Source organism: Quercus robur, chromosome 8 (genome assembly GCF_932294415.1).
Source record: "Quercus robur chromosome 8, dhQueRobu3.1, whole genome shotgun sequence".
Classification (NCBI taxonomy): Eukaryota; Viridiplantae; Streptophyta; class Magnoliopsida; order Fagales; family Fagaceae; genus Quercus; species Quercus robur.
Window position 1 is genome coordinate 24,587,399 of NC_065541.1, and position 72,089 is coordinate 24,659,487.

General features: G+C 38.9%; 4 protein-coding genes and 1 long non-coding RNA gene across 7 annotated transcripts; 1 reads left to right on the top strand and 4 right to left on the bottom strand.

Annotated features, from left to right (window-relative positions):
* Window positions 1-4,655: 4,655 nt before the first annotated feature.
* Window positions 4,656-13,623, bottom strand: LOC126695060 (uncharacterized). The gene is made up of 8 exons (XM_050391671.1): window positions 13,377-13,623; window positions 12,097-12,134; window positions 8,911-8,982; window positions 8,697-8,780; window positions 8,583-8,617; window positions 7,232-7,317; window positions 5,243-5,308; window positions 4,656-4,995 (listed from the first exon to the last, which is right to left on the bottom strand). Exons 1-8 carry the CDS (start codon window positions 13,441-13,443, stop codon window positions 4,961-4,963), a joined length of 483 nt encoding a protein of 160 aa, XP_050247628.1. The 5' UTR covers window positions 13,444-13,623; the 3' UTR covers window positions 4,656-4,960.
* A 19,564-nt stretch (window positions 13,624-33,187) lies between these two features.
* LOC126695061 (uncharacterized) lies at window positions 33,188-34,995 on the top strand. The gene is made up of 3 exons (XM_050391672.1): window positions 33,188-33,747; window positions 33,824-34,224; window positions 34,308-34,995. The coding sequence occupies exons 2-3, from the start codon at window positions 33,826-33,828 to the stop codon at window positions 34,875-34,877; spliced, it is 969 nt and encodes a 322-aa protein (XP_050247629.1). The 5' UTR covers window positions 33,188-33,747; window positions 33,824-33,825; the 3' UTR covers window positions 34,878-34,995.
* A 14,173-nt stretch (window positions 34,996-49,168) lies between these two features.
* LOC126695062 (uncharacterized) lies at window positions 49,169-53,765 on the bottom strand. Of its 2 annotated transcripts, none has more exons than XR_007645959.1 (2): window positions 50,458-53,765; window positions 49,169-50,380 (listed from the first exon to the last, which is right to left on the bottom strand). XR_007645959.1 is itself a non-coding variant. In XM_050391673.1 (2 exons), exon 2 carries the CDS (start codon window positions 49,892-49,894, stop codon window positions 49,328-49,330), a length of 567 nt encoding a protein of 188 aa, XP_050247630.1. In that variant the 5' UTR covers window positions 49,895-50,380; window positions 50,458-53,742; the 3' UTR covers window positions 49,169-49,327. The 2 variants fall into 2 exon arrangements, 1 of the variants encoding a protein (XP_050247630.1); XM_050391673.1 differs by having other exon boundaries at window positions 50,458-53,742.
* A 1,133-nt stretch (window positions 53,766-54,898) lies between these two features.
* Window positions 54,899-56,427, bottom strand: LOC126695063 (uncharacterized). 2 transcript variants are annotated; one of them, XM_050391674.1, is made up of 3 exons: window positions 56,142-56,427; window positions 55,982-56,081; window positions 54,899-55,171 (listed from the first exon to the last, which is right to left on the bottom strand). In XM_050391674.1, exons 1-3 carry the CDS (start codon window positions 56,315-56,317, stop codon window positions 55,103-55,105), a joined length of 345 nt encoding a protein of 114 aa, XP_050247631.1. In that variant the 5' UTR covers window positions 56,318-56,427; the 3' UTR covers window positions 54,899-55,102. The 2 variants fall into 2 exon arrangements, with proteins under 2 accessions (XP_050247631.1, XP_050247632.1); XM_050391675.1 differs by having other exon boundaries at window positions 54,899-55,433.
* Window positions 56,428-62,704: 6,277 nt separating this feature from the next.
* On the bottom strand, window positions 62,705-64,722 carry LOC126695064 (uncharacterized). Its single transcript, XR_007645960.1, has 2 exons — window positions 64,213-64,722; window positions 62,705-63,086 (listed from the first exon to the last, which is right to left on the bottom strand). It is a non-coding gene; the product is annotated as an uncharacterized LOC126695064 (long non-coding RNA).
* Window positions 64,723-72,089: the final 7,367 nt, after the last annotated feature.

The following is a 72,089-nucleotide window of genomic DNA, read 5'->3' on the forward strand; positions in this document are numbered from 1 at the left end:
CAACCTCCTACAACTCGCCCTACTTGACCCTGCTGAAGAACCCTTGCCTTCAAAAGGAGTAGGAGAACGCTCCCTCCTTTTTCGTGAAGAGGAAGAAGCCATGGAATAACGATGCAACAAAAAAGAGAAGTTTAGAGAGTGAAGGACAGAGAAAAAGGGACAAAGGAAAAAACAGGAAGGAAAAAGGTGAGTTTGAAAAATATATCTCTGGGAGTGAAAAGATGGCTTGAAGAGACTGCAATAATGGCGCAGAGAAAAGTTGAAGAAGACAATGCATTGTAAAATGCGCCAGCTGCCAATATTCATTTTTTATAAAAGAAGTTATTATCAGTTATTAATGGGAGTTACAGGAAACGTAAAAAGTGAAGGGGGAAATTTACTCAGACACTTAACTGCCATGTTCCGTGGAAAGAGAGGGAGTTACAAAAGAAGTGGGATACGTGAAAAATCAGGATGCCAGAGGATAATATGGAGAAGTAGGGTCTAAGAAGCAGAGAAAGGGGATCCCAAAGCTAACTGAGACAGTAAATAAAAAAAATCCTTATCGAGACCAAGAATCTCGTTTGCTTACGTGTGGGCTGCAAGCAACCCACGAGCTCGGGAGGCTAAATGTTGAGGTCCAAAATATCACGATATTGTATCAAATCCCAAAACAATACAAAGGATTGAAATTTAGAAAACATTCAAGCTTTCAATAAAAATGGGGAAGGCTCAAATCCATTAAGAGCCTATAAGAAGGGACCCAAGCCCATGAATGGGCAAGATTTGGACCTCAAAAAACAAAGGAAATTAAACCAAGGGAGAAAATTGAGCCCATAAGAAAATCGCTGAGGAGCCTGGGGAGAAAATTGAACCAAGATACCTGGGGATTCCTAGGAGCCTGGGATCCTCTGGATGTGCAGCAAAGCCAGGTTAGGACTGAGACAGTTCAAGGGGGCATGCCCAGAAACACGAAGAACGAGGGTAGATATGTCCCATCAGCCACCCAATGATGCAAAAAAGGATCAAAAGACTTGGGAACCAACAACTCATGAATAAGGGTCTGGTACCTCAGGGAACCCAGGAAGATGGACCATAAAGGAAGGTAGCTGGGGATCTTTCAGTTTGATAGAAAGGAATCAGTCCATTTGGGAAAAATGACAAAATGGAAAGTAGTTAAAAGGTGGGTCTGAAAAGGTGGAATCTAGAAGCCTTGGAAAAAGAAAGATCAAAGGTCAGCCCTCTAGGACCCTCCAGAACGGGAAAGTTAGTCAAGGGCTTTTGAAGAGGGAGCCTCAAAAGAGGGAAATAGTGAAGAATGAAGAAGGGACCGGCCACCAATGTTGCTGACACAACATTGGTTCTGGTACCTAAGGGAGTAAATATAGGGAATCAATGGTACCCCAAAAACTCTAGGATGGCACTAAAAAATGAGGGGCAGCCAACAATAAAGGGCATTCAGCAATAGTGAATTAGAGGGAAAAGATCCTTGAGAAAACCCTATGAGAATTCAAAAAGAGAAAAAGGAGGGAAAATACCGTCCGAGATCCTCAAGCAGCCACTACAGAATACACTTGGATTCAAAGGGATTCAAACTTCGCAAGTCTTAGAGGCCTAAGGAGTTATCTAAGTCTGTGATTTTTGAACTTATTTGGACCTTATAACACATCCTAGTGAGCATGATGTATTAAAACTTAAGAAAATAATGAAACATCCCATATTATCCTAAGGATCTCTAATGCTTTACTTTCTTTTCTTCCTCATTATTTCGTTCTTTACTGTTCCTTACTATTCAATGCGTATATGTTTTCTGTATGTTAGTATATATGTGTTGTAGGATCCGCGCTTTGTGCACCACTTGGTTCGAAATCAGTCCAATTTAGTTGCAGTGAACTAAGCCCAATCCCTTAAAGCATAAAGCAACAGGCCCAGGACCCTTGCTTCTTTACTTGGGCTTGTGTGCTGTTTTACACACACACACACACACACACACACACACAAAAAAACACCCACACACTTATATACTAACTATGTTGCCCCTGAAATTCAAACCCACGATCTCCCCCTATTTCTTATACACTTAGTGCTTGGGAAGATACCAATTCGCCAAACAATGAAGTGGTATGATTTTATCGTTGTTGGTGTTAAGAGATTATGGGTAAAGAACGGATAATCCATTAATTTCATTTAGAGAATAATGGTTGAAATTAGTTTTCTACTTTTATTTTTATCTTAGATTGAGAGAGATAAAAATCTATTAATAAACCAATTCAAAGTAATATCTTTGGTGCATGTTATTCAAACAAAAAGGGAAAAACAAAAAAGAAAAGAATATTTTATCAACCAAAAAAAAAAAGGAAAAGATTACTCTTTTTACTATTAAAAAATACAGAACAATATTAGTAACATTAATATTGATAGTGTCGTAGCCATTAGTTTAGGGACTGATTGACTTTCGTCGCACCAAAACCAAGTCAATGCAAAGTAGAAAAAATAAATAAAATTTTGAAAATAAAAATAGATATTGCCACTATAATGTATGTCGATTGGGATGATGTATTTGAATTTCTTTATTTGGTTTATTTGTTTATTAAAAAAAGTATAATTGTACATTAAAAAAAGTATAATTGGTCCATCTTGCCACTCACCCCCCCTTTTTTTGTGTGCGAGAAACACTAACCACTCACTCTTGGTACCACAATTCATTGGTAAGGCATTAGTTTTTGTTTTTGTTTTTTTTTTTTTTTTTTTTTTTTTAAGTTGGAAAGAATTTAATTATAAAATCAAGAATATTGCTGTCTGTTGTTGACCACAAATACCTTTTTCTTGCTATGCCTTTTGACTCTCTCAAGTATATTTTTGGGAAGCAGCGGGGTTGGCCTGGTCAGAAGATGAAAATTATTTATGGGTTTTGGCAGAAAGAGAAAATATATGGTTGTCGTTTGTGTGATTAGACTTAGAGACATAATGGCCACAACTGAGAAGAAGAGGAGGAGTGCTTACATTACATTACCCAATCGTAAAACAGAGGTCAAATGGGTTTGGGTATAAATGCCATTGCCAAAGTATATTCTTTTTATCATGCCATTGCCAAAATATTAAAGTGTGGAATTGCAAGTTTGCAACATATTCATGTGGGTCCTCTTTATCCTAGCCGCAAAAGAAATGATTGAGGTGGGTCTGGTCTGGTCTACTTTTTTGTAGTCACCCAAATTTTAAATTAAAAAAAAAAAAAGAAAAAGAAAAAAAAAAGAGGGTCTACTTGTTTCATATTCTCATCCCATGTGCTCTCTCTAGAGTCTCAAATGGTTTCGCTAGAGACGCGCTTACTTGCTTTGTTAATAACATTTTTTTTTTCCAGTCAATTTTTTATTTTTATGCACATGCGTTAATTCGAGGTCAAACTGGGCTAACTCTTTTTTTTTTTTTTTTTTTTTTTTTTTTTAAATTAAAAAGGGAGTAAGCAAAATTGGTGCTTGCCTTCTTTTCTAGTTCATAAGTTGTTGAGGAAAACTTTTTTTGACCAAACCGGGCTTCGTTGAATTCCCCAATTTCAATGTCACATTAAGCACCTGGCTGGCAATATATATATATATATATATATATATATAATGCCACTTCCCATGCATGACGGCAAAAACCTGGTCTCAAATTCTCAATAAAAGTAATCGGAATTCTGGGAAAATCTTTGGAAAAAAAAAAAATATATATATATATATATTCTATTATTTTTACAATGTTTTTCCTATAATCTATTCATTTTATATCACGTCACAATTGTGATATATGTATTTGATATGCCAAATCAACATTTATATTGTAAATGAATTCTGAGAAAAAATTTGTGAAAATAACTTTATTGCCCATAAAAAGAAAAATAGTTGACTGGTGCAAAGCAAATAGGTTTAACGAAATCTTCCTCACCTATCATTCACTTGAACACATCTTTCTAAGTTCTAACCACGTACGTATTTAGTTGGCCAACTTACTACTAACTGAATAATTTTGAAGACTTTTGAAAGTATTTCGTTTTCTTTTTGCATGATTGCTTTTAACTGCCCAAGCCCAACTGACATTGACAAGCCTTATTATCAAGGTATCTTCGTTCTTTAGCTTGTAATTTTGCTTCAGCTATATGGTTCGAATCAGGTTCTTTCACTCTCTGAAACAAAATAAAGCAATGCGGTTGCTTTGTCAGTTTTTGGAGGCTACCCCATCCCAAACTTCATCAAATATTTTTTTTATTGTTATATTTGTGAGCAAGGAACAAAGAACACCGACCCCAATTACCTCGATAGATTCCATGTTTCATAATTGCTTAATTATCAAAGGAAAGCTCAGATTTGCCAATAAACTCAGCCAATCATATGAGAGAGAGGGCACCACATATGACACCAAAATTAATTGGTAGCAACTACAATAATCATTAGGATAGCTCAAAAAAAATAAAAAGAGGAGGTAGAGAGAACCTTTTTTCCTTTTTTTTTTAAGACGAAGCAGGGGAGGTTGATTGGGTTGTGACTAAAAAGCTAACTTGCGATGGTAAGTATCAGCTTATTTGATTTTTTCCCGAAGTGAGCTAAAGTAAATTTATAACTAAAAAGTAAGGTTATGAAGAACTGTACATTAACAAAATAAGCTAAAAGGTAAATAAAGAATCTCATGACAAATGGAGAGGAACGAAATAATGTACAACTCCATCCATAAAGAATATTCCTCGTTCACAAATCAACCTCAATAAAGCGACATATTGCTACTAAATCAATGTTCTTAATCATATTACCAGAACAATATTCAACACCAATCTTTCCTCAATAACAAACAAGAAGGGCTATAACAAATTTTTTGACATTCTCCGAATATAAAAACCAAATTGCATTACTATTAATGAAAATTTAGTAGCTTCAGAGTACAGGTAAATAAGTTAAAATATAAAGAGAAAACAACCAAGATTTATCTAATTGGCATCTTCAGAATCTTTTCATTTGCGTGCCTCTGTCTTTTTCTGCTCTCTGGCTGAAAATAGTACATAAAAAATAATCAATGAGCCATATTTGTTTTCTTTTGGGAGAAAAAAGACAACAAAAAGTAAACAAAAAAAAAAAAAAAGGAGAAAAATCTTAGGGTGTCAGTGTTCCTGCTCCATAGTAATGCTTCCACCCTCAGAGGGAAGACAATGGAGCAGAAGCATATCATGAATTGTGGAGCAAGAAGAGAGCTGCCCAAGCGTTAAGGCAGACAGTTAGGGCTACAAGAATCATACCAGCCTTCTCCTCTTCCCGCTTCTTAGCAGCCTCTGCTCTTTGTTGCCGTATCAGGGCTAAGCGTTCTGCAAGAGCAATTTTAAGTGAGACAACAAAATACTTGAAGAAAAAGAACAGTTCTTGAAAGGTGAGCAATAAATTGACTAACTACAGACAGGGGAATAAACCATCAGCACTTACGGATCATGAAGGGGGCAAATCATATGAACAGGTTAAGAGCAGGAAGCAGGGTATGAAACCAATTTATGAAAAGATCTTGATAAGAGAAAACCAAAATGGGAAAACAAAAAGGGGGAATAAATATGAGAATCTGTTAAATATCAACAAATGACGTTTTAATAGGGCTCATCTTTTGTTAAAATGAAACACATAGGACACCTGTGCCAGCTGCTTGACAATTATCACAACCACAACAAATATTAATAATAAAAAGTTAAGCCACCATAGCAAAATGACTTGTGTCCATTTGGGAACAATTTATTTAGTTTTTTGTTAAAAACTTTTTGCTGAAAGTATGCTAAATAAAGTATACTTGTACTTTGAAATAGTGAGAAAAAAGTGAGATATTAAAAAACTGTACATAAAAGCTAAAAAGCAAGAAAGCTAGCTTATAAGCTTAGTCTCAAACACACACTTAGTGTAGTTCCATGGTTCACATTAGGTTTTGGTACTGTGTCCAAAACATAGCTCTCTGGCCAGCAGATCCATCCAAAACGTGTGAAGATCTTGTTTTATAAAAATTCCATCTCATTCTTCCTAACTTTATAATAGAAGAGAATAGTTTGCAAAATTGTCACATAGGGGAACATTCAGAAAAAAAATTATATATATATAGACTTCCTATCGAGTATGTTCACATATATACCAATTTATAGTATGTTCACATATAAAACAATTTCACTGCAATATTCTTCTCTTCAACTATGTTTAGATCAGGAAAATTTTTCAGAATCCAGCAACACACTTCCAAATAACCTTCAATTTTTTTTTTTTTTTTTTTTTGGGGGGGGTGGGGGGGAAGATAAGTACACTCCCTAATAACCTTAATGATATAACACAAACCTCAAGGGTAATTCATTCTAATTTAGTATCTCAGATATCTTGTCATCCTATTATGTGACCCAAATACACATTTTACTCTCATCATCTGCAATCAGTTCTGAAAATAATTATCAGAACACCAGTATTTATCATCAGATGTTTTCTAGTCCCTTAAAACATGGATAATGAACCTTGACTCCTTGAGTCACCTTCAATTAATCACCTCTAGCAGAATACAAGACCATTGCCCTCAGCCCAGGCACAATTCATCCTAAATGTCTAGCAATTCTAATAGTTTGACAAAAGCACCTGATGGAATTCCTCCCATACAATTGATTATTTCTAGTACCGCTTCAAGCCATAACAACCTGCTTCTAACCAGCCATGGATGGTCCATAAAACTCCACGTAATAGATTCAGTAGAGGCTGATTTCTACATAATTAACATGATGGACATTAAAGTAATTCATGAATACTAACTATAGTTCAATCCCAACAAAAGGCTAGGTACTTTTTGTTTAATTCAGATTTCCTTTTTATTTGTGCGATGTACAGGATATACTTTTTTTTATAACGTGGAACCTCACCAAGGTAGGGTCCTTTGGACTCACCCATGGGGAGTAAACCACAGTCCACGGATACACGATCCCACCCACTAGAGCCATGTATCAGGTAATCCAGGGGTTCACCAGTGTGGATCATACCCGGATGTCTGAGTCTGCAACTCATCCTAAGCCTCCAACCACTATGCCATACCCTTACAAGATATACTTAACCACCAAAAGAAACAATGTATAACAAAGGAAAGATAAAGACAAGACCAAACATGTTTTTCCATGCAAGAATAAATCAACCCAAATTCACTCTATGCGCATTGAAGAGAAGTCAGTTGGCATATTAGCACAAAAATACAAAAGCCCAAGAAGTTTCAATTTCAAATGAATTACCTAAATCTTTTTTTGCTTGCTCCGTTTTTCCTTGTTCCTGCAGCCTCATGTATCGCTCATGAGCTTTTTGTTTCTCTATCTCCTCTCTGTAAACAAATATATAGAAATTGAGTCAAGGAGGCTAGTTACCAGGGACGGACCCAAGTGGGGGCCTGGGCCCAAAAAAAAATTTTTAGTAGTTTTATTTTCAGTAAAAAATAAAAAATTTAGACTTGGGCCCCCTCCAAAATCATGAATCATCAACCCAGCCCATGTAAATCTTTTAAAAAGAATGTAGAAAAACAACAGTGTTCTGTGTATAAAGAAATAATAGTGTTTTGTGTCTTTTATTTTTGTTGGTAGATGATTACATCTTAATATATTAAGAAACAATGATTTTTTTTGTATTTGTCTTGGTTGAAAGTTTCTTAATACTATATAGATGTGTATTTGAATTTTTTTGATTTTTTTTTTTTCGCTTATCTCCGGCCCCCAACACCCCCCCCCCCCCCCCCCCAAGCTTGAAATCCTGGGTCCATCCCTGCTAGTTACTCACTACCTAAAACACTTAGTTAAGAATACATAATTACTCTAATCAAACTAGTCACAAGCCCAAGTAGATCAACCTCAAAGGTAGATGTAAGAATCCTTACTACAAAAAGTGATGCCTTCAACATAAAAACTGAACAGAGACAAGTTATTAACATTTCCAAGAGAATTCAATATGTCCAACAACAAAATAATATGCAAATAAAATTTTAAACTCTAATCACATGCCAAAAAACAAGACCAAGCGTGCAGTGCAACATTCATATATGTTTCAAAATTACGAACACAGTTATTATGATCACCACTCTACAAGATGAATTTGTTTCTAGACATGTTTTTCACAGTAGTCCCAAATCCAAATGATAACTAATACCCTTCACACGATTGTGCTTTCGAGATGCAAAATAGAGTATAAATTGAAGTGAAATAAAGAAAATGTAACAAGCCAAGTATCAAGTCTCTGATCTCCAGAATCCAAAGCACCACATTAATTTTACAGAATCACAAATTTCGTTTTTTAGGTGAAGTAATAAGTTGTAGAATCTGCAGGCCTACAGATGGCATTTGCAATCTTTCTTGTGTCCATAGATGGGACCCAAAGCACTTTTGGAAGCTTAATCATTCAATTTCTTACATACCAGATTTATCAATAATATTCAAACCAAAGCATAAACTCAACAAATTGCAAGAATAATAAGACAAACTGAAGCATAATCAACGTAGTGAGAAAAAAATTTCACAAATCAAACAGTGCTCGTATGCACTTAATATAATGGGACTTATCAGCATTTAACACAACAACAAGTCAAGAACATGTACCGACCTTTCACGCCTAGAGAGTTCAGTTGTTTTCTCAATCTGCAACATGGATCACTCAATGCGTTAAGCTACAAACAAGTTACTGAGGCAGTACACAAGAAAAACACAACAAACTTACATCAGCATTTTTAGCCTTCAAATTCTTTGATTTTGCTAAATTGGGATTTTCAATCTCAATGAGACCCGAGGTGCCTTTTCGCTTCTGCCAAAAGTTGATAGCAGTTCAACATATATAAGTTGAAAGCCACAAAGTAATGCAGATATAAAGAAATGAATTACAACAGATTAGGTGCATAAAAATATAAAACTAAAGCGGTAAAGAGTACACTGACCTCAGGTTCTTCATCTTGTTCTTCTTCTACTTCCTCTTCAGACTCTTCTTCTACCACCTCTTCAGCTTCTTCCTAACAATACCAACAACAACCGAAGAAAAAAAAAATCAGTTCTTAAACTATATTAGCAGGAGAAAAACAGAGAAAAAGAGGCAGATAGACAAAGAGAACCAAGAGTGTAAACAATTGCTCATGTCAACTTATATTAGTACAATTGATTTTGAGATTTGTAGCAAAAGGAAGAAAGAACAAAACAACATAAAACTCAATTTATACATCAAGATGAAGAACAGACTAGTATAGCCTAGAGACAAATTTTCTTTCTTCAAAATGGCTACAAAGCATGAATTAACCCAAACTTTTTTTTGAGTGCTCAATAATATACAACTACAGCCAGAAAACATCATTACATCAACAAAGCAAGACACATACTACCAGATACTACCAGTCCATAATCTTGTGACATGCTAAAGATAGCCTAGAGACAAATTTTCTTTCTTCAAAATGGCTACGAAGCATGAATTAACCCAAACTCTTTTTTGAGTGCTCAATAATATACAACTACAGCCAGAAATTCAACATCATTACATCAACAAAGCAAGACACGTACTACCAGATACTACTAGTCCATAATCTTGTGACATGCTAAAGACACGAGTCAAAGGAAAAATATTAATAACTACTTTAAGAAATTAGAATCTGTCAAATATACAATTATGTTCTTTGTGAGGGGGCTCATCAGTTGTGAAGCTTTGTTTTTAGATCATTCGGGGTTTCTTGGGTCTTATCAGAGAAAGTACTAGATCTCCTGATTGGGAAGAGGGACTAGTTGGGACAGCATTTGTCTAGTATTTGGAATATGACAGATATGGTGCATTTGGAGGGAGAGTAATAATTGCACTTTCGAGGATGTGGGGAACAACGGGGGATTAGTTTCTTGCCTCATTTGTAGGCACTTTGTTTGATTGGTCTCAGCCTTGGGTACTCACATCAAGTGAATCCCTACCAATGTTTATAAATTCTCTTCTCTTTTGTACATAATTTTTTGGTTTCCTTTGTCTTTCTTTCTGCTGCTTCATGCCATTTTGCATGAAGTAGTCTTTTTTCAAAAAAAAAAAAAAAACAATTCTTATAAAAAAAATAAAATAAAATAAGTTCTTAAATTTAGATTTAGGAAATAACAAATGATTCTTTTTTTTTTTTTTTTAAATCAGACATAGGAGAAAATAATTAGTCAACACTCTCTTAGCAGCTACATGGAATGATATCCGTCTAGATGGTAGAATAACTTATATTCATTGTCTCTCTCCTCCTAAAATATTCCTTGAAGGATGGATCAAAGGATCTACAAAGAATAGTTTTGGGGAAATAATTGCTTCAACACCTCTTTATCGTGTTGTGCATCATTAGGAGGCAGGAGGCTTCAGTGGCAAACCACATGCAGTGTCCTAGTGCCTAATGGTAAACTTCACTGGGACATCAGTTTTATTAGAGATGTATGATCAGGAGTGTAGACCTTAGTTTCTTTTCTGGATGCTCTTTGCCCTATGAAAATCAGGAGTAGAGGAGAAAGACAAATTGTGTTCAAACGCATCTAATTGCAGAGTGTTTGAGGTTACATATAAAGTCTTAAACTTGGAAGAACATTTGGGAACCCAAGGTTCTAACTAGAGTACTTTTTTTTGTATGGACTGCAGCATTAGAAAGAATCCTAATGATGGATAATTTGAAGGAACAACGCATAATTGTGGTAGACTGTTGTGAGTAAAAGAAGAGTGGAGAGACAATGGATCATCTGCTACTACATTGTGATGTTGCTAGTAAACTGGGTTTTTTTTTTGGCCAGCTGAAAGGATTGAGGGGATTCAACCCCAACATGCCCCCAGACAAGGGGCTAGGCATGCCATTTGGCCTACAGGCCATTGGCGGTGTTGCTCATAAGCTGTGGACTATGGTTTTCTGTATATTTGGGATTCAATGTTTGTGACTTTGTGCCTCAAAGAGTGATTGATCTGTTAGCTTCTTGGCAAGGAAGATTTGGTCGATTTCAGAATATAGGCATATGAAATGCAACCCCCCATTGTCTCATGCAGTGCATTTAGCATGAAAGAAGTACTCAGAGCTTTGAAGGGTGTGAGTGTGACTAATCAATTCTAGATCCGAGAAAATTGTATTGTTGAGAGCATTATACTAGTGATGACGGCTACAGGACAGTATTCCTTTTACAATTTATTTGAGCTGAAAGCTGATTGGTCTTTGTAGTTTCCACTCATAATTGTGGTGTATCTCCTATATACTTCCCATGTACTTGGTCTGCACCCCTTTTGCACTTTTTCAATGAATTATTTACTTTTATAAAATAATAATAATAATAATAATAATAATTAAATTAAATTAAATAAAAAACCAACCTTGACAACGGAAGTCTAATCCTATATTCTTTCTTAGAGGGAATCCTAACGAACCATCAGATCCAAGGATATAAGCTAAACAAACCATCAATGAGAAGACTATAACTGTCCATGTTATTTTTAAACCTCTAAGTCTCTAACAAGTATAATATTCCTTTTGCAGAATTTCATTTATGAGTACTAGACAAGATTTTATCATATTTTAACTTTCATAAGATTACACCTGTTGCACAGCTATGAACTATACAATCGCATAGGAACTTATTTAAAAAGCAAAGAAGCAGTGACACTTATGACTCATCCTATATAATTTTCCAGACATGATTTGGTTTTAACACCTGAATTTATGTGTTTTCCTTCTATAGATCAAGAAACTCCCAATTTTGACAACCATAGACTAAGACAGACTACATCCAATTGAATGAGAGAACCTTCAGTTCTTTAAACATGAAATGCAATTTTTCCTTCCAATTTCTGCATAAGGAGTATCCACTATCCAAAACTCGAACATAACTGAGCCATGCAGCAAGCGAGAGAGAGGGGGAAGAAGGGGGGGGGGGGGGGTGCTAGTAGTTTTTCTTGCTGGGAATTTGGAAACATACTCAAGTCAAGATGAATGTGTTCAGTGCACCATAACTGTGATGTTTCACTGCATATACTTCTTGGAAGTCCATCAGATGGTTCAGTGTAAGTCCAGTATGACACAGAAAAAATTTACAACAATAAATAAATCACTCATGCATGACAATTACAAGAGTAAAGATACAATAAATACCTTCTTAAAAGTTCGTGGGCGAGAAGAGCTACCGGCAACTGCACCCATTACAAGTGTGCAAACACAAATCACAAAGTTAGCTCATAGCATATGTGACAACAAGTGAAATGAACTTCATTGAATTCAAATGCAACATAATCAGAGTACCAACAATTCAAATTTTTTATTTAGGGAAAATTACACCAACCTCACTTGAGGTATAAGGAAATGACGTTAACCCCCAAAGTTTTACAGATATAAAAGACTTCTCCCTTAGCTTTGTGGCAAATATAATAAATATAATTAAACTCCTATTTTGCTCTTGAGTTACCCAATTAAGCTTTCCTAATTTTTGGGTAAATCATATATAACTCAAGGGTAAAGTAAGGATTTCATCAATAAGCAAAGCACAGATTAGGAAGATAATCACTTAACCAAGGGCAGCTTAGTCCACAAAAATAGGATAACTCGTGTGCAAAATAAGGATATCATTGAATTTGTTATGCTTATCATAAACATCAAGGAACAGACTGTCATTTCAGCAAAACTTTGGGGCTTACTATGGTTTCCTTCTACCTAAAGGCAGGTTAGTGTAATTTTCCCATTTGTTATTTTTATTTTTTTATGAATAACTTCTGAAAATTTGTTGAAATGAATATTCTTCAGTTGAAGATAGATCAACCAACATCAAATGCAAAAATCGAACAATTCGTTTGGTTAAACAGCACACACTATTTTTTTTTTTTTTTTTTTTTTGAGAAAAGCACACACTATATTATAGCATATCTCTTATAAAATTGTAATTAACATCCACACATTCTCCACAATTGTTCTTGACGCGACCATTTCTGAACACTGTCGTCCACTACAATTTTTTAATTCCTAACCCATAGTTTTTTTAGTATTTTTAACACAGTCCGCATATTGTAAATCGAATTTCAGGCTCGGGTTTGAACTGTGAACAGAAATTTCAATGATTCGACTCAACTGGCACCAATTACTTGAATAAATCTTTATCAAAACCAATGAGCTTCCAAATTGCACACCTAAAAATCACAAATCTGTATCCGAAATTTAATTTCGCTGTCATTTTCGCAAATTTAATTATTAAAAAAAAAAAAAAACAAAACATCAACAATAACAGTTCCATTAATCTTAATTCAGACATAGTACGCAAAGAAAATTGGGAATAGTTACGTCAAATTCGTTAGTTTAAAAAAAAATTGAAGATTTGATTTGATTTGATTCAGCAGGACTAAAACCCTACGTATATATATGAAAGAGAGAGAGAGAGAGAGTACGCATTTCTTCGGGGGTAGAGAAGTTGCGGTGACCGGTGGGCTTGCCCTTGAACTTTCCTCTTCCCATCTTTCAAAGTTGAAGCACAGAACGAAGAGAGAGAGAGAGAGAGAGTCTGTGTCTCTGCAGAAATTGGCTCTGCCTCTGGTTTTGAGCACTCGATTTTCTCTTCTACTTTAGACTCCTTGATATTTATTATTGCACCTGCCTGGCAGCTGTCTTTCGTTTTCTAGCTCCTGTTCCACTTGCTATCGATTCGTGATACACTCCAAAAATATATAATGTATACTTAGGATTTTCGAACTTAGGCCATAATCATATCCTTTTAGTCCACCATCTAATCTTATCTCTCTCTTTTCGTGCACTATAAATTAGATTATCTAAATCACCCAAATTGTTTATAAACAACTCAAGTTGGACGTGATAGTTTCATATTTGTTTGTTTATAAACAAACTAAACATGAGCTTTAGTTTTAGATTTATATTTAATAAACGAACTAAGTCTAAGCAAAAAAAATAATTAAAAAAATGGTCATGAACATTAACGCTCGATGCTAAACAAATTGAGCCCAATTTCGTTTATGAGCTTGGTAATAAGAATGATATTAGTTTGACAAATAAACTTATATCTTCCTAAGGTTTTGATTAATTAGAAGTTGAGACCCATTTGTCCAAACCAAAAAAGTTAGCTAATAAGCTTAATATGAGTTTGATAATGTGTTTGGGTTGAATATCAAGCTTAAAAGCTCAAGTTTGAGCTCAGCATTGTACTAAAACTCAAATCAAGCCAAGCCCCAAAACCAAGCTCAAGCTTTTAGATTTTTTGATAAGCTCAAGCTTGAGCTTTAGCATTTGTAGGCTTAATTTAAACTTAAACCAAGTTTGAACATTTTACTTTAATTGTCAAGTTGAATCTACACGTTCACTACTTGACAAAGTTCAACTCATTTACTGTCCTTCCCAATGTTTTGAATTTGAGTATCCTTAAAAATAAATAATTTAAATACTACTTGAGTTTTATTGGTCAATGGATTTACTCTTTTTTTTTTTAAATATATCTTTTACCCACAAATAAAAAAATTTGTGAAAAATCATATTTTTGGACATTATATTTTTATCATATTTTCAATTTGGTCTTTAAGTTTTTATGACTTCATTTTTAGTCTTTATATTTTCAAAATTACTACTATTTTGGTCCTACCATACCTTTACTTTAGGACCAAAATGATAGCAAATTTTAAATATAAGAACCAAAACGAAACTATAAAAACTTGAGGACCAAATTAAAAGTATCCGAAAATATAATAGCTAAAAAGTAATTACGCACAAAATAAATAAATAAAAGCAGCAAAAACCCAAAATGTCAAACGGCTCACGTACACGCAAGCGTCGCTATAGCTATTTTGCGACTTTACTTGTAACTTTCAAGCTTTCAGCCTCAGGCTTCAATAATGAAAGTGGGATTGGGAATTTGGGATCTGGAATAATAGAGCATCACTTTTTTTTTTTTTTAATGTTTTTCCATCGGTCAAGCAAGCAACATTTGTTTTATCCTTTCCTTCCCCTTTTTTATTTTTTATTATTTTGGAAGAACATAGACTACTAACAATTCTAAAAAATTATAAGTACATGTTTACTTGTGTTTTTAGGATTTAGAAAACAAAAACACCTCGTTTTGATATTCTTAAAATTAGGTTTTTTTAATAAACATTCTCTTGAAACAATTTTCAAAATTGTTTGTTATAGAGTTGTTTACTTCTTCTTCTTTTTTTAAACGTTAGTTATCACTTGATAAGGGAAAAAATTGTAGTAATAGTATTCGCCCTTGAAAAGGTATAAAGTAACACCCCAATTAAACCTGTCGGGATCCATTGGAGGCGACGACGTTAAGGAAATCATGTAGCACGCCTCAAAGTTGACGGGATGATCTTAGGAAAAGGATACAGGTGGCTAACGACGAGAAAGCTGAAGGGATCAAGTAGAGCTGACGACCCTAACAAAGCTTAGCTTGATCTCCATGTTTGCATATATAAGGAAATACCTTGCGCTTCACGTTTAGTGCTGATCAAAAAGACTCCTACAAAGAAAGGACTCCGCAATATACGCTTTGCAAGGATTCCTATAAGGAAAAGACTTTTATAGCAAGGAAAAAATGTCAACCCTCTACTACTATAAAAGCCCAAATATCATCATTAACCAAGGTACGCATAATTTACCCGCTCTAGCACTCTAGAGTTGTGAGAAATTCTAACTTGACCTTCAGAGGGTATTTAAATCGTGGGCGAGGTCTTCTCTTTTTGTATTGTGCAGGTGTTGTTTCGAGCCCGTGAGAACCGTGTAGCTTACTGTTGATTTTTCGACATCACCAGTTGGCACTGTCTGTGGGGAAGACGCACATTTTAGCCTATCGCTTCCCGGACAAAGAGTTGCATGGTACTTACTCGCTCGATGGCAATTACCAACAACGTTCAAGGAGACGAGCCATGACCCACTGCCCTGGAGAGATAGGTCCAAACCCTCACGATAGTAGTGGAACGTCCCACTAAACAGAATCAGGACCTTGAATAATAGCTACGGCAGAAAAACGCAGCTATGGGTACCTAAGAGGAAGACCAAAAAGGTACCAGTGTTGAGAGGAGAGACCGAGAGGGGTCGGAAGGTAGTAACGCCCCGACCAGACCGAAGCGACAAGACATGAGCCAGCCTTCCACTGCAGACACGGCTCCCCCCTACATTGTCGCAGAGATGCAGATGATGAAGGAATGGATGGACCTTATGATGAATGCCCTCAAAGGACAAGTGTCTAACGACCTCGATGATCTGGTCCACCGAACTGACTCACCTTTCACCGCATCCGTCAACTCCTTCCCCCTACCGCAGAAGTTTCGCATGCCCTAGATAGAAAGCTACGAAGGAGTCAAGGACCCTCTCGATCACCTAGAAACTTTCAAGACCTTGATGCACCTTCAAGGAGTAGCAGATGAGATCATGTGTAGGGCCTTCCCTACGACGCTGAAGGGTCCTGCGAGAATTTGGTTCAGCCGACTGACTCCTTACTCCATCAGTACTTTCAAGGAGCTAAGCGCCCAGTTCACTTTGCACTTTATTGGGGGGCATAGGTATAAGAAGTCTACTGCGTGCTTGATGAGTATCAAGAAGCGAGAGGACAAGACACTGAGATCCTACATAGCCCGTTTTAACAAGGAAGCGCTTTCGATTAATGAAGCCGATGACAAGATGCTTGTAGCAGCCTTCACAAATGGGTTGCGGAAGGATAAGTTTTTGTTTTCTTTATACAAGAACGACCCGAAAACCATGTCGGATGTACTTTACAAGGCCACCAAGTACATGAATGCCGAAGATGCGCTACTGGCTCGAGAGGAAAAGCCTAGGAAGAGAGAGAGACAGGAAGACACGTGACAAGATAGAGGGTGAAAGATGGCAAGAACCGGAGACGGAAGGGATGACAGGCGCTCTAAAGCCCCGGCGAGGAGATTCACAAGCTTCACCCCGCTAACCGCCCCAATTGACCAAGTCCTAATGCAAATCAAGGACGAGGGAGCCTTAACCTTCCCTGGAAAGCTGAAGGGAGATCCCAACAAATGACCTAGAGATAGGTACTACCGCTTCCACCGTGATCACGGTCATGACACGGCCGACTACTATGACTTAAAGTAGCAAATCGAAGCCCTTATCAAGCAAGGGAAGTTACAAAATTTCGTCCGCAGGGAGAGAACAGATCCGCCTCCTCAAGAGCAAGCCCCTTGACGGGACAATGAGCGTCCCAAATCACCTCTAGGAGACATAAGGATGATTGTGGGAGGCACAACGACTACTGGCTCGTCCAAGAAGGCCCAAAAGACTTACCTCAGAATGATTCAGAATGTTCAGATGACGGGCGTTGTCCCGAAGATGCCACGGGTCGATAACCCAATTATTGGTTTCTCGAAAGAAGAATCTCGACGTCTTCACCACTCACATGACAACGCGCTCATCGTTAGCATCCGAGTAGGAGATTATAACACGTACCGAGTCTTGGTCGACAACAGTAGTTCCGCAGATATTCTCTACTACCCAATGTTCCAACAAATGCGGATCGACAGAGAATGCCTAGTCCCAACCAACGCTCCACTCGTTGGGTTCGGAGGAACAAAGGTATACCTCCTTGGCGCGGTCACATTGCCTGTAACAATTGGAGACTATCCTCAACAAATCACTAGGGATGTTACATTCCTTGTTGTCGATTACTCCTCTGCCTACAATGCCATTATAGGATGACCAACCCTTAACTCATGGAAAGCCATAACTTCAACCTACCACTTAATGATTAAATTCCCCATGGAGTACAGAGTAGGGGAATTATGAGGAGATCAGGTAGCTGCGCGCGAATGCTACATTGCGATGTTGGAGATGGATGACCATCTACAAACCTTGAGCATAGAAGAATAGCGGATGGGGGTAGAACCCGTAGAAAGGCTCGAGGAGATACCTCTCGATAGCTCCAAATCGGACAGAACCACAAGGATTGGCACTCTCACCAGCCCAACGGTTCACCAAGAACTCGTAGCCTTCCTCAAGAAGAATCAGGACGTGTTTGCTTAGAGTCATGAAGACATGCCAGGAATCAACCCGTCAGTCATAGTATACAGGCTGAATGTGTCACCTTCCTTTCCACCCATCCGGCAGAAGAAGTGAGTGTTTGCCCCAGAGCGAGACCGAGAAATAGTAGAAGAAGTCGACAAGTTACAAGAGGCGGGCTTTTTCAGGGAAGTATACTATCCCAACTGGCTAACGAACGTGGTGATGGTCAGGAAGGCCAATGGGAAATAGAGGATGTGCATAGACTTTACAGATCTGAACAAAGCATGCCCCAAGGATAGCTACCCCCTTCCTCGAGTCGACGTACTGGTAGACTCTACAACTCAGCACCAGCTACTAAGCTTCATGGACTCCTTCTCAGGGTATAATCAGATCCGGATCGATGAAGCAGATCAGGAGAAGACTTCATTTATTACCAGCCAAGGTCTTTTTTGTTACAAAGTAATGTCATTTGGCCTTAAGAATGCGGGCGCAACGTATCAAAGGCTTATGAACAAGATGTTTGCGAACCAAATCGGGAGGAATATTTAGGTCTACGTCAACGACATGTTGGTAAAAAGCCAAAGAGAAGAAGACCATTTGAAGGATCTCTAGGAAACATTCGGCACCCTTCGCTCCTACAACATGAAGCTTAATCCGAGTAAGTGTGCATTCGGAGTGACAGCGGGAAAGTTCTTAGGCTTTATGGTGTCTCAAAGAGGTATCGAGGCCAACTCAGACAAGATCAAAGCCATAGTAGAGATGGCCCCCCCGAAGAACGTGAAAGAAGTGCAGAGTTTAAACTGTAAAGTAGCCGCCTTGAACAAGTTCGTATCAAGAGCGACGGATAAGTGCTTATCCTTCTTTCGCACGCTAAAGAAATCTTTTGAGTGGACAGTCGAGTGTCAATAAGCATTCGAGGAGCTAAAAGCCTACCTTTCTTCCCCACCACTATTAAGTCCTTCACAACCGGGGGAAGAGCTCTTCCTGTATCTGGCTGTCTCCCTGGCCGTCGTCAGCGTGGCCTTGGTAAGAGAAGAAGACAAATTTCAAAAGCCCGTGTACTACGCCAGCCGGGCATTTCGTGGTGCTGAGGAGAGGTACCCACCTATGGAAAAGCTTGCCTTCTTCTTAGTTACAGCAGCCTGCAAACTCAAGCCGTACTTCCAAGCCCATACAGTAATTGTCCTAACCGACAAACCCTTATGACGGGCAATGAGCAACCCTAAAACTGCTGGTCGGTTGGTGCTATGGGCGATAAAGTTAAGTGAGTTCGACATTCAGTAACGCCCACACACCACCATCAAAAGGCAGGTCGTCGCTGACTTCATAGCAGAGTTCACCAACGGGGAAGATAAGGGGGCAGATGAATACCTGCAGTGCAGTATACATACAGATGGGTCATCCAACAGGCAAGCTGGGGGCGTAGGTGTCGTACTTCTCTCTCTCGAAGAAGACCTGATCGAATGTATGGTTCGCCTCGACTTCCCTACCACCAACAATGAAGCGGAGTACGAAACTTTAGTGGCAGGGCTTGATCTCGCCAAAGCAGCAAGAGCCGCAAAAGTGGTTCTTTACTGTGACTCTCAGGTCGTCATTAACCAAGTAAACGGGGATTACAAGTGCAGTGGCGAAAGAATGAAGAGATATCTGGATCAAGTAAGGAGAAGGGTAGACGAGCTGAAGGCCAAAATTATCTAGATCCCTAGAGGAGAGAAGGAGCAAGTCAATCGCCTTGCTAAAGTAGCTTCAGCCGAACATATGACTACCCTTGATAACGTACTCTCTTTTGTTCAGCTTTCTCCACTAATAGATACCATTGATGTGCAGGAGATAGGTTCCAAAACAAATTGGACCACGCCGTTGGTCTTTTACTTGAAAAATGGTGTCTTACTAGATGGAAGGGAGGTCGCACGAAAGTTTAAGGTCCAAGTTGCGCAATTCATCTTGATGAAGGACGTCCTATACAAGAGAGGCTTCTCCCGCCCATACCTAAGGTGTTTAGGTCCCGAGGAAGCGGACTACGTCATGAGAGAAGTCCATGAAGGGATTTGCGGAAATCACTCAGGGTCCTGATCGCTGGCACATAAGCTGATTCGAGCGGGGTACTACTGGCCCACCATGCAAAAAGACGCTCAGACTTATGTCAAAGCCTGCGACAAATGCCAAAGATTCAACAATATCATAAGACAACCGTCCAACGAGTTGACCCCTATGACAGCTCCATGGCCGTTCGCTTAGTGGGGTTTAGACATCATGGGGCCGTTCCCGATAGTAATGCGACAGCTGAAGTTACTGATAGTTGGCATAAACTACTTCACGAAATGGGTGCAAGCTAAAGTCTTGGCCACCATCACAGAGAAAAACATGAGAAGATTCGTCTAGAAATCCATCATAAGCAGGTTTAGGATCCCTATAGTCTTAGTCTCGGACAATGGAAAACAATTCGACAACGACTCTTTCCAGGATTTTTGCTCATAGTTAGGAATCAGAAATCACTACTCCTCCCCCGCCCACCCTCAAGCAAACGGACAAGTTGAAGTCACGAACCGATCCTTGCTCAAAATTATCAAGACTCAAAGGTCGTATGGCCTAAAGAGTTGCCAAGCATATTATGGGCGTATAGGACAACGACATGGACGCCCACAGGAGAAACACCATTTTGGCTAACGTACGAAAGCAAAGTAGTCATTCCAGCCAAAGTTGGGCTCACAAGCTACAGGGTGGACAACCATGATGAAAGAAAAAACGACGAAACTATGCGTCTACAGCTTGATCTAATTGACGAAGTCAGGGCAACAGCAGAACAAAGGCTTGCGCAGTACCAAGACCGTATGGCTAAGCACTACAACTCCCGGGTCCGACATAGAGACTTTTAGGTCGGAGATCTCGTTTTAAGAAAGGTCATGGGCGCTGCTAGAGACCCTACCCAAGGAAAGCTCGGCCCCAATTGGGAAGGATCCTACCAAATCACGTCATGGCAAAGGAAGGGCACCTACCACCTGGAGACGATGGACGGACGAAAGCTACACCACCCATGAAACACCAAGCACTTGCGGAAGTACTACCAGTAAAGAGGATGGCATGAAGAGAAGCACCCCTTTATTTTTAGCATACCTTAGTTAAAATTAGCTACACTCCTCAGTTTTTCTATTTTTAGATTTCGTTACGATAACTCTTTTTAAGCCCAAAGGGCAGGTCTTCTCCTTTTTAAGAACTACTTTTTCTACGAATGCATGGTTTATTATAATAAGAGGAGTTTATTCAAATATGACTAAAAGTATTTATCTATAGAAAATAGTCTGCGAAGTAGACGAGTAGATGACCCTAATATGCAATCCTTAAAGTGGACGACCTCATCCCAAAAGGATGAAATGCTATCTTGTCCCTAAAAGTGGACGAGCTTATTGTCCCGAAAAGCGGACGAAGTCCATAAAGTGGACGACTTCATCCCAGAAGGATGAAATATTATCAAGTTCATAAAGTGGACAAGTTTATTAAAGTCCATAAAGTGGACGACTTCATCCCAGAAGGATGAAATATTATCAAGTCCATAAAGTGGACGAGTTTATTGTCCATAAAGTGGAGGAGTTTATTAAAGTCCATAAAGTGGACGACTTCATCCCAGAAGGATGAAATATTATCAAGACCATAAAGTAGACAAGCTTATTGTCTACCAAGTAGACGAGTTCATCATGTCCATAAAGCGGACGAGTTCAATAAAAACCCACAAAAGGGACAAACTAAAGTCCATAAAAGGGACAGGTTCGATGAATGAAATCCATTACTTAATAAAGTGGACAAAATCATTAAAGCTGACGGCATCATAAAATTGCCATTACTTAAAAATGGTCATTGAAGCTGATGGCCTCAGGAAATTATCACTACTTAACAGTGGATGAGTTTCCCAAGTCCATAAGTTAGACGTCCATGAAAGTTGACGAGGTTATAAAGTAGACGGATTTGTCAGTCCTTAAAATGGGCAAGTTCTTTCCAGTAGAACAAATTATAAAGTCCACAAAACAGTGGACGCACCTGTAACTAAGTAGACGGGTACATAATTATGCACGAAAGTAGACGGACCTAACCAAGTTGACGGGCTCAGTAAAAAGCCAAGAAATGAGGTCAAGTCTACAAAGTAGACATCCTTAGGTGAATAAGCCTATCGTATAAGGAAGATGGGTTTGTATTCAACTTGTGAAAATAGCATACAAGCGTACAAATGTCAACTAATAAAAAACTAGACGATGTTAAAAGCAACGAGCATAAAATATAAAATAAAGTTTTTACAAACGAAGCCCAAAAATGCTAGGGCATTTAAACATTGTTTGAAAATTAAACGAAATACAAAAGTTGCAAAGAATAAAGGCTATGGCTGAACAGCCGAAGCGTCATTTGGGGTCTTATTGTCTTTATCTTGACCAAAAGGGTTCTCCACGTCTAAGAGCTCAATGGACAAGTTGGAAGTGGTGACGGGAGGATTCGCGGTAGGTTGAGCAAGGACGACGCCATCATCCTTAGGGGGGAGATCTGGTTCAATAGAGTCGTCACTCTCATCAACGATGACGTCGCCAACAGGGGTCGACGGAATGGGGGCATCCATGGTAATCCCGAATAGATCCAAGTCTGGGAAGGAGGACACGACCTGTTTAAGGCAGTCCTCAAACCCAGTACCATAATACTAAGCACATGAGTCAACGAATGATTGAGACGCCTTGAATTCCGTAATAGCGTTAGCCCCAGCCTTCTCCACCTTCTCGCGTAAGGCTGACAGCTCTTCCTGCAGCGTCTCCTTCTAATGACCTGCATCTTCCAACTTCTCTTTTAACTCCTTCAGCTTACTATTTAGAGTATGGAGAGAATCCTTATACTGCCCCTGCGCATCCAATAAATTTTTATTACTCTTCCTAACCCTGGTGACGACCCCCTTTTTAGCAACAGACTTGTCCTGAAGTGCCTTAACACGCACCAAAGCCTGAAAAGGATACAGTCATCAGTCAGTGGACGAAAAGAGAAGAGTAGAAACTTATTGACGGCCCAATCCTTGGGAAGGATGAAGGGACAGTTGCCTCCAGGACTTCTTAAAGTTCCCTTACAGGATTCCTCGTCACCTTTGTCTCCGTCTCCGTCACTATCCCTCTCCTCTTCTCCCTCCTCAACTTCACCCTCCTCATTTACTATTTCTTCCTCACTTTTCTCTCCATAACTTTCAACTTCCTTGTCAAGAGATTGGGCTGACGTTTCCCTTTCTAACGACAAGGAAGAACCCCTCAGACTCATGACCAGAACTGAATACCTCATTGTAGCCCGCTCCTTCGTGGATTGACGACTTCTTACTCGTCGCGTCACTTGACATCTGACTACTTACAAGTGATAGATTCATTCTAAGAACCAAAGATGATGACCTCACTAAGGAGTTAATCAATTAGAATAAAAAAACATACGTATAAGGAAAAGGAGAAAGGAACTTACAAGTATGTCTTTTGAAGCAACAGTTTCGAAAGCAACGATAGTAGCACAAGCGACAGAGTAAAAGTAATGAGCTTTCTCTCCAGAAATCAGCAAGGATGAAATAGGAGAAATGAGGGGAGAAGGAGAGTTATATATAGGGGGAAAGTGCACGGAAGACGAAGCGACGCCCTCATCCAGAAGCGGAACCAACCAAAATGCGCCACGTGTCCGAGCATTTAATGATGGCTGCTTGAGGAGCCGCCCATAAATGATTTTTTCCTCTCTCCTGCCCAAGAAGAAGATTAGCAATGAAAGTCTAACTCTATAACCCGTCAACTTAAGCTGACGGAGATATGGAGTAAGGGGCAGTTGATAAGGGAAAAAATTGTAGTAATAGTATTCGCCCTTAAAAAGGTATAAAGTAACACCCCAATTAAACCCGCCGGGATCCATTGGAGGCGACGACATTAAGGAAATCACATAGCACACCTCAGAGTTGACGGGATGATCTTAGGAAAAGGGTACAGGTGGCCGACGACGAGAAAGCTGAAGGGATCAAGTAGAGCTGACGACCCTGACAAAGCTTAGCTTGATCTCCACGTTTGCATATATAAGGAAATACCTTGTGTTTCGTGTTTAGTGCTGATCAAAAGGACTCCTACAAGGAAAGAACTCCACAATATACGCTTTGCAAGGATTCCTATAAGCAAAAAGACGTTTACAGTAAGGAAAAGATGTCAACCCTCTACTACTATAAAAGCCCCAATACCCTCATTAACCAAGGTACGCATAATTTACCCACTCTAGTGCTCTAGCACACTAGAGTTGTGAGAAATTTTAACTTGACCTTCGGAGGGTATTTGGCCGACACCACACTGATGCCCTTTGCGAGGTTTTCTCTTTTTGTATTATGCATGTGTTGTTTCGAGCCCGTGAGGACCGTTTAGCTTACTGTTGATTTTTTGGCATCATCATCACTTATCACTAGTAAATCGGTCTTATTAATGGTTTTGAATCCGGATTGTTCAAAAAACTAAAGAAAATTTTTTTTGAAGTGACATGATCGAAATAAGGTCAAATCTTGATAATGTCACAAAATTGACTAAGAAAATATCGGAAGAAATTGGACAACTTTCAAATTAATTTTCATGATTTAAAAATAAAATCATTTTTAATATAAATTAATAGATATCACATTCACATGCAAAATCACAATTTTTAAAAAATATATAAATTTAGTAAAGAATACAAATGGAAGAAGGAAAGAGGTTATAAAATAAAAAATTATTAATCTCATAACAGTAAAACATGTGAGTTTCAGTTAGCTTAACTGGTAAAGTCCCTGATGGTTGAATAAGAGATTTGGGATTCAATTCCTGCCTACACCAAAAACTAATTGGTGTTTTGGTGTGATAGTAAAGAACTATCATTAGGAGCGGACGTCATAGGTTGAAACTCTCTCAAAAAAATAAGAAGTAAAATATATATAATGGTAAGTAAAGAAAAAACTCAAGTAGAAGAATGGTTACAACATTGGACATATTCTGGAGCATGACTTGGTCGAACTGCAAACGGTTGGACAGTCCAACCGGAGGTTCATATGGTTTCTAACATTAAAAAATTGGCCTGGCCCTCAGTTCCTAATTAACCCATTCAAACCAGACATTTCGGTTTGGTTTTTATATATAGCTTTTTTTAATGTTTCACCTTTATATATATATATATATATATATATATATATATGAGTTGGGTTCAAGTTACAACTGGTGTAATTTTAAGTAATGTTACACCACTCAATATTTTTTAATTAGATGTGAATTTTAATAAATTCACTGTTGAATTACATTATCTTCGTATATTCTTCGTGCTTATAAAATTTAAAGACGATCAAAGATCAATAACCATATTATTAATAAACTATTTAAATTCAAGTTTTTGTAATTTAAAATAATACATAAAAGATGAGTTTATGGATCGAATGATAAATTACATCTGATTGGCATGCATTTTAAGAACATGTAATTTGAACGGTTGGATTTTCAAAATATGGATTCAATAACAAGTTATTGGGTGGTGTAATATTACTTAGAGTTACATTAAGTGTAACTTGAACCCAACCTTATATATATATATATATATATATATATAGGTAATTTAGAGCATTTGTAATAGTTTGTACAAAAATTCTCATATATTTTAGCATAAGAACTTACTTTTTCTATTTTACACAATTACTTCTCAAAAACACTCGCATCAAATTATCTATATTACATCCTATTTTATTTAAATAATCATTTTTGACATTCTCATCTCTCTCTCTCTCTCTCTCTCTCTCTCTCTCTCTCTCTCTCTCTCTCTCTCTCTCTCTCTCATGGATGAGCTCTTTCCTTCACTATTGCCCATCACCATCGTTCATCGTCGCTTTCTCTCTTTGACCTCTCAAACCCACTTTAAATCTTTCTTGCTTAATTGCACCCTTGACCTAAACATGGGTTTTTTGGTTTGAGGTAAAATAGGTTAAAGATGAAGTTGGTTCTAAGTGAATGGGTCGAGATGGCTGATTTAGCTCGAGGTGGGTCGATTTTGTGGACCTTTTTTGTTGATTTTGGGTGTTGACAAAGAAGTGTTTTAATGGATTATGATGGTGTTGCTGAGTTTGTGTTGGGTTGCGGTGGAGGTTGGACAATGGTTAACGGGTTGAGATGGCTAATTTAGCTCAAAGTGTGGTCAATTTTATGGGTCTTCCATTGATTTTGGGCACTGGCTAAAATGTATTGTAATAGGTTGTGGTGGTGTTGGTGGGTGGTGCTAGGTTGTTGTGGTAGTTGGACGGTGGTGGTTGGAAGGTTAATCGACTCTCTCTTGTTTAGAGAGAGAGAGAGAGAGAGTAGGTCTGATGAAGAAAGAGAAAATAAAATAAAAATATTGAAATACAAAGTGAATAGTGCTTGTGTGTGTGCGTGTGTGTATGTATATCCATGGTTATAGTAGCAACCATATAGTTTTACACAACTTTGAATGGTCTGAAATGGGTGAATCTTGGACTTGGTTGGTAAAAATATGGTCCTTATTCTATTATACAAATACTAATGCAAATGCTCTAAGTATTAGCATTTGGAGTTCTAAAAAAAATACTTATTTTACACTCAAATAAGTTACTTATATATTTTAACACAATTTTACAACTCACCCTTTATCTCATTTCTTATTTATCACATTTATTCATTTATTTATTAATTTCACTCTCTCAATCTCTCTTGCTCTCTATCATATTCAATCTCTCTCTCTCTCTCTCTCTCAAAGCTCACCGCCACTAAAGAAAAAAAAAAAGCAACCACCATCACAATCAACCACTGCAACCCACCAGCCACCACCACAACTCCTACTTTATATATATATATATATATATAAACAAATCCTATAAAAAAAAAAAATCACTACATCAAAAACCATCTTCCCCACAATCCATCACTACCTCAAACCCATAACCCACCACCACCAAAACAAAAACCACCACTGCGTCGTTGATCTCCACCATGACCGCACCATCATCACACGTCGATCTCAACACCACAACCCACATTGATCTCCATGCAAAAAGTCCTATGGCCCACTTTGATGGCAAGGTCTAAGAGGGAGAAGTGAGAGGGATACTGAAAGTCAGAAAGAAAGAGAGAGGAGAGAGAATATAAACCCAAGTTGAGAGAGAGAGAGAGGGAATCTATATATATATATATAGCCAAAACTGAGAGAAAATCTAATTGGATTTCAAATTGGAATTCAAATGAAGTCTAATTTTGAGCCACGTGTCCCATTTAATCTAAATTTTTAAAATTTTTGTACTAAGTAAGTTAATTTAGTGTAAAAAACAAGGAGTCCAATATAAATAAACTTAGGTAATATATATATATATATATATATACATATTTAAAACCAAAGCTAACAGAAAATTTAATTAGAATTAAAATTAGATTTTGCTTTTGTTAGTTTTTCATACAAATTAAATTGTTTAGACTTTTGCTGTTATTTTTTTTTTTTTGAACTAATGAATATATATATTTTTATACTGTTTCTAATTAGATATTTTGTATGTGGAGATTGTAAACGTAACAAACTATAATTGAGCTATATGATCTCATACACATATCCCCATTCAATTTAGGAGATACTATTAAACCAATTTATTCTTTTATTTTGTGTTGTATTTAGTAGAATTTTACAGACTATGATAGTGAATTGATAATGTATATGTAGTGTCCACTAGTGATTTTCAAAATTATATATATAACAGTAGTGTAATGAGAAACTTGGCGTAACCAATATCATTAAAATTGTAAGGAGAAATCATTCTAGTACTTCCAAATATCCTAGTTGAACTAATGTCTTATATATTTAATAATCCAAACCGATATCAATAACACCACTATAATTCATCATTCTTGTGAGTAAACATGAGTTACATACTAATTAATTTTAAAAGAATAGAATTTGCTACCGTAAGTTCTATTTGTATAACTTTACTATAGCATGTAAAATTTTTAACAAATAAACACTTGGACTTGGTTTCTGTGATTTGAAGTTTTAAAATAGCTTTTTTTGGGGTTTTACCACTGCTAATACACTAAAAAGTTAAAACACAATTTGTTTTCTAGTTATGATAATCAACCACAATACTCGAGTGCTTCCAATTTACCATGCATCAAGGGAAATCTCATCATATGCATTTGAAAGATAAAATTTAAAAAAAAAAAAAAAAAAAAAAAAAAAAAAAAAAAAAAACCTCTATTTTTCCTTAAATCTAAGTTGGACTAATTGACCTTCAAGCCATTTTTTTTACCCTTAAATCTCAGTTGAACCAACTGAAATTCAAGGCTATTCCCCCACCCCCTCCCCTAAGTATGTGATCTCATTATTACTCATCCTCCATTGGAAAAAACTGGCCTTTGCCCTTTTTAAAAAAACAATCTAGCATTTTGCCCCACTTCTCAAACTAATTAGGGAAACATCCCTATTTTGAAACTCGACTTTCTAAAAATCGAATTAAACCCTATAGTGTCATTTTAAGGAGTCTATAGTGACGTTTTAATGAGCCTATAGTGGCGTTTTATAACTCGAGCTCTATGAACTCGAGTTATAGGTAAAAATGGAAAAACTTGCATTGAACTCGGGTTCATGAAGATCGAGTTACAAAACGCCACTATATGTCCTTAAAATGTCACTATAGGCTCCTTAAAACGCCACTATAGGCCTCCAAATTTTTTTTTTTTTTTTTTTTATAAATTCGATTTTAAAAAAGTTTAGTTTCAAAAGATGAGTATTTTCCTAATTAGTTTAAGAAAAAGGCAAAATACTGGATTGTTTTTTAAAAAGGGCAAAGGCTAATTTTGTCCTCCATTTAAATTAATAAAATGCTTAAATATGATCGTTTCTTCTTCTTTGTTAGGAATATCTTTTGTAATCGTACGCCTTTTTTATTTATAGACAAATTGTACTAATTGGACTGTGGAGAGATTCTATTAATTGGAATGTGGAATACAAAATATTCCCACTTGCTTAGATGATTGCTCTTTTTTTGGTCTGAATTATTGGTCACTCGATTGGTATGAACCTAGAGAATCCATTTTCGGTCCCCCAATTCACGAAAATTTCACTAGTGCATGGAGACCAAAGATGCTCTCAACATGTCAATAAAGTAAAAATCTTATCTGCAACTTGCTAAATCTTATTCCAAGTTTGCAAGTGAGGTTGTTTGGATTTCAGTCAATCAATTTCTTTCTAGTGGCGGGAAAAGTATGTCCACTTTTTTTTTTTTAATTGCAATAACTCTCCAATCACAACTTCACAAATGTTTTTCATCATTATTTATCTTGTTATGTAAAATTTGTAATATCATGAGAATTAACTTCGCTGTCAAGAATAATATAAAGAAAGAAAGAAAAATGTCGAATCTTGCTTCTTCTTTTGTTTTTTGTTAATAATAAAGTGTGAATTTTTCAGTCATTGTGACGGAATATGAAAGTGATACTTGGTTCGTTTTGAACTTGTATAGTGTTCGAGCTGCGTTTGATGCACTTGAGCACATTAGTAGCAAACCGCCAAATCCAATAATAGAATAGAAGATCCTAAAGTTTTCCTCATCCATTTAAAAGTAACTTTTTTAAGGTAGTACCTAATTTTTGCAGTAGGGAAAAAATTGACATTTTTTTTTTTGGTTTGATTAACTTATAAAAAAAAAAAATTGTTAATTGCTAGTAGAATATCAGTACAATGCATGAGTTAATTAAAAAAGTAATGCGATAAATAATTTTTATTAAAAAAAAATCCACTAATATTATTGAAGTTCAATAATAATATAAATATTAAAAAAATACCTTAACTGATGTGGTGGATAATGGATATAGGAAAATTGGAGTTTTTGTATTTAAACAAAAATGTAAATATTTAAATTCTTTTTAATTTCTTAAATCTTTTGGTACCAGAATTTCCATTAGAGTTATATTATAATTAATTGATTTTAATAATTTTAGTGTTGTATGTACAATAAATAATTATAATGCCAACAAAGATATCAAAGTTTAGTCAAATTGAAAGTATTGGTACGAGGGAAATATGTAATATTTTATATTTTTAATTAGAGAAACGTTCATTTTTAGAATTTTTTTTTTTTTTGAGAAAGAGTTCATTTTTAGATTTGTTTGTACGATAAACGGTTTTTTTTTTTTTTTTTCCTTTTTCATACATCAATACATATAACATATTATAATAGGTTTATTTCAATATTTCCTAACTATAATCTAACTACTAAAGAAAAATAAATAAACAAAATTAAAACTAGATGCGTTGGTATAAAAATAATGTATATTTCTAGAAGTAGAATCCACTTTCATTACCATTCACGAATTTGCTACTTATTTGAGAAAGAAACCAGCAAATATCAGAAATTTATTATTCAACAAACTGAAGTAAATTGATATTTTAGTTATTTTTTGGTCCTCAGTTGCTGCCAGCTAAAATAAAAACTTTACCTCAAGGGTCAGGATAGCTTTTGTTTTAGTTACTTTTTAATGTAATGGTGTTGTAATTTTGCATAGACAGTCCTCCGCCCAATAAGTAGAAAAACTGACGCCATTTCTTGTTTTCTACCTCTAAATTCAAAAATTAAACCCAAAAAATAAAATAAAATGAGGAAGGAAGTATAAAGCTCAAACATATGCGTACATAGAGAGATGGAAAGATCAGTTATTTGTCCAAATCTTTGTGCAGATGAAGTTAAGAGTTCGATCATAAGGCGCTTAATGAAATATGATAACCAACAAATGATTCATGAGACATGTCCATAAAAACTTTGAATTTACCTATTACAAGCAAAAGATCACTTGTGTTCCCAAATCCCCAATAGCTAGCCATCCAAGGAATGTCTCAGCACAAAATCAGAAAAACAACCCAGCAAGTCCTATTGACCAAAGGGAGTCTCAAACAACCAAAACAAAAGAATTAAGAGTCATTCTAATGCTATTCCAAGCCTGCACATCCTTCAAGACTAAATCAATAATAATACTTTCTCTTTAATACGATCCATGCTTGTCATATTTCAATAATGTAAGCACTATGCATCCTAGTTAATCTGGAACCTGAAGGATAAAGACCCAGACTATCAAGAATTTTAAAATTTTCACCTCGAAAATGACAGAGGTTCAACCAAAATATGGCGACAAAATTGTCAAAATACAGCCTAAGACTTCTGAAACTAAGTCGACCTTCTAAATCTTTTTCTATTCTCTGAAGTGGAAAAAGCTAAATGAGAAAGTAATTCAACCCCGAACATACGTTATTTTTGTGACAATATCAAACCTAGGTCCTAACACCTTAAGTTTCATGATTGACTGCACAGTGCTCATTCTTTTGATCCTGCTGCCAGATAAACAATCCAAACTTTTAAACCTGCTGCTGCATAAAAATTTCCCAAATCATACTTCAAGCAATGCCAATAAATATGATGTAACAAGTACCAAACAGTATGAGGACCTCAGGCTCCCCTTACAGGCATCTGTCATTTCTTTAATTTTCTCTTAGATCAGTCTACAGCAAGAATAGGACACTTTGGTTCTGATGACGTCGAAAATTGTCACCAATGGGTCACACCGTACTCGCGACTCGAAGCGAACCTGCACGACAGAAACAATCGAAAGGAGTCCTTCAGAGAGCACCGGTGTGGTGCCGGCCAAAAGCTCTCCGACGGTCAAATTAGAATTCTTATGTTTTACTTAGAGCGTTAGAGAGGGTCAATTAAAGCGTACCTCCATCCCCCTAGGGTATTAGGTCTTTTATAGTAATAAAGGGTTGACTTTTCTCCTTGGTTTCCAAATCTTTTCCATGTGGGACTCTCATACAAATTCCTTTGAGCGTGGTGAGCAAGGATTTCCGTTTTCGGATCATAGGGCTTTTCTAGGCGATAGAGATTTTGGATCATGGGCCCTTACTGTGTCTGTCAGCGATGGGCCTTCAAAGCGCGTGGGATAATCCTTGCACAGGCCCAACAGTCCCGATCCGTCGGGCCCACTAAGGTAGGCCCGTCAGTCCGTCACGTCAGGTGGGCCTGTCAGGCCCGTCAGGTAGGCCCGTCAGGCCCGTCAGGTAGGCCCGTCAGGCCCTTCAGGTAGGCCCGTCAGGTAGTCCCGTCAGGCCCGTCAGGATCTATATCTTACCATCTTCAGTTGCCCCCTTCACCCCAATGGTCCGTCAGCTTTTAGGATAAAGGATCAATGGGGTGACGATCCAAACGTGAGGGTATGACGGGTATTTTTATGACGGAAGGAGGCTCATGAGACAAGGAGAGTTTTAAGTTGTCATAACGGGTTGACGGATCTACGCAAGATAGGATGACGGTGCAAATGAGGAGTCCGTCGATCACACCAACTACAGACAGGCTGTACGAAGGTAATTAATGCTGATGACACGTGTTACAAGTTGATTGGACCTTGTCTCGGATCGAAGCGACGCTTCGACTTCCGTGCATCTCTCTTATAAATAAGGGAGTGATTCCTCTCATTTCTTCAGTTTCAGTAGAAATCAGGTTGTCAGAGCGTACCCGTCACCCTTGTCAGAGCGCACCGTCATAATCTGCTGATCCGTTCATTCACCTTAATCGTCAACGCCATCCTTCATCACTTCGTTGGCAAAACTGGTAAGTGCTCTTCTTAAAGCTAATACTTGTTTTAATTTTCCTTACAATCCACACCCGTTATAGACACATAGACCGTCAGAGTCTTAGGCTCTTGTCGTTTCATGTAGGAAATGTCTAGTGCGTCGAGTAATCAGTCGGTTATTCGTGACGGGTTGGATTACGAGGAAGTATATCCGTCTGGTCATCGAGAACAAGGTAGTCCAGATGATAGTAGTCCGTCCACCTCCTCCTCGTCCTCAACATATGAGGATCTGGAGGTGGTTGATCCAGACGAGGGACCTGGTGTTGGTGAGGATCAAATTGTCAGATCCGTCATTGGTGCTGATGGGCTCAGGAAGTTCGTCATGCTACCGGAGTGGACGGTGAATTTCTTCACGTCTGTTATCAAGGAAAAGCACTTTAAGACATTTAGGGATAATTATCAAATTCCAGAAAATGTTACGATCCGTCTACCCTACAAATCTGAGAGGTGTTACTATGACGGGGTAGAGGGAGTCGGGGTGTATGAGCAAATGTTAAAGGCCGGACTTAGATTCCCATTGAGTTCGCTTCACCGTTTGCTACTCCGTCAGCTTGGGTTATCCGTGAACCAGATATCCCCTAATGCTTGGAGGGTTTTTATAGCGATGGAGGTCTTGTACGATGCCATGTCCAACGGAGAAAAAAGGCTGACGGTTAGGGAGTTTTTTCACTACTACCGTCCGGACGAAATTGACAAATCCAGGGGAATTTATAGCTTCGTCCCCAGGAGTCTGTTGCTGAAAGCCATCTATGACACGCCGGACTCAAATAGGGATTGGAAGAGTCGGTTCTTCTTCCTAGAAGGCGACGGTTGGATGGGTCGTCCTGGGGAAACGGATTTCATGCCCGTCGACACTACTTGGGGCATATTGGACCCGTCTAGTATGGACTATCCTTCAAACTTTAATATTACTAAGTTTCTTGAATATAATCTAACCGTCCTCTTTCTTCTTTTGTAGTTAGACGACGGCCCCAAATTGACCTTAAGGAGTTTGCTTTCCTTGAGAAAATTCTCTCAAAGACCAAGCCGGAGGAAAGGACTTGGGCGAAGCTGGTAACACTAAATACCATTCACTGGTATTGCGACGGACCGGAACCTACAGCGGCAGCCGTCAAGTACGAAGCACAGATAAGGAGGCGTAAGTTCGTCACCCTTTACTTGAAAAAATTATGTATCTTATTTTTTGTTAATTAACTCCCCCGTCCATGTTTCAGAGATGGACGACGCTAAGAGAAGAGCCCTGATCCGGTCAAAAGCTGCAAAGAAGACTTCTGACGACGCTCCCCCTACGACGGGCCCAAGCAATCCGTCTGCGAAGCGGAAAACTCAGCCCAAAGCGGATCGCCAGGCCAAGAAGGCCAAAGTGTCTTTAGATCCCGTCGTGGGACTCATGGCGGAGCCTCCGAAGACGGTCACTCCAACCAAGCACGGGGTTGGCAAGGGCTTGATGAAGGGCCCGTCGAAGGATGACGAGAAGCCGCCCGTCCTTCTTCGTGAGGATTCTAAGCATGCCTTAGAACAGATTTCCTCCATCATCTCGGCGGAGGATTATGAAGATTTAGGCAATCACTCGACGGAGGCCATGGGTGAGACGGGCCTGTTTGCAATTACACAGGTAAGATAGTCCGTCTACTATTCAAATACAACTTAAATCATCTGCCGAAAGTTTGTTTTATAACTATGTTGTTATTTTTTTAGGCAATGGTCATGATGAAGGGGCTGATGGGACGGTGCCTCAGCCATGAGACGGCTTTGGATCGTGTACGGGCCAAGGCGGAGAAGACGGAGGAAGAACTCCTCCAGTTGGGAAACTGGAGACCCAAGATAGAGAAGAAGCTTGAGCTTTCGGAGAAGGCAAGGAAGAGCCTTGAACAGATGACGGAGGAGGCAAAGAAGGCTCTAGAAAGCAAGGACAAAGAGATAGCAGAGCTAAAAAATGAAGTCCGTCAGGCTAAGGACGTGGCGGTTCGTGAGTACCGTGACTCCGACGCCCTAATCACTGAGCTGGGCGATTCTTTCCATCAGGGCTTCATGGATGCTCTCCGTCAAGTCAAGCAAGCTTATCCAGACGTGGACGCTTCCAAGTTCAAAGTTGAAGACCCGGTTCAGTCATCCGTCGTGCCTGTTGCCTCAGAGGATACAGACGACCTCTTTGATGTCAACGATGCCGTTGGTGACGGGGCGTCTGCACCAGCGAAAGTTGATCAAGCTGAGCCTGACACGGAGACAGTTCCTCAGCCCGTCGACAATGCGGACAAGGCTCAGTAGAAGGATTTTTTTTTTTTTTTTATAACTTTTTGGAACAATTCTCATCCGTTGTTGATGATATGTAAACATTGCCTTTTAATGGCCTATTTTGTTAAATGAATCCGTGCACTTCATTTTATATATTTTGAATTTTGCCATTGCTTGACCTATTTATATCCGTTCATGTATAGGTATGTTTTTGATCTTAGAAATTTATTCTTTGCAAAACCTGTGGAATGTTCCGTCCACCTTGTGGATACTATTTTATTGTCTAAAATAATCAGTTCGTCTTGTTTGCTTTATTTTATTTCCGTCCACGTCGTGGATGATCCGTCCAACCTGTGAACTTTAAGTGGTCATCTTCCTGGGATGATCCGTCCACCTTGTGGATCTCATTTCGCATCCGTCCATCCTGTGGACTCTAAGTTATCATCCATGTAGGATGTTATCATCCCTTTAGGATGATCTGTCCATCTTGTGGACTTTATTTTGTATCTGTCCATTTTATGGACTAAGTTATCACCCTTTAGGATAGTCCGTCCACCTTGTGGTGATCGTCCTTGTAGGATGATCCGTCCATCTTGTGGACGTCATTTTGTATCAGTAAACTTTGTGGATTTAAAGTGATCGTCCTTGCAGGATGATCCGTCCATCTTGTGGACTTATATTGTATCCGTCCATCTTGTGGACTTTATTTTATGTCCGTCCATCTTGTGGACTTAAGGTTATCATCCCTATAGGATGATCCGTCCATCTTGTGGACTTAAGGTTATCATCCCTGTAGGATGATCCGTCCATCTTGTGGACTTAAAGTGATCGTCCTTGTAGGATGATCCGTCCATCTTATGGACTTCATATTGTATCCGTCCATCTTGTGGACTTTATTTTGTGTCCATCCATCTTGTGGACTTTATTTTGTGTCCGTCCATCTTGTGGACTTAAGGTTATCATCCCTGTAGGATGATCCGTCTATGTTGTGGACTTAAAGTGATCGTCCATGTAGGATGATCCGTCCATCTTGTGGATTTCATATTGTATCCGTCCATCTTGTGGACTTTATTTTGTTTCCGTTGACTTTGTGGACAATTGTAATGACATACATTCAAGTAGAAGATCAAAATTGCATCTGATTATAGAAATGCGTAAAGGAAAAGTGCCTGCCCCCTTGGGCTTAAAAAAGGCACGACAAGATTGTAGCAAAAGAAAAACAGTTAAAAGAAAAACTTATAGAAAGCTTAAACAGAAAGAAAATTGGTTGTTGTTCGCCGTGTTTCTATTACTGGTAGTATTTCCTCAAATGCTCAGCATTCCATGGATGCGATAGCTTCTCTCCATCTGTCGTCTCCAGGTGGTATGTTCCTTTCCTTTTCCATGACGTAACTCTATAAGGTCCTTCCCAGTTGGGGCCGAGTTTTCCCTGTGTAGAGTCTCTAGTTGCACCCATGACCTTCCGGAGTACGAGATCTCCTACTTGGAAGTTTCTGTGTCGGACCCGGGAGTTGTAATGTCTGGACATACGATCCTGGTATCTAGCGATCCTTTGCTCCGCCGCCGACCTAACCTCATCTATCAGGTCCAGTTGTAGCCTCATGGATTCGTCATTCCTGCTCTCGTCATGGTTGTGAACCCTGTAACTTGTGAGCCCCACTTCTGCCGGGATGACCGCCTCGCTCCCGTATGTCAGTCGAAATGGTGTCTCTCCTGTCGGAGTCCTCACCGTTGTCCTGTATGCCCACAGTATGCTCGGTAATTCTTCGGGCCATATGCCCTTTGCCCCCTCGAGCCGAGTCTTGATAATCTTTAACAGGGATCGGTTCGTGACTTCAACCTGGCCGTTAGCTTGAGGATGGGCGGGTGATGAGTAATGGTTTTTTATTCCTAGCTGTGTGCAGAAATCCCGGAAGTGGCCGTTGTCGAACTGCCTCCCGTTATCTGAGACAAGGACTCTAGGAATACCAAACCTACATACGATGCTCCGCCAGACAAAACTTCTAATGTTCTTTTCTGTAATGGTGGCCAAGGCTTCCGCTTCTACCCATTTTGTGAAGTAGTCAATACCCACTACCAAGAACTTTAGCTGCCTTATCGCCATTGGGAAAGGTCCCATGATGTCTAGTCCCCACTGAGCGAACGGCCATGGAGCCGTTATAGGGGTTAGCTCTTCAGCTGGCTATCCGATAAAATTGCTGAACCTCTGGCATTTGTCGCAGCTTTTAACGTAGGACTCGGCATCCTTCTGCATGGTCGGCCAGTAATACCCAGCTCGTACCAGTTTGTGCACCAACGACCGCGATCCAGAATGGTTCCCGCATATTCCTTCGTGTACTTTCCACATTACGTAGTCTGCCTCTTCAGCCCCCAGGTATCTTAGATAAGGACGGGAGAAACCTCTCTTGTAAAGAACGTCTTTTATTAAGACGAACCTCGTCGCTTGGACTTTTAGCTTTCTTGCTGCCTCCTTTTCTTCTGGCAGTAACCCGTCCTTTAAGTATGAGGTTATCTGTGTAGTCCAGTTTCTTTCGGAGCGTATCTCCTGCATGTTGTCTGGGTCTATTAGTGGAAAAAGTTGAACAAAAGAAAGTACATTACCAGGTGTCACCATATGTTCTGCTGAAGCGGCTTTGGCTAGCCGATCGGCGATCTCATTCTCTCCCCTGGGGATTTGGACGACCATTGCTTTTAGTCCGTCGACTCTCGCCCTTACTTGATCAAGATATCTCTTCAACCTTTCCCCCTTGCATTCATAATCTCCGTTTACTTGATTGGTCACGACTTGAGAGTCGCAGTAAACGACCACATTTTCAGCTCCGGCGTCTTTGGCTAGGTCGAGTCCTGCCGCCACGGCTTCGTATTCCGCTTCATTGTTGGTGGTGGGGAAGTCGAGACGGACCATACATTCAATCTTGTCTCCTTCAGGTGACAGCAATACTATGCCGGCCCCTCCGGCTCGCCGATTGGATGATCCGTCGGTATATATGCTCCACTTGGGGAATTCTTCTGCCCCCTTGTCCTCGTCACGCGTAAACTCCGCTATGAAGTCGGCTATAGCTTGTCCTTTAATGGCCACACGTGGACGGTATTTGATATCAAACTCACTCAATTCTATTGCCCACAGCGTCAGCCGACCTGCGGCCTCAGGATTACTCAGTGCCCTCCGCAGGGGCTTATCGGTCATTACGTTCATGGTATGGGCTTGAAAGTAGGGCTTGAGCTTGCGAGCCACCGTGACCAATGCAAAAGCGAGTTTCTCCATAGGTTGGTATCTTTCTTCGGCACCGCGGAGCGCCCGGCTGGCGTAGTACACGGGCTTCTGTGCCCTGTCCTCTTCTCTGATTAAGGCCGCGCTGACGGCCACAGGGGAGACAGCCAAATAGAGGAAGAGTTCTTCACCTGGTTGCGAGGGGCTCAGTAAGGGTGGTGAAAATAGATAGGCTTTTAACTCCTCGAAGGCTCGCTGACACTCGTCCGTCCACTCGAATGACTTTTTCAATGTTCGAAAGAAGGGTAAACACTTGTCCGTCGCTCTTGACACGAATCTATTCAATGCCGCTACCTTGCCGTTAAGGCTTTGTACTTCCTTCACGTTTCTCGGGGGGGGCCATCTCAATTATGGCTCGGATTTTGTCCGGGTTAGCCTCAATCCCCCTTTGAGATACCATGAATCCTAGGAATTTGCCTGCCGTTACACCGAATGCGCACTTTCCCGGATTGAGTTTCATGTTGTAGGATCGAAGCGTGCCGAATGTTTCCTTGAGATCTTCCAAGTGGTCTTCCTCCTTCCGGCTCTTCACCAGCATGTCGTCGACATAGACTTGGACATTCCTCCCGATTTGCTGTGCGAACATCTTGTTCATTAGTCTTTGGTATGTTGCCCCTGCATTCTTCAAGCCGAATGGCATTACTTTGTAACAGAAGAGTCCTTGACTGGTTACAAACGAAGTCTTCTCCTGATCGTCCTCGTGCATGCGGATCTGGTTATAACCCGAGAAAGCGTCCATGAAGCTTAGCAATTGGTGTTGAGCCGTCGAGTCTACTAGGACGTCGACCTTTGGAAGGGGATAGCTATCTTTGGGGCATGCTTTGTTAAGATCGGTGAAGTCCACGCACATCCGCCATTTGCCGCTTGCTTTCTTCACCATTACCACATTCGTCAGCCAATCGGGGTAGTAGACTTCCCTGATGAAGCTTGCCTCTTGGAGTTTGAGAACCTCTTCCGCTATTGCTTGGTCTCGTTCCGGGGCGAATACTCTCTTCTTTTGTCGGACGGGTGGAAACGAGGGCAACACATTCAACTTATGTACCATGACCGAGGGATCGATTCCTGGCATATCGTCATGGCTCCAGGCGAACACATCCTTGTTGCTCCTCAAGAAAGCTACGAGCTCTTGACGGATGGCGGGTTTGGCAAGCGTTCCGATCTTGGTGGTTCGGTCTGGATTGGAAATGTCAAGAGTTATCTCCTCTAGCTTCTCTGTAGGTTCTGCCGTCGTTCGGTGTTCTTCTATGTTCAAGGCCTGGATCTGGTCTTCCACCTCCATCATAGCTACGTAGCATTCTCGTGCGGCAATTTGACTTCCGCGTAGCTCTCCTACCCCATACTCCGTTGGGAACTTGATCATTAGGTGGTAAGTTGATGTTGCCGCCTTCCACGAGTTGAGCGTGGGTCGTCCAATAATAGCATTGTAGGCTGACGAGCAATCGACCACCAAGAATGTTACGTCCTTGGTGATTTGTTGGGGGTAATCTCTTACTGTCACCGATAACGTGACCGCGCCCAAAGGAAATATTCTACTCCCTCCGAAACAAACGAGCGGGGCGTTTGTCGGTATTAGCTGCTCCCTGTCAATCCTCATTTGCTGGAACGCCGGATAGTACAAGATATCGGCCGAACTACCGTTGTCGACCAACACTCGGTGCATATTGTAGTCGCCTGCCCGCAAGCTGACGACGAGGGCATCGTCGTGTGGATGGTGTAGGCGTCTTGCATCCTCTTCCGAGAACCCGATAATGGGGCCTTCCCTTCTTGCCATCTTTGGCACTGTACCCGCCGACTGGACATTCTGTACCATCCGAAGCTATGTTTTGCGAGCCTTTTTCGACGATCCGGCCGCGGCTGTTCCCCCAATTATCATCCTTATGTCCCCTAATGGGGGCCTTGGTCACTCGTTTTCTCGACGGGGGTGTTGTTCTTGTGGGGGTTGATCCATTCTCTCCTTGCTGACGAACTTCTTCAGCTTCCCTTGTCGGATAAGGGCTTCGATTTGTTGCTTCAAGTCGTAGCAATCGGCCGTGTCGTGACCATGGTCACGATGGAAGCGACAATATTTGTCTCTGGACCTTTTGTTGGGATCACTTTTCAGCTTTCCCGGAAACGTCAGGGATCTCTCGTCCTTAATCTGCATTAGGACTTGGTCTATCGGAGCGGTCAACGGGGTGAAACTTGTGAACCTTGCGCCCATGGGTTTTGGACGTCTCTCCTCCCTTCGATCTCCCATCCTTCCTTTCTTCCGCCCCTGGTCCTGTCGGGGATCCTCTTGTCTGTCTCTTTTCTTGGGTCTATCTTCTCGGGCTAATAGTGCGTCTTCAGCGTTCATATACTTGGTGGCCCTGTAAAGCACCTCCGACATGGTCTTTGGGTCGTTTTTGTATAGGGAGAATAAAAACTTACCCCCCTTCAGCCCGTTCGTGAACGCTGCCACTAGTATCTTGTCGTCGGCTTCGTCGATCGAGAGCGCTTCTTTATTGAAGCGTGATATGTATGCCCGTAACGTCTCCTCCTCTCTCTACTGGATATTCATTAGACAAGCCGTGGATTTCTTATACCGATGTCCTCCGATGAAGTGCGTAGTGAATTGAGCGCTCAGCTCCTTGAAGGTGCCGATGGAGTTTGGTGCTAGTCGGCTGAACCAAATCCTTGCTGCGCCCTTTAGGGTTGTAGGGAATGCCCTGCACATAATTGCGTCTGCCACTCCCTGAAGGTGCATCAGGGTCTTGAAGGTCTCTAGGTGATCGAGGGGGTCCTTGATTCCGTCATAACTATCCATACTTGGCATGAGGAATTTACTTGGCAGGGGGAAGGAATTGATGGTTGCCGTAAATGGCGAGTCAGTTCGGTTGACAAGGTCGTCAAGATCACTGGACACTCGCCCCTTGAGAGCGTTCATCAGTACTTCCATCTGTTCCTTCATCGCCTGCATCTCCGCGATGATGGGTTGTGGAGCTGTGTCCGTCACTGAAGGGATGCTAGCGTCCCGTCGCACTTGTTTGCTAGGGGCGTTACTCTCCTGTGGTCCGTCATGATTCCTCCTTTCAGCGCTGGTTCCTTCTTGATCCGCTTCTTGGTTATTGACCGCCGCACTCTTTTGGTTCAGCTGCTCTTCTAGGTCGTGGTTTTGTTTTGTGAGGCGCTCCACGGCTGTGGCGAGCATCCTGACCTGTCTCTCTAGGGCAGTCGTAGGGGCTTCCTCTTCTTGAACGTCGTTAGTGGTTGCCATCGAGCGTGTGAGTACCATGTAACTCTTTTGCCTAGGAAGCGATAGTGCGCTACGTTGTTCCCACAGACGGCGCCAACTGATGACGTCGAAAATTGTCACCAATGGGTCACACCGTACTCGCGACTCGAAGCGAACCTGGACGACAGAAACAATCGAAAGGAGCCCTTCAGAGAGCACCGGTGTGGTGCCGGCCAAAAGCTCTCCGACGGTCAAGTTAGAATTCTTATGTTTTACTTAGAGCGTTAGAGAGGGTTAATTAAATCGTACCTCCATCCCCCTAGGGTATTAGGTCTTTTATAGTGATAAAGGGTTGACTTTTCTCCTTGGTTTCCCTATCTTTTCCATGTGGGACTCCCATACAAATTCCTTTGAGCGTGGTGAGCAAGGATTTCCGTTTTCGGATCATAGGGCTTTTCTAGGCGATAGAGATTTTGGATCATGGGCCCTTACTGTGTCTGTCAGCGATGGACCTTCAAAGCGCGTGGGATAATCCTTGCACAGGCCCAACAGTTCCGATCCGTCGGGCCCACTAAGGTAGGCCCGTCAGTCCGTCGCGTCAGGTGGGCCCGTCAGGTAGGCCCGTCAGGCCCATCAGGTAGGCCCGTCAGGATCTATATCTTACCATCTTCAATATTCATTGTACTAATTTTGCTCTTTTGAACCTGAAGATGGTAAGATATAGATCCTGACGGGCCTGACGGGCCTACCTGACGGGACTACCTGACGGGCCTACCTGAAGGGCCTGACGGGCCTGACGGGCCTACCTGACGGGCCTGACGGGCCCACCTGACGCGATGGACTGACGGGCCTACCTTAGTGGGCCCGACGGATCGAGACTGTTGGGCCTGTGCAAGGATTATCCCACGCGCTTTGAAGGCCCATCGCTAACAGACACAGTAAGGGCCCATGATCCAAAATCTCTATCGCCTAGAAAAGCCCTATGATCCGAAAACGGAAATCCTTGCTCACCACGCTCAAAGGAATTTGTATGAAAGTCCCACATGGAAAAGATTTGGAAACCAAGGAGAAAAGTCAACCCTTTATCACTATAAAAGACCTAATACCCTAGGGGGATAGAGGTACGCTTTAATTGACCCTCTCTAACGCTCTAAGTAAAACATAAGAATTCTAATTTGACCGTCGGAGAGCTTTTGGCCGGCACCACACCGGTGCTCTCTGAAGGACTCCTTTCGATTGTTTCTGTCGTGCAGGTTCGCTTCGAGTCGCGAGTACGGTGTGAACCATTGGTGACAATTTTCGACGTCATCAGTTGGCGCCGTCTGTGGGAACAACGTAGCGCACTATCGCTTCCTAGACAAAAGAGTTACATGGTACTCACACGCTCGATGGCAACCACTAACGACGTTCAAGAAGAGGAAGCCCCTACGACTGCCCTGGAGAGACAGGTCAGGACGCTCGCCGCAGCCGTGGAGCGCCTCACAAAACAAAACCACGACCTAGAAGAGCAGCTGAACCAAAAGAGTGCGGCGGTCAATAACCAAGAAGCGGATCAAGAAGGAACCAGCGCTGAAAGGAGGAATCATGACGGACCACAGGAGAGTAACGCCCCGAGCAAACAAGTGCGACGGGACGCTAGCATCCCTTCAGTGACGGACACAGCTCCACAACCCATCATCGCGGAGATGGAGGCGATGAAGGAACAGATGGAAGTACTGATGAACGCTCTCAAGGGGCGAGTGTCCAGTGATCTTGACAACCTTGTCAACCGGACTGACTCGCCATTTACGGCAACCGTCAATTCCTTCCCCCTGCCAAGTAAATTCCGCATGCCAAGTATGGATAGTTATGACGGAATCAAGGACCCCCTCGATCACCTAGAGACCTTCAAGACCCTGATGCACCTTTAGGGAGTGGCAGACGCAATTATGTACAGGGCATTCCGTACAACCCTAAAGGGCGCAACAAGGATTTGGTTCAGCCGACTAGCACCAAACTCCATCGGCACCTTCAAGGAGCTGAGCGCTCAATTCACTACGCACTTCATCGGAGGACATCGGTATAAGAAATCCACGGCTTGTCTAATGAATATCAAGCAGAGAGAGGAGGAGACGTTACGGGCATACATATCACGCTTCAATAAAGAAGCGCTCTCGATCGACGAAGCCGACGACAAGATACTAGTGGCAGCGTTCACGAACGGGCTGAAGGGGGGTAAGTTTTTATTCTCCCTATACAAAAACAACCCAAAGACCATGTTGGAGGTGCTTTACAGGGCCACCAAGTATATGAACGCTGAAGACGCACTATTAGCCTGAGAAGATAGACCCAAGAAAAGAGACAGACAAGAGGATCCCCGACAGGACTAGGGGCAGAAGAAAGGAAGGATGGGAGATCGAAGGGAGGAGAGACGTCCAAAACCCATGGGCGCAAGGTTCACAAGTTTCACCTCGTTGACCGTTCCGATAGACCAAGTCCTAATGCAGATTAAGGACGAGGGATCCCTGACGTTTCCGGGAAAGCTGAAAAGTGATCCCAACAAAAGGTCCAGAGACAAATATTGCCGCTTCCATCGTGACCATGGTCACGACACGGCTGATTGCTACGACTTGAAGCAACAAATCGAAGCCCTTATCCGACAAGGGAAGCTGAAATAGTTCATCAGTAAGGAGAGAACGGATCAACCCCCACAAGAACAACACCCCCGTCGAGAAAACGAGTGACCAAGGCCCCCATTAGGGGACATAAGGATGATAATTGGGGGAACAGCCGCGGCCGGATCGTCGAAAAAGGCTCGCAAAACATACCTTCGGATGGTACAGAATGTCCAGTTGGCGGGTACAGTGCCAAAGATGGCAAGAAGGGAAGGCCCCATTATCGGGTTCTCGGAAGAGGATGCAAGACGCCTACACCATCCACACGACGATGCCCTCGTCGTCAGCTTGCGGGCAGGCGACTACAATATGCACCGAGTGTTGGTCGACAACGGTAGTTCGGCCGATATCTTGTACTATCCGGCGTTCCAGCAAATGAGGATTGACAGGGAGCAGCTAATACCGACAAACGCCCCGCTCGTTTGTTTCGGAGGGAGTAGAATATTTCCTTTGGGCGCGGTCACGTTATCGGTGACAGTAAGAGATTACCCCCAACAAATCACCAAGGACGTAACATTCTTGGTGGTCGATTGCTCGTCAGCCTACAATGCTATTATTGGACGACCCACGCTCAACTCGTGGAAGGCGGCAACATCAACTTACCACCTAATGATCAAGTTCCCAACGGAGTATGGGGTAGGAGAGCTACGCGGAAGTCAAATTGCCGCACGAGAATGCTACGTAGCTATGATGGAGGTGGAAGACCAGATCCAGGCCTTGAACATAAAAGAACACCGAACGACGGCAGAACCTACAGAGAAGCTAGAGGAGATAACTCTCGACATTTCCAATCCAGACCGAACCACCAAGATCGGAACGCTTGCCAAACCCGCCATCCGTCAAGAGCTCGTAGCTTTCTTGAGGAGCAACAAGGATGTGTTCGCCTGGAGCCATGACGATATGCCAGGAATCGATCCCTCGGTCATGGTACATAAGTTGAATGTGTTGCCCTCGTTTCCACCCGTCCGACAAAAGAAGAGAGTATTCGCCCCGGAACGAGACCAAGCAATAGCGGAAGAGGTCCGCAAACTCCAAGAGGCAAGCTTCATCAGGGAAGTCTACTACCCCGATTGGCTGGCGAATGTGGTAATGGTGAAGAAAGCGAGCGGCAAATAGCGGATGTGCGTGGACTTCACCGATCTTAACAAAGCATGCCCCAAAGATAGCTATCCCCTTCCAAGGGTCGACGTCCTAGTAGACTCGACGGCTCAACACCAATTGCTAAGCTTCATGGACGCTTTCTCGGGTTATAACCAGATCCGCATGCACGAGGACGATCAGGAGAAGACTTCGTTTGTAACCAGTCAAGGACTCTTCTGTTACAAAGTAATGTCATTCGGCTTGAAGAATGCAGGGGCAACATACCAAAGACTAATGAACAAGATGTTCGCATAGCAAATCGGGAGGAATGTCCAAGTCTATGTCGACGACATGCTGGTGAAGAGCCGGAAGGAGGAAGACCACTTGGAAGATCTCAAGGAAACATTCGGCACGCTTCGATCCTACAACATGAAACTCAATCCGGGAAAGTGCGCATTCGGTGTAACGGCAGGCAAATTCCTAGGATTCATGGTATCTCAAAGGGGGATTGAAGCTAACCCGGACAAAATCCGAGCCATAATTGAGATGGCCCCTCCGAGAAACGTGAAGGAAGTACAAAGCCTTAACGGCAAGGTAGCGGCATTGAATAGATTCGTGTCAAGAGCGACGGACAAGTGTTTACCCTTCTTTCGAACATTGAAAAAGTCATTCAAGTGGACGGACGAGTGTCAGCGAGCCTTCGAGGAGTTAAAAGCCTATCTATCTTCACCACCCCTACTGAGCCCCTCGCAACCAGGTGAAGAACTCTTCCTCTATTTGGCTATCTCCCCTGTGGCCGTCAGTGCGGCCTTAATCAGAGAAGGGGACAGGGCACAGAAGCCCGTGTACTACGCCAGCCGGGCGTTCCGCGGTGCCGAAGAAAGATACCAACCTATGGAGAAACTCGCTTTTGCATCGGTTACGGCGGCTCGCAAGCTCAAGCCCTACTTTCAAGCCCATACCGTGAACGTAATGACCGATAAGCCCCTGCGGAGGGCACTGAGTAATCCTGAGGCCGCAGGTCGGCTGACGCTGTGGGCAATAGAATTGAGTGAGTTTGATATCAAATACCGTCCACGTGTGGCCATTAAAGGACAAGCTATAGCCGACTTCATAGCGGAGTTTACGCGTGACGAGGACAAGGGGGCAGAAGAATTCCCCAAGTGGAGCATATATACCGACGGATCATCCAATCGGCGAGCCGGAGGGGCCGGCATAGTATTGCTGTCACCTGAAGGAGACAAGATTGAATGTATGGTCCGTCTCGACTTCCCCACCACCAACAATGAAGCGGAATACGAAGCCGTGGCGGCAGGACTCGACCTAGCCAAAGCCGCCGGAGCTGAAAATGTGGTCGTTTACTGTGACTCTCAAGTCGTGACCAATCAAGTAAACGGAGATTATGAATGCAAGGGGGGAAAGGTTGAAAAGATATCTTGATCAAGTAAGGGCGAGAGTCGACGGACTAAAAGTAATGGTCGTCCAAATCCCCAGGGGAGAGAATGAGCTCGCCGATCGGCTAGCCAAAGCCGCTTCAGCAGAACATATGGTGACACCTGGTAATGTACTTTCTTTTGTTCAACTTTTTCCCTTAATAGACCCAGACAACATGCAGGAGATACGCTCCGAAAGAAACTGGACTACACAGATAACCTCATACTTAAAGGACGGGTTACTGCCAGAAGAAAAGGAGGCAGCAAGAAAGCTAAAAGTCCAAGCGGCGAGGTTCGTCTTAATAAAAGACGTTCTTTACAAGAGAGGTTTCTCCCGTCCTTATCTAAGATGCCTGGGGGCTGAAGAGGCAGACTACGTAATGAGGAAAGTACACGAAGGAATATGCGGGAACCATTCTGGATCGCGGTCGTTGGTGCACAAACTGGTACGAGCTGGGTATTACTGGCCGACCATGCAGAAGGATGCCGAGTCCTACGTTAAAAGCTGCGACAAATGCCAGAGGTTCAGCAATTTTATCGGACAGCCAGCTGAAGAGCTAACCCCTATAACGGCTCCATGGCCGTTCGCTCAGTGGGGACTAGACATCATGGCAGCTAAAGTTCTTGGTAGTGGGTATTGACTACTTCACAAAATGGGTAGAAGCGGAAACCTTGGCCACCATTACAGAAAAGAACATTAGAAGTTTTGTCTGGCGGAGCATCGTATGTAGGTTTGGTATTCCTAGAGTCCTTGTCTCAGATAACGGGAGGCAGTTCGACAACGGCCACTTCCGGGATTTCTGCACACAGCTAGGAATAAAAAACCACTACTCATCACTCGCCCATCCTCAGGCTAACGGCCAGGTTGAAGTCACGAACCGATCCCTGTTAAAGATTATCAAGACTCGGCTCGAGGGGGCAAAGGGCATATGGCCCGAAGAATTGCCGAGCATACTGTGGGCATACAGGACAACGGCGAGGACTCCGACAGGAGAGACACCATTTCGACTGACACATGGGAGCGAGGCGGTCATCTCGGCAGAAGTGGGGCTCACAAGTTACAGGGTTCACAACCATGACGAGAGCAGGAATGACGAATCCATGAGGCTACAGCTGGACCAGATAGATGAGGTTAGGTCGGTGGCAGAGCAAAGGATCGCTAGATACCAGGATCGTATGTCCAGACATTACAACTCCCGGGTCCGACACAGAAACTTCCAAGTAGGAGACCTCGTACTCCGGAAGGTCATGGGTGCAACTAGAGACTCTACACAGGGAAAATTCGGCCCCAACTGGGAAGGACCTTATAGAGTTACGTCATGGAAAAGGAAAGGAACATACCACCTGGAGACGACAGATGGAGAGAAGCTACCGCATCCATGGAATGCTGAGCATTTGAGGAAATACTACCAGTAATAGAAACACGGCGAACAACAACCAATTTTCTTTGGGTTTAAGCTTTCTATAAGTTTTTCTTTTAACCATTTTTCTTTTGCTACAATCTTGTCGTGCCTTTTTTAAGCCCAAGGGGGCAGGCACTTTTCCTTTACGCATTTCTATAATCAGATGCAATTTTGATCTTCTACTTGAATGTATGTCATTGCAATTGTCCACAAAGTTAACGGAAACAAAATAAAGTCCACAAGATGGACGGATACAATATGAAATCCACAAGATGGACGGGTCATCCTACATGGATGATCACTTTAAGTCCACAACATGGACGGATCATCCTACAGGGATGATAACCTTAAGTCCACAAGATGGACGAACACAAAATAAAGTCCACAAGATGGACGGACATAAAATAAAGTCCACAAGATGGACAGACATAAAATAAAGTCCACAAGATGGACGGATACAATATGAAATCCACAAGATGGACGGATCATCCTACATGGACGATCACTTCAAGTCCACAAGATGGACGGATCATCCTACAGGGATGACAACCTTAAGTCCACAAGATGGACGGACACAAAATAAAGTCCACAAGATGGACGGACACAAAATAAAGTCCACAAGATAGACGGATACAATATGAAGTCCACAAGATAGACGGATCATCCTACAAGGACGATCACTTTAAGTCCACAAGATGGACGGATCATCCTACAGGGATGATAACCTTAAGTCCACAAGATGGACGGACATAAAATAAAGTCCACAAGATGGACGGATACAATATAAGTCCACAACATGGACGGATCATCCTACAAGGATGATAACCTTAAGTCCACAAGATGGATGGACATAAAATAAAGTCCACAAGATGGACGGATACAATATAAGTCCACAAGATGGACGGATCATCCTGCAAGGACGATCACTTTAAGTCCACAAAGTTTACTGATACAAAATGACGTCCACAAGATGGACGGATCATCCTACAAGGACGATCACCACAAGGTGGACGGACTATCCTAAAGGGTGATAACTTAGAGTCCACAGGATGGACGGATGCGAAATGAGATCCACAAGGTGGACGGATCATCCTAGGAAGATGACCACTTAAAGTTCACAGGTTGGACGGATCATCCATGACGTGGACGGAAATAAAATAAAGCAGACAAGACGGACTGATTATTTTAGACAATAAAATAGTATCCACAAGGTGGACGGAACATTCCACAGGTTTTGCAAAGAATAAATTTTTAAGATCAAAAACATACCTATACATGAACGGATATAAATAGGTCAAGCAATGGCAAGATTCAAAACATATAAAATGAAGTGCACGGATTCATTTAACAAAATAGGCCATTAAAAGGCAATGTTTACATATCATCAACAACGGATGAGAATTGTTCCAAAAAATAATAATAATAATAATAATAATAATAATAATCCTTCTACTGAGCCTTGTCCGCATTGTCGACGAGCTGAGGAACCGTCTCCGTGTCAGGCTCAGCTTGATCAACTTTCGCTGGTGCAGACGCCCCTTCACCAACGGCATCGTCGACATCAAAGAGGTCGTCTATATCCTCTGAGGCAACAGGCACGACAGATGACTGAACCGGGTCTTCAACTTTGAACTTGGAAGCGTCCACGTCTGGATAAGCTTGCTTGACTTGACGGAGGGCATCCATGAAGCCCTGATGGAAAGAATCGCCCAGCTCAGTGATTAGGGCGTCGGAGTCACAGTATTCACGAACCGCCACGTCCTTAGCCTGACGGACTTCATTTTTCAGCTCTGCTATCTCTTTGTCCTTGCTTTCTAGAGCCTTCTTTGCCTCCTCCGTCATCTGTTCAAGGCTCTTCCTTGCCTTCTCCGAAAGCTCAAGCTTCTTCTCTATCTTAGGTCTCCAGTTTCGCAACTGGAGGAGTTCTTCCTCCGTCTTCTCCGCCTTGGCCCGTACACGATCCAAAGCCGTCTCATGGCTGAGGCACCGTCCCATCAGCCCCTTCATCATGACCATTGCCAAAAAAATAACAACATAGTTATAAAACAAACTTTCGGTAGATGATTTAAGTTGTATTTGAATAGTAGACGGACTATCTTACCTGTGTAATTGCAAACAGGCCCGTCTCACCCATGGCCTCCGTCGAGTGATTGCCTAAATCTTCATAATCCTCCGTCGAGATGATGGAGGAAATCTGTTCTAAGGCATGCTTAGAATCCTCACGAAGAAGGACGGGCGGCTTCTCGTCATCCTTCGACGGGCCCTTCATCAAGCCCTTGCCAACCCCGTGCTTGGTTGGAGTGACCGTCTTCGGAGGCTCCGCCATGAGTCCCACGACGGGATCTAAAGACACTTTGGCCTTCTTGGCCTGGCGATCCGTTTTGGGCTGAGTTTTCCGCTTCGCAGACGGATTGCTTGGGCCCGTCGCAGGGGGAGCGTCGTCAGAAGTCTTCTTTGCAGCCTTTGACCGGATCAGGGCTCTTCTCTTAGCGTCGTCCATCTCTGAAACATGGACGGGGGAGTTAATTAACAAAAAATAAGATACATAATTTTTTTCAAGTAAAGGGTGACGAACATACGCCTCCTTATCTGTGCTTCGTACTTGACGGCTGCCGTTGTAGGTTCCGGTCCGTCGCAATACCAATGAATGGTATTTAGTGTTACCAGCTTCGCCCAAGTCCTTTCCTCCGGCTTGGTCTTTGAGAGAATTTTCTCAAGGAAAGCAAACTCCTTAAGGTCAATTTGGGGCCGTCGTCTAACTACAAAAGAAGAAAGAGGACGGTTAGATTATATTCAAGAAACTTAGTAATATTAAAGTTTGAAGGATAGTCCATACTAGACGGGTCCAATATGCCCCAAGTAGTGTCGACGGGCATGAAATCCGTTTCCCCAGGACGACCCATCCAACCGTCGCCTTCTAGGAAGAAGAACCGACTCTTCCAATCCCTATTTGAGTCCGGCGTGTCATAGATGACTTTCAGCAACGGACTCCTAGGGACGAAGCTATAAATTCCCCTGGATTTGTCAATTTCGTCCGGACGGTAGTAGTGAAAAAACTCCCTAATCGTCAGCCTTTTTTCTCCGTTGGACATGGCACCGTACAAGACCTCCATCGCTATAAAAACCCTCCAAGCATTAGGGGATATCTGGTTCACGGATAACCCCAGCTGACGGAGGAGCAAACGGTGAAGCGAACTCAATGGGAATCTAAGTCCGGCCTTCAACATTTGCTCATACACCCCGACTCCCTCTACCCCGTCATAGTAACACCTCTCAGATTTGTAGGGTAGACGGATCGTAACATTTTCTGGAATTTGATAATTATCCCTAAATGTCTTAAAGTGCTTTTCCTTGATAACAGACGTGAAGAAATTCACCGTCCACTCCGGTAGCATGGCGAACTTCCTGAGCCCATCAGCACCAATGACGGATCTGACAATTTGATCCTCACCAACACCAGGTCCCTCGTCTGGATCAACCACCTCCAGATCCTCATATGTTGAGGACGAGGAGGAGGTGGACGAACTACTATCATCTGGACTACCTTGTTCTCGATGACCGGACGGATATACTTCCTCGTAATCCAACCCGTCACGAATAACCGACTGATTACTCGACGCACTAGACATTTCCTACATGAAACGACAAGAGCCTAAGACTCTGACGGTCTATGTGTCTATAACGGGTGTGGATTGTAAGGAAAATTAAAACAAGTATTAGCTTTAAGAAGAGCACTTACCAGTTTTGCCAACGAAGTGATGAAGGATGGCGTTGACGATTAAGGTGAATGAACGGATCAGCAGATTATGACGGTGCGCTCTGACAAGGGTGACGGGTACGCTCTGACAGCCTTATTTCTACTGAAACTGAAGAAATGAGAGGAATCACTCTCTTATTTATAAGAGAGATGCACGGAAGTCGAAGCGTCGCTTCGATCCGAGACAAGGTCCAATCAACTTGTAACACGTGTCATCAGCATTAATTACCTTCGTACAGCCTGTCTGTAGTTGGTGTGATCGACGGACTCCTCATTTGCACCGTCATCCTATCTTGCGTAGATCCGTCAACCCGTTATGACAACTTAAAACTTTCCTTGTCTCATGAGCCTCCTTCCGTCATAAAAATACCCGTCATACCCTCACGTTTGGATCGTCACCCCATTGATCCTTTATCCTAAAAGCTGACGGACCATTGGGGTGAAGGGGGCAACTGAAGATGGTAAGATATAGATCCTGACGGGCCTGACGGGCCTACCTGACGGGCCCACCTGACGCGACGGACTGACGGGCCTACCTTAGTGGGCCCGACGGATCAGGACTGTTGGGCCTGTGCAAGGATTATCCCACGCGCTTTGAAGGCCCATCGCTGACAGACACAGTAAGGGCCCATGATCCAAAATCTCTATCGCCTAGAAAAGCCCTATGATCCGAAAACGGAAATCCTTGCTCACCACGCTCAAAGGAATTTGTATGAGAGTCCCACATGGAAAAGATTTGGAAACCAAGGAGAAAAGTCAACCCTTTATCACTATAAAAGACCTAATACCCTAGGGGGATGGAGGTACGCTTTAATTGACCCTCTCTAACGCTCTAAGTAAAACATAAGAATTCTAACTTGACCGTTGGAGAGCTTTTGGCCGGCACCACACCGATACTCTCTGAAGGGCTCCTTTCGATTGTTTCTGTCGTGCAGGTTCGCTTCGAGTCGCGAGTACGATGTGACCCATTGGTGACAATTTTCGACGTCATCAATCCAAACTTTTAAACCTGCTGCTGCATAAAAATTTCCCAAATCATACTTCAAGCAATGCCAATAAATATGATGTAACAAGTACCAAACAGTATGAGGACCTCAGGCTCCCCTTACAGGCATATGTCATTTCTTTAATTTTCTCTCAGATCAATCTACAGCAAGAATAGGACACTTTGGTTCAAAAGAGCAAAATTAGTACAATGAATATAATCTTCAAAGAATACCATTACCACTAGAACCATGTAAGTCTCGAAATCACCAATTCCTATGACATTTAAAATCATCTTTGATGAAATTCCCAATCCCCTCACCCTAAAATCATAGGTATTCAAAATTTCTGATAGTCAAGTCTTTCAATTCTTTTAATGGACATTGGATTTTTTTCTATTAAAAAGTTACACACCAAGTTCGTATTGAACTTATGACCATACCCCCCACCTCATTGTTTCAACAAGAGGAGAGCCAACTTTTTTTTCCCCTAAGTGAATATGCCGGGGATTAAACCCTGGAGATATACCCACCACTAGGTGGGGGTGCCAATAACCTAAAAATTGATACCAAGCTTGTTTCAACCAGCAGCTCACAACCTAAAAATATTCTCAAAGATTGTAATATTTCATCCAATTTCCAAAAATTCTTCCAAATTTTGTGATAGATTCATCAGGATCAAGCAAAGTGAATAATGTTAAGTTGAATTTCCAAGATTTCATTAACCATTCTGTTTCTAGACAAACTTCTTTTTAAAAGAATGGCAAGATTCAACCTAGAACAGCTTCCAAGTAGTTCTGAAAACCAAAGAAGGCCTTTTGTATTTATTTCCTATCCCAAAACTACACTTGCAAGAGATGCATATTAATCATAACCATTGTGCATTTATTGTGACCATTTCCACATCCAAATATTTTCTTAAAACTTAGATTCACTCATCCCAGTTTAATAAAATTTATCATATATAACAAACTAGGAGAATTTATGAAAATAGCTTGAGGGTTGCTAAGTAGTTAAAGAAAGTTAAAAAAGCATGCTCAGCTATTAAGCCTGGAAAGACCTGAATTTTTGCCTTTAAGCTTTTACCTTGTGAAACTCCTAGTTCCCACCCTTTATATCTTTGTTTTTTTTTTTTTGGGGGGGGGGGGGGGGGTAATAAATCACCCTTTTCATCTTTGCTCTCGTTCAAACAATGTTAAACAGTAAGAATTCGAGCAGCATTTTATGCCCCCTTAAATAAAGACATTCAAAGTTGCTTTTCTTTCTTTTTTTTTTTTTTGAGCCAAAAGACATCTCCATTATGTAACAACTGACAAATTATTTGTTCCAAGGGTGACGTTCCTTTATCATAGATTGTTCTGAAGTTCATTCATACAGTAGGGCCTGTTTCATTCACTTTTGTGCTATTTGATTATCAATGTTTTTATTGATAATTTTTCTTACTTCACCATGCTTTCCAAAACCTGATGGCTGTTTGGCTCTTGTAGTGAACAAGGAGAAGAGAAAATTAAAATTGTAATGGAATCCTTCTTAAGATCTCATTTAACATAATTAGGAATTAATTTTTTTCCTTCATACCAATCAAGGACCAAAGGTTGACAAAAGAAACCAAATACTATGTATCTAACATTGTTAACACTGTCGGGACCAGGACAATAATAAACTTCCACTCAACTGAGACACATACAATAATTCAGCTTACTTAGGCATAACTTTTAATTTCTCAAATAGAGAACAAAATTACATATTAAAAGAAGAAGATATGTTTTCTTTTTCCTTCTCCACAGCATTCAAAGCAACCTTAAAAATGGTTTGCAGATAAGTATCTGAGAAAATCCCCTAACCTTCATTTCATATATTTTTAGGGAGTAAAATTAAATGCCATATGGTCTCACCAACCATTACGTTATTTCTAAGTGAGGCACCTTAGATTTACATAATATCATATTGGCTACAAGCTAGAGATTACTGTGGTCTCTGATGGATTTGCATTCCATCTCAGTATGCATCTTCCTAATCCCTACAGTATTAGTTGGGACAAAACGAATATGTTGCTTTTGGTTAATCTTCAACCTCTTTACCAGAAACTACTTACAAATTGCCACTCATACAGAAGTATTATGTGTAAAGTTCATCAATGTTTGTTAGAATTCCATTCCAGGAAACCTATCTGTCCAACTTCTCATCTCAGAGCTTGGCTGCATAAGAGTTCCCACTCCCACAATTTTTATTTTTTCGATAAGTAATAGTCCCTAATCCCACAATAAAAAAATTCAAAGCTCTTCTCAAACGTCAGTTATTATTAATACCAGCCTGTTGTTACAATTAACAGCAGCATACACAAAATAACCATTGTTGTTCCATCAAGGATGCCTTACAATTCAAACAAAAGGTTCATAACAAGGCCCACTCAAGGACAAAAAAGCTGTTCATCAGTGACTGAGTGACCTTGACATTGAGACATTCTGTACTCTTGATGCCGCGTTATGTTGGACCCTTCCCATCATGATACTTCTCCACATATATGCCATACCTTTGTGGAGCTGACTGCAGCTGATTGCATTTTTTTTTTTATCACTATTCTCATCCTTGTGAGCCTCTACCCTATGGCAGAAGCATGTTCAAAATGCATTTTTAAGAGGCAATCTAGCTTCTTCTTCACAAGGAACTCATAAACAATCTAAAAATACCATTTTAATAGAAAAGCTTCCTTGCCTAAAACCTTTGCAATGTCAAATTCCTAAATAAGTTTTCAAGCTCCTCTTTGGATCAATGAATGAATTGTAGCAACAATAAAGCGCTAACTTGCCTACAGCTGAAATTGAGAGAAATGACCATTGATTTCAATATTTAGCCATGACCACCAAGATATAAATTCAAAAAAGTAGAGCTTCTTCAAAAGTTAGGTGCTTTTTGCAACTAATTGTATTACATTATCATTAATTTATATTTCTTATATAACTCTGCCTGTGTGCCTATTGTCATATATTCTATTCACAGCCAGACCCAAGCCCCAAAAAATGAGGGTTGCTTTAGTTTGATAACCGATGTAAAATTTTGTCACTCTATCATGAATGGATTCATTACATACACACGTTGGGGCATCCCCCAGAATACATGTAGTCCACCCTGACTAGTCTGCAGAGGATTCATACCCAAAACTTTGGGACTAAAACTAGGTTGTTTTTGTATTGCATTATCTTAAGTAAGTATTAATAATCATTATTGTAATAAAGCCACTACTCATAGTCATAGTGCACAATTCTAGACAATTATATAACACCCACCACCAAAATTTGCACAGCTCACTAGTACACTACAGGCTATAAGTTACAATGAAACAAGCTCTTCCAGAGAGCTTACCTTGGGAGTTGGGAGGAAGTGGTGGCTTCGGGAGACAAGGGAAGCGATTGCAGAGTGGACGGGTTGAAGGGAACTCACTTCTCTTCGGACCAACCTTAACCTTTACAGACCAATCATAATTCAAATCACAGAGATGGAGATAGACAGAAAGAGTTGGTACCTTAGGGGAGGAGGATGGGAAGTTGGAGACAGACGAGGCACGAAATTGGAAGAACGCGGTGGCAGTGGCAGTGGCAATGAGAATCTCCTTGTTGCCGAAGAAGAAGGAGACGAATTCGTTGATGCTCTGCACATTGCACGCAATACTGTGGATCTTCCAGCCACTGAAGTTGCCATTATGATTTTCTCTCTTTCTCCCTTCCCCCTCACACCCTTTGGTTCTTGCTTGTTAAAACGGGTGAAAGGGGAGAGAAATTATTAGGTCCGTAGACCGCTAACGAAATCCATTTTCACAACCCAACCAATAAAATGTTGTTATTTATGCAAATATAATATTATTTAGTAATTTTTATTTTTTATTTCTTGTGCTCGTTAAGAAGTTCACACATACATTTATATAAATGACATCATTTCATTAGTTAAGGAGGATCACATCAACGATTCAACGGTTCTCACAGTGTAAATAATAATTTCTCGGGTTTATGGGGTTTCATTTTTTTTTTTTTTTTTTGGCCAAGTATTCAGATTTTACCCAAAAAAAAAAAAACCTATATTACTAAAATGTTTCTGCTTATTTAGTTATTTAGCCCTTTTGTAACTTGAGTTCCAAGTGAAAACCGAATTTTGCAAACTCAACCTCCTTGAGTTTGCTAAACTTGAGTTCTAAATGAAAATTGAATTTAGTAAACTCGAGCTCCAAGCAAAAAGATACTCACACGGATCATCAGATGTGGTATTTTAAAATAAAATATACGCTTGGAACTCGAGTTTAGTTCCATCAAACACTTAATTTAAAATAAAAATTGCAGTCTCTCTACAATTTAAAATAAAAATTGCAGTCTCTAGTGGAAAAACTTGAGTTTGCTAAACTTGAAACTTGAGTTCCAAAAGGAGTTACATAACTAAATAATTTCGAGCATATTCAGACTCACCCAAAGGTGATACTTGAACTTGCAAGCGGATTGATCACAGAATACCAATGTCTACAGCACACACACTAAACTCACTACTGTAACTTACTCGGGTCTTGGCAGCTTGGTCAGCTCACTTGGACCCATTGCTAGAATATGTAGTGGATTGTACACATTTTTTTCAAATCAATGAAAGTCTTTTATCGTTTTGATCTCAAAAAAAAAAAGTAATATATTTTTGCAAAATTGAATATTAGGCCAAAAAAAAAAAAGGGGATTTCAATTGAACAAATTTTGCCTCTCAGATAGGTTTGAGCTATCTTTCCAACTCATTATGTGACAATTTGTAAGATGAACGAAGTTTAACTATAAATTTGGTTGTAGTCAATAGCTACAACTTCAACTAAAAAAATTAATATGACTACATATTTTGAAAATTAAACATTTATATTACATGTTTTTTTTTAATGTTCTTAACATGAATATCAAATTTCGTATGAATTAGATGTTATTTACTATTCAATCGATAAATTTATTTTTTATGCATAATTTTAGACTACTAAAACTTTAAATTTAAACATTTGATTAATAATATAGTTTTTGATTTTTGATCTTCTGGAAATTTTGCAAACATGGAAGATATAAGAAGAAAATGTAGTCTAACACTGGATTTCTCAAAATTCACATCAAACAAAAATATTTTAAGTGGAGTTATAGCAATTGGCTACAACCAACTTTGTACCTAAACTTTGTCCTTGTAAGATTACTTCTTTGTATTTTTTTAAACAAGTCACATGACTTATTAAAAAAAATTATGTGATTAAAACTACATATGAATGGTCTGTTCAATAACCTCATAATGAATGGAAGAAGATAGCTACAAAGTTATTTTAAGCTAGATTCTTTCACTTTCGATCATGATAAAGTTTGGCTCAAAATCATTTTGGAAGAATCTCCTTTCAGTTACTACATGATAATTTATGACACTATCCATGTGAGTATGATTATTCATGTGTACTATTTAAACAAATTAATTGACTCATTAAAAAAATAATGTGACTAAAACTACATATAGATAATTTCTTCAATCTCTACATGATGGATTAGAGAAAGAAAACATTGGTTTGGAGCTAATTTTCAAAAAAAAATTCTTTGGATTTTGGATTTTAAAGTGCTCTCTAAAACCTCATTTTTAATTCCCAAAATCGAGAATGTTTGGAGGGGAGGATTATTTGTATATCATTATCTTTTGAGGTTATTAGGAAATTATATTCAACTCTACATAAGTAAAATACATAAGTTCATGTCTGTCCTATGCTCTTAAATTGTTTATTTTCTAAGTTCTATTTTTGAAAAGGTTATCTATCCAAACTATATGCAAAATGACACCACCATATGAATGAATGACAATCATCTTGCTGCGATTTGTATAAAATACAATGTGTATATTTTTTATTTAATGGAATATTTTATTAAGGAAGTAATGGAATGGTACGAGAAGGTATTGATCTCATTATGAAAATCGTGAATAAATTGTGCCAAATATAAGTCTTGTTAGTGTGTTTTGAGTCACATTGGAAGTTAAGATTGAAACCCCATGTAGATCAAAGTAGACTGAAGTTTTTGCATCATCGACAACTTATCGATTGATTGAGATGTTTAATTGTTCAATCAATAGAGCCTAATTTTGATTGATCGAGAATCGCATAAGGTTTTCTATTTTCAAGTCCATTGAGTTGTCCAACTACAAGGGTTTCGTGCAACCAGAGGATGACTATATAAGTAAACCTATATGACACAATTTAAGACTTTTAAAGAGTTGTGCTTTTGCATCTAGGGGTTGTTAGTACTGAGCTCTTGAAAAGCAAGAATTCAAAGATCAAGATCAAAGGAATTAAAAATTTGGTGTTCCTAAAGTTGTTGCCCCCTTAGGCCCCCACCTGGGTCCATTTTTTTTTAGTCATTCAACATTTCATTTTGTAGTTGGGTGTTCCATTGTCCCCAATCAGTCTAGCTAGTCTAACTCAAATAGCAACTATCCAACCTAAAAACTTAACAAAAACAATAAAAATATTCACAATGGAAATTGTATTTTAGCAAAAAAAAAAAAAAACTATTTTACCACCAAAGAACAAAAAAATCATCTGTTATTGGAGAAGTTAAAGCTAAATTTTTTGCAACTACAATAAACTGTAACAAGTTGTTAAAAATAAAATACAATATTTTATTAACATTATATCTTTTTTTCAATTAAAAAACTCAAATTCTTTCTCTTATTATTTTAATGAGTTGTTTATATTATTTTAAATGAAGTGATAAAAATAAAAAATAAAAAACATTTGATATTGGGTGTATTGTAATGTGAGGTGGTAAAATAGATCAAATAGCTTTTTGAGGTACTACAAGCTAAAATTTTTAGCATCACCACTGGGAATGCTCAAACTTAAAAAAACAAAAAACAAAATCCTAGTCAGGCCTAATATTAAAAAAAAAAAACAATATTTTGTTTTTGTTTTTGTCTTTGTTGAAAGATGATTGCATCTTAATATATTTAGAAACAACGATTTTATGTATTTATAATTTTTTAATACTATATGAATGTCTATTTAGAGTTTTTTTTTTTTTTTTACTCTAACCCACTAGCTTAAAATTCCAGTCCCTCCCTGCAAGTTAGTGAAACCAAATCTTTAGGTACTTAAAGTAGTGAGCAAGAGGTTCCCGTAGTACAATTTTTTTACCAAACTTTTTGTTTGGTGTAATAAAAACAAAGGTAAGTTAGCCTTAACAAATAAAAATGCATTTTTCTTTTAAAAAGAAAAGAAAAGAAAACCTAGCTATGAACTTTAATAATGACTCATGTCCAAAGAGTGAGAATGAAATTCCTTTTATATTCAAAAAATATAGAAAAATTACATTTGAAGTGCTATTATTTAGGGATAAAACAAATTAAATCATATAATTTTAAAAATACAGTAACTAACTAAATACAGTTTTTTTATATAAAAAAATCAACTAATTCCAACTATAAGTTTTAGTTGATTTTTTTTTTTTTTATAAATAATTTGAGAGTTTAATTTATAGAAAAACAGTGTCGCATGATATATATAATACTAATATTATGCCCATACGATACACAGCTTAATCAAAAATCATGCGTTAACTAAAGAAAATAAGATAACATTTTCTAATTTAAGTAAAATTAAATAATAAAATAGATTCCTATAAAGAAAATAGATAGAAAAATTTATCATCAAATTATATCAAGACATGCTTAATAATAAGCTAAAAATAAGATTGTTCTCTAAATCAAATTTGAGAGATGAAAGCAACATATCACCATTGGAACCTATGTCATATAAGTGTAATTCATATATGATATAAAAATTAATAGAAAATCATGTCTATCCATATTAAACATAAATGTGTAACAACATATCACCATTGGGTTCTTACTTAGTTTGGGACTACAAGGTCAGCAGCTGACCTTGTAGTCCCAACCAATAAGAAGAAGATAGATCATTAAAATTGATGACATGAGCTTTCCTGCCATGTCACCATACATATGTGACTTACTCTAACGTCGGTTTAAAAATCCGTTAATTTTGAGAGCAAATTCAAATTTAAGATGGAAATGGGCGGGTCTTTGAAAATTTTTAGCATGCGAAAAATTTTCAAATTTGTTTTAAAGAATATGAAATACGTCTTGGGATCCTAGGGTCATTTTCTCCGAACCCTAAACTTACTGTCTCCAACTTCCCAGTCAGCATCAATGGCGATCTCAGCACTGCCCCGCTCATTGTCGCAAGACTCCTCCACATTTCCTCGTCTTGATGAAGAGTATGTTTTTCTCTCTCATTCTTTCATCTTGTTTCTTTGAGTACGAATTTGGGCAATCCAAACCTTCTAGATCTGAGAACCAACGCATTGGATTTCAATTGCAGTTTCTTGTTCTTTTTGTTTCAAAATTTCATTTTGGTTCTTTTTTTTGTTCTAAAAATTTTATGTCTTTGGCCTGGTTGAACTGTTAAGTTTTTTATTTTTATTTCTATTACCAATATATGAATCCAAGCTTTGCCTTGAATGAGGTCTTTTTGAGAGCATTACCTTATTTTTCCCTATTTAAACGTGTTCATGTGTTTGATGATTTTGCATATAAGCTGTTTGAGAAAATGTAACTTAATTATAACTATGGAACAGTCACTCAAATCTTTAATTTTAAATAGGTGCTTTGCAACAATACAAGAATCTAATAATATATCTTTGGCTAGTTCTGAAGCATGTTATGGTATTATAATTTCCAAAAGCTGTGGGATTTATAAGTTGTTTTGATACCACACCCAAATTTCATGTGCATGAGACTTGTGTAGTCTTATGTTTCTACTATTGCAACAATAATTAGAGGGAAAAAGAAGAAGCAAGTATTTGTTCATTAGTTGGGTGTATCTCATTTTCACCTTTTGAGTCTTTCTTTGATGAGACCATTTGAAGTGGGTCATTGCCATAGAAGCCAGCTTCATAATTTTTAGATATACTAATCATGTTTGTGTTTACTTCATTTCTATAGTTCTACTGATCATAATTTTTACTTCATTTGGTATCAGTGTTTGTAAGAAATTTTTGCCACATTACTTGGTTTGTTGGACTTTAGCTTTGAATTTGTGTGGTGGGGAGTGGCATTCTGAAATTAGTGCTCAATTACTATTTTTGGTTCAATGAAATTGATGTTCAATTGTAAAACCTTGGTACCAAATTTTAAGGATTGATTATTTTGCATATTAGGCTTGCTATAGTTTGTTATTTAGTGCTTTGCTTATTTCCGTTCCTTTGCTTTTGGAGCGATAGAATAAGCCAACTAATGAAGCTATTCAAGGGCTTGAAAGGTGCTCTTGTGTTAGTCAAGAACTTGACTTACAGGATTTTAATATTGAATGTGCTTAGCTATTAGTGTATTCAATTCTACTCAACCAAATTCAATACTTACAACTTTGGTCATCTATTACAAGATGTAAAAGATGATACAGTGTTGAGTTTAATCTTGTACTAAAGAAAGGTTGTAGAACTGCTTAATATTCTCGGCATGGTTATAGGTAGAGCCTTTGGACAAAAGTGGGTGGCATTTATCCATTTCAGATCGACAAAGCAATTGATCTTGAAGCACACTTTTGTTATTTTGTCCTTGTAATTAAATTATAAGTCTTGTAATATAAGTCTATATGTCAATAGAACCTTGTAATCAAATTATACTCTTATATCTTCTATGACATTATCAATAGTCGAGAATGATATTTACATCTGTGACTAAATTGATTATTCAATTGTGTTTTCTACTAATTTTAATGGGAAAAAAAATGTATGTAGTCTCTTACCATCTTTTTAACAAAATCAAAACTATCGTAATTGGCTTGATAACATTTCAAAAGATAAGTCACAAACATCATTAGAGAAATTGAAATATCATGAAAAGAATAAATACATTCTATTATATTCTCTTGGTTTGTACTATACGTACTTGTAATGGTTTTCTATAAATAAGCAAAGATGTTGAAGTGTCAAAATTGGACGATACAACATAATACTCAATTCTTTCTACCACATTACTTGTTTCAAACTAAAAAGAAGTTAACATATATCAAATCTAAAACTTCAAGATATGTGACCCCAGTCACTCATGAGTTTGAGTGTTAATTTTCTGCTTCCATCTTTATTAATTTGTTTCCTTTGTGCACAACATATGTGCTATACAACTTATGATAAGCACCAACTATTAACATAAACTTGATAACAACTAACTAGCAAACAACCTAATCCCATCCTCTACACTTCCAAAAATCTGGGAAATAAGTTATTAATAATTTCTATCTCTAACTAATGAATCCTATTGTTTAAGGAGACCAGCCAGACTTCAATCTTGGAACTTCATCACTTATCCATCTCATCTTGTCATCCAAGCCAATAATGACAGCTCCTTCACATTCAACTTGTTGATCCTCATCTTCATCCTTGGCAAGTCGAGGCTCCCTCTGCTCCAAGTTTGTCTAAAACATTGTAAAGAATCATTATGTTATTGTTCATCAAGAAAATCTATCATATAACCACCTCAAGGTAATATCTATCTAGTATCCACCATTGCATCATTAGCTGTATTCAAAAGTGTATTAAAATGCACACTAGTTTGCTAACAAAAAGGCTCGTCAATCTAATGATTCCGAATTTCTATCCTTATTTAATGAAACTTAATAGCAAAGCAGGCAATGTAGAAGGCATAACATGAATGATTTATCCTATCAATTATTAACTTTAGTTGTGAAAATAAGATTTTGTTCATGGTAAGGATAACTTAAACTTCAAACAAGGCATAAGAGCCAATATAAAAATAGCTAGAAGAAGTTCAAAAGATTTTTGCCTATCCATTATTTCACTATAACTATTAAAGTTGGCAAACCATAATGCACACTTAACTTCATTTGATGGAATTTGATTCTCCCTTGCTTTATTGTTGACATTCATTCCATGGGATTGTAATCTTTCATATTCCCTCAATTTCTCTATAGCCAAACAGGGCACATAGTAAAACTGAATTAAGAAATAGTTTCACAAGTCTTGGGAATCATGTCAGTAAGAAATATATTTCTTATTAGTTTACAAAACTAATCCTCAATTGATGATATGACTAAACACCACTGCTTGTGCATAAGCAAAGTAAAACTCAGAGCATGGTCATAGCACTAATCTTGATCTAGTGCATGTAGCATTGCACCTAAAATCTAGAAACTAAAAATGACTTGCAAATCAAGAATGAGTCTTGATGATTGAACTAAGCTTTTCTCATGGAATAAACAAGTTTCATGAAAGGTATAAACCCAAATTCTTTAAAGATTGACAAAGTCTTTACATTGGGGCATTTTATCAAACACATGGAGTACAGAAGGAATGAACATAAGTTTTGATATCCATTGGCCATGAATTCCTAAATACCCAAAACAAAAATTATTCAAGAAACATCATCCATTATAGAATAACCATAATCGTGAAAGATATCTACATGGGTATCAAAGGAAAGCAAAAGAATAAAAACCATCAAGAAGGCCTATGGCAGAAAATTTCATCGGCTAGAAAATCCGGGAATTTCATATAACCAAAAGAAAGTGAAAGTAGACTCACCCTATTCATTGCTTGAAAGGATATGCGATTGCTTGAATTTTGGAGCAAGCATTCTTATCCTTTGTTAGAGGAACAACTACCTCTTAGATTTTAAAGTTTGGATTGCTCATCAAAGTATTTGAATATCCAGATCAGGAAGCAAGGGATTACAAGGGGGAAATGTGAAGGAGAGTGCTGAGTGGGGCAGTGTCGAGTGAAGTTGGAGACAATGACCTAGGTTCAGCAGAAAAAGCATTTTGTTTGGCATTGGGGAAATGACCCAAGATACGTAAAACAAATTTTGGAAAGGATTTCAGATACAAAATTTTCAATACCCACCCATTCACATCTTAAATTTGAATTTGCTGTTTTGAATCTGCTTTCAACGGGTTAAACGGATGTTAGAGAATAATAAGCTGTAGTGGGGTAATGTGGCAAATAAGTTTATGTCATCAATTTTGGTGATCTGTCTTCTTATTGGTTGGGACTACAAGGTTAGCATGTTGACCTTGTAGTCCGGACTAACTAAGAATTTCCCTAGCATTGGAACCCATGTCATAAACGTTTCATTCATTCATGTTTAAGCATATTTAATAATTGATTCTCAAACCATAATAAAGAAATCATGTCTAAACATATTTAATGATTGATTCTCAAACCATAACCATATAAATCGGATAAAACTTAATAAAATTAGGTTAAACAAAAGACGAAACAATACACAAAACAATACATACCTGTAGGGTTGTAGGTAGTAAAAGAGAAGAATAGAGAAAAAACCATATGGTGGGTATTTATAACTATTTGATATATATACACTCCATATTAAAGAAGTTGATATGGGGTTCAATCCCCACCTACACCAAAAATTGATTGGTGTCTTGGTCTGATAATAAAGAGCTATTATCAGGAGCAGACGTCATAGGTTAAAACTCTCTCAAAAAGAAGTTGATATGAACAAAAAGTTTAATGTGAGTCTAATTTGTGGAGGTGTAAATTATAGGAGAAGAATATAAGAATAAAATATTATATCTATTTTTTTTTTAAGTCTTAAAAATATGAACTAAAGTTGTTGTTTTTGATGTGAATATAATTTATGTATTATTTTTTTTTTGAAAATCTAAAAATACTAATAACATTGCTTTTTTATTTTTATTTTTATTTTTTATGTGTAGTAATATAATTTATGTAAAAAAATCGTTTGTTAGATTGGCTATACCAAGATGAAATTTTGTCTATCCATAATCCAACCAATGATCGTTTCTGTCAAAAAAAAGAAAAAAAAAACCAATAACTCATTAAAACTTCAATAGATTAAGAAGTTATATCCTTATAAAAAAACAAAGATTTAAAATTTATCTCACTCTAGAGTCTAAAGTCCTTATTTAACTATTCTTTCACTTTAACTACTTCACTTTAACTACTCTACATATGCTATAAAATTTTTAGATAGATAAATTAATAATAAAAGGATTATATGAAGAATTTGGATTGTAATCAAATTAAAATTTTTATCAACTTAGAAATTATAGGAGAATAAGATAAGAACAAAAAAAAATTATATCTATTTTTTAAAAAAAAAATCTAACAAAATTTCTGTAATTTAGTGAAGCCACTTGGCACAACTACAGTGTCTAAGCCCAATTTTTATTATCATAGCTAACATATACTAAATTTGCAAGACATTAAAATTTAAGATTCAAAATATAATGGGAAAGTCCTTATAGAATTGCATGTTTTCATGATATTGACAAAAAATAATGTACGAAAAAAAAGACCTAATCACTTTATGCATACTAAAAATTTTAAAAAGTAAAATTCTCTCATATAATAGAAGTAGAAGTGTAGAACATATAAATTTTAATTAAACGTGAGATGTAGGAATATATTAGCAATAAATATGTAAATCGTGAAGAGTTTAATCCAAATAATTCTTTAGTTATTCATGTGAAGTCGATAGCAACAATCATTTAACAAAGTATTTAGGAATAATCAAGAAATTCATCGTTAAGAATATACTCTAATAAATTAATCTATTTTTATTGATAAGACATACATGTAGCATTAATACAGTATTTCATTTGATTCGACCTGCAATTGCATATTTAGCACGAACTTTGATCAAAATACAATATTTACAAAAGCAAGCAACAAAAAGCTTTTAACAAACCACGAAGATAGGATGTAATTGTGCAAATCGGCCAAATCAAAACAAAACGTTAAGCCTTTATAAAAAAAAAAAAAAAAAAAAAAAAAAACTTCAATCAACTATGTTTTCAAAAGGTTTGAATTTTATAATTAAAAATTGCAAGAAGCTCGAGGGAAGAGAAATGCATATCGGCTATGTCTTGGGGATTCAAGGATTTATATATTGGCGTGAGTTTCTCTTCTCCAAAAAAAATATGATATCTCAACCTAAATGAGGTCTAACTAATGTAGAATTTTAAATTATAATGAGATTAAGATTTTAATTAATTTAAAAATAATAAGATAAAGAGAAGGCATGTAAATAAAGAATTTTGAGTCTAGATCATATAAATTGTATATAAAGTATTATTCTTTGTCAGACTATTTATAGTTACATCTAAAAGGTGTTATGCACTTGAAGAGTATAGACTATTTCAAACTTTTATTTCGAGTTACTTTTTGATACACTAATGGCCTCTTTTATCTAAAAGGTATCTCCTTAAAAATGAGTGGAGAGTCAAAAATTTTAATATTAAGGGAGTCCAAAGGGATAAAAAAGATATAGAAAATTGTTAGAAAAAATTATTAGTTCAAGCAAATAGTTGCATGATCATATTAAGATGTGTATTTCTTTTCTTGATGTAGATTTAATATTACTTGCTAATAGCAATTGTGATCATATTAAACATGCTATGCTATTTTTTTTTTTTCATGAATACTATTCAAATGTGTTGTGGGTGATAAATATAGGTATGGATATTGATATTTGGAAAAACTAAAATAAAAATTAATTACTGTGATTTTTTTTGGAAAAGTTACGTGCTCATAATGTTAGGCAATTTCTTTTGCACATATATAATATCATTAACAAAAAAAATAAAAATGAGAAATAATAACATAAAAATTAAATAGATAAAACATAAATATTCATAGAGATTTATACAATGGATTTCATGGATTTAAAATTGCATTTGTGACTCATAAGCAAAACCTTAAAAAAAATAACACAAAAACAAAGAAGAGAAATACATACTTGTAATAGTTTGGATGGTAAGTTTGATAAAAACTTCTACTATGTATTTCACAAACATTAAATTGCCTAAGTAATAAGAAAAAAAGAGAGAGTTAGATTTCTAAACAACATAGAAATTGTACAAGAATGAAAATTATTATTGATAATGAGGGAGTGTGCCTAAGAATATATAAGAATACACTATAAAACAGAATATATATATATATATATATATAGAGAGAGAGAGAGAGAGAGAGAGAGAGAGAGAGAGAGAGAGAGAGAGAATTTTCAATTGTGAGGAGATTAGATTTCTAATCATTTTAGGAATTATAAGAGAAGAAGAATTAACTTAGAATGTATGTATGTTTATCCAAAAAAAAAAAGTCATTAGATTGAATGAAAAAAAAAAATGTTGACATCAATGACATGAACGTAATATTAAGAGAGAGAGAGAGAGTAAGTAAACGTGAATGATGGCTGTAGACACTTGATTTTGCACTCATAATTTAATCTAGGAAGATGACTAGAGTGACCATTCATATACCCAAAATTTAGAGTTACATTACATGCATTAATTCATTCATTGCATATCATAAAAGTGATCTTGAGATTCTAATGATCACGACAGTATGTCCGATTTCCAAATCGGACCGTCGGATTGAAAGATATCCCATGATCAAGTTTTCATAGCCTATATGCATTTTGTTTGGGTGGAGCCGATCACGCATGATTAATTTTAATTAATTTTGATTGGTTAGACAATTAAGATTAATTAAATAATTTTGTGATTGGTTGTTAGTTAGTGTCAAAGATAGGCCTGCTTGCATGAGAATAAAGTGGATAATCAAGTCTTTTTTGGAATATTTATCTACAAGATAATTATCACTTTAAATACCTGAATATCAAGAAAAAGAGATTAATTTTTAGAATACAAATTAAAAACATGTCTAGGTATGATTCTCGGCTCAGAAATCCTCAAAAAGGGAGTCCAAATTGGACCAAACTCAAATGCGGACCTGGCACCCAAGAAGGCCATTCGGCACTTTTGGAGTGCCGTTTGGCCCAAGCCTTTGGCCCAGCCTGGGACCTCCTGATTGAGATAAAGCCTATTTTTTTCGACTTTCTGATCTCGTTTAGCATCCCAACCTCTATAAATAGAGGAAACAAATCAGAATTAAGGGCTCTTCTTTTATGACTTTTCAATTCCCCTTACGTTAAAGACGTTCTGGAGGCTTTTGCTTTAGGAATTTCTTTTTTGTAAGTAAGGTATTTTAGACCTCAAAGAGGTGAATAAACTTCTTTGATTTCTAAAATATTCATTCATTAGAAGGACACACTCATGCAAGAGGTATTCTGTTTCTTTCTTTTCTTTTTCCATTAATTAGTATGATGCATGAATATGTTTAGTATGTTTTATGAAGTCTTGTTCTTAATATATAACTGTCATGCTTAGATAGAATTTTCTTTGCATGTTCTTTAGATGATTGTTTATTGTAATTCTTTTTCTTAAATTTCAAAATCTGCTAATGACTATCAAAGCTTTAAAAGAAAAAAACAAAACAAAATTGATCTGTATTTTCAAATTTGGATTTTTTTTTTCTAATCTCAAAACTAATTTGTATTTTCAGATTTGATTTTTTTTTTCAAAACAAAACTGATCTGTATTTTCAAATCTAATTTTTTTTTTTCAAAACAAAACTAATCTATATTTTCAGATCTGATTTTTTTTTTTCTAAATTCAAAATTGATCTGTATTTTCATTAAATACAAATTTGATCTTTTTGAAAAAGTTTTCTTTGTTATAAAATTGCAGATTTTGAAATTCAAAAGAAGGGATTGAAATTTAGGTTAAAGTTTTTATTTTTATTTTTATGTGATGCATGCATAATAAATTTGTCTCATGAATGTGAATTCTCCTTCAGAAGTCCTTTTTATTTTGTTTCCAAAAACAGATCTAGCCTTTCACAAACCAAAAATCTTTTTTTTTTTTTCTACTTTACACAAAACAAATATGATCCTTTTCAAAATCTCATTTTGTTTCCAACAATAGATCTTATTTTTCTTGATAAAATCATTTTTTTTACTCTACACAAAAATAGATCTGATTCTTTTTAACAAAGTCTTATTATTTTAATTCACAAAACAAATCTGATTTTTTTTTACAAACCAAGTTTTTTTTAACCCTTCACAAAAACATATTTGATTTTTTTTACAAACCAAGTCTTATTTTTTTAATTTCCAAGACAGATCTGATTTTTTTTTCTTTAAAAAGAGGACATCATTCATAAGGCAAATTTATTTAAATTAATTTTTGTCAAGTGTCGGTCATGTGTGTTCAACATATCATTCAACATCATGCAAAAAAGGGTATATTGATCATTACAGTCTAGAAGACCAAACTCTGTCTGGGTGGAATGGGTGCCTTACAGTCTAGAAGACCAGACTCTGTCTGGGTGGAATGGGTGCCTAACACCTTCCCATTCCATAACCTAGCCCCCAAGCTTAGGATTTTTGGATAGGTAGATTAATGTTTTGTCTTTTAATTTTGGTAGATTGTAACTAGGACCAAAGTTTTGTATTCTTTTGCATAAATTGTAACTAGGACCCAAAACCTTGTAAGGTTAATTTACCAAAGTTATACTTTTCTTTATTCAATCAATGAAAATAAAGTATTTTGATCATGTAATTTGTACTTTTTTTTTTTGTATAAAAAATAAGTGGCGACTCCACACCACTTACCCAAAAAGAGAGGTGCCCTTAAAAGTACCCAAATCTCTTTTTTGAGAGCACCCAATTTCCCTGTCTCTCACAGTAGCGACTCCACTAGGGATGTCAAGGGCTAAGCTTCATATTAAACTTTAAGTGACCAATTATAGACCCTTCTCTTTTGCATGATATTGTTATTTGTTTGTTTATTTATGTCTTGAGATGTTTTATGATATTTTTGTTTGTGTTGTCATGTTGATTGTTAAGAGCTTTCCATAATTGTCATAGTGTGTGCTATCAAAACAACAAATATGTATGCACCCATTTCAACATATGGTGGTAGTAGCCATGGATCACCGGTCTTCATTAGATTCGGGTACCCAGTGGTGAACTCACCAACTCATAGCCCAAAGTCACTGGATCATTTCTTGTTGACTATAAAGGATAGAACATGTCATTCGGACCAACGTAATGTTCATTACATTACAAGTTGGGAGGTGTAACATCCTAGATATGGGAAACAATGAAACAACAAACCCACCCTACAATGTAATGACTTAGAACCTACCCTTAGACCGGTCCATGTTAAAATTGCATTGCATTGTTGCATGTGTTTGTTTGGTTGGTTGATTGATGTAGATGGGGACTTAGCTTTGATTAACCCAACCGACCCTTTTCTTAAGGAAGAATTTGGTCAAAATCAGAGGGAAGACTCCAAAGAGAACCCAAGACCGATACTCAACTAGTAGTTCCAGTTCCAAGCCCATCACGCCCATCACGATACTGAAGCCCGTGAGCATAGAAGACACTCCACTGCTGCAACATCACAATCTTGTATTCGACCTACAAGACAGTCCAAGCCACAAGAAGTCCGAAGATCCTAACACTATGGTGGAAGGGGGAGAACATCCGAACACTAAAGAACCCATGAACACTCAAGAGCTACTGAAAACCATGGTGGCTAGTCAAATCCAGTTGAGGGAGGACATGAACCTTATGGTGTAACAATTTCAAAACCTGAAGAGTGGCCAAGAGGAGAACAAGACTGACCATAATCCTCCAACCATGGAGAGCGAAAAGAAGATCAATGAAAGAATAAACAAGATGGAAGAGATGATAAAGAGAGCTCGCAAGATGGAAGACCTCATGGACTACCAATCACTCTCACTTTTCCTTGATATGAGACTACATCCTAAGTTCAAGATGCCAACCTTGGACAAGTTCAACGGGACTGGCTGCCCAAAGTCCCATTTGAAGATGTATATGAGGGTCATGCAACCCCTAGGAGCAACTGAAGAACTACTTGCTCAAATGTTCCAAAACACCCAGACTGAAGCTGCTCTTAGGTGGTTCTTCAACCTAGATGATGCTAGACTAAGGAGTTGGGAGGACATCTGCCGCAAGTTCACAATCAATACAAGTACAACATAGAGGTGGATATGACAAAGAGAGATTTGGAGACCATAAAGCAAGAGTCGAAAGAATTCTTCTCTGCCTTCATTACCAAGTGGAGATCCAAGGCGGCACAGATGATGAATAGGCCAAGCGAAGAAGAACAATTAACCATGGTTGTAAAAAACTTATTGCCTATATACCACAAATATTTGTTTGCCTAGTATTTTCCTAATTTTAAAGTTCTGATTGCTGTTGGAACCCAAATTGAGGATACAATAAATAATGGCACTATAAAGAATGAAGATCCACCAAGGTTCAAAAAAATTTAGGATCTAGTTCTAAAATTGTAGAAGTTTCTAATATATACAAAAATAATCCTTACGAACTTATTGCTCCTATTGCCCCTGTGCCAATATCACAACGGCCACCTCTAAGGCCTAGGAGGGAGTTTCATGAGTTATACATGCCTGTGATTCAATTGTTTGAAAAACTAAAAGCAAGGGGTTGCTAAAACCTTTAGAACCAAGACCAATCCCAAATCCACTACATGCAAGATTTGATGTGACTAAGAGATGTGCCTACCACCAAAACCCTAGCC

Coding starts and splice junctions, on each gene's coding strand:
- LOC126695060 (XM_050391671.1), bottom strand. CDS start 13,443: ATGGGAAGAGGAAAGTTCAAGGGCAAGCCCACCGGTCACCGCAACTTC. Junction 8,618..8,696: donor TGAAGGCTAAAAATGCTGAT/GTAAGTTTGTTG, acceptor TCCATGTTGCAG/ATTGAGAAAACAACTGAACT. Junction 4,996..5,242: donor GCGGGAAGAGGAGAAGGCTG/GTATGATTCTTG, acceptor TACTATTTTCAG/CCAGAGAGCAGAAAAAGACA.
- LOC126695061 (XM_050391672.1), top strand. CDS start 33,826: ATGGACGACGCTAAGAGAAGAGCCCTGATCCGGTCAAAAGCTGCAAAG. Junction 34,225..34,307: donor GCCTGTTTGCAATTACACAG/GTAAGATAGTCC, acceptor TTATTTTTTTAG/GCAATGGTCATGATGAAGGG.
- LOC126695062 (XM_050391673.1), bottom strand. CDS start 49,894: ATGGTCATGATGAAGGGGCTGATGGGACGGTGCCTCAGCCATGAGACG.
- LOC126695063 (XM_050391674.1), bottom strand. CDS start 56,317: ATGGCAACTTCAGTGGCTGGAAGATCCACAGTATTGCGTGCAATGTGC. Junction 56,082..56,141: donor TCCCATCCTCCTCCCCTAAG/GTACCAACTCTT, acceptor TGGTCTGTAAAG/GTTAAGGTTGGTCCGAAGAG. Junction 55,172..55,981: donor ACTTCCTCCCAACTCCCAAG/GTAAGCTCTCTG, acceptor AAATGCAATCAG/CTGCAGTCAGCTCCACAAAG.